At 37.4% G+C, this 72,089-nt stretch overlaps 1 pseudogene; it reads right to left on the reverse strand.

Moving 5' to 3' along the window:
• Positions 1–20,046: 20,046 nt before the first annotated feature.
• On the reverse strand, positions 20,047–22,019 carry LOC149141824 (presenilin-like protein At2g29900 pseudogene; annotated as a pseudogene).
• Between the last annotated feature and the right edge of the window lie 50,070 nt (positions 22,020–72,089).

Below are 72,089 nucleotides of genomic sequence, written 5' to 3' on the forward strand. Positions count from 1 at the left end.
TCTCGGACGTTGGCACAGAACTGGTCATTTTAGTCCTTGGACGCTGGCACACAGTGGTCCTGACAGCGTCCATGGAGCCTTGGACGTTGGCACGGTGAGTTATGAGAGCATCCAAGGCTTGAGGGTCAGATCGGACTGTATTAGTCCCCAGACGCTCACACAGAGGGTCCTGAGAGCGTCTGAGTTGCCATAGATGCTCGCACAACAACCTTATGAGAGTGTCCAAGGCTTGAAGCAGGTCTAGGTATGTTTGACCACAGACGCCCTCATCCATTTCACCTGGAAGCGTCTAGATCTGTTCTAGACGCAGTCATCCAGTTATGCAAAGAGCATCCAGATCTGTTATAGCTCACACAACTCCTCCCTACGTCCAGGACTCATGGATGAGATTTTTGTATTTCGGAGATTTCGCTCAGTGACAACAGTGTTCAGCAGCGTTCAAATCAGTGACAGCAGTATCTAGCAGTTGACTTCAGTTGTGACAGCACATTGCAGCGATCAGAATGAAGGTTTTGATTTCAAGCATGATTAGATCTGTTTCATGGATATCATAGTTGTTTTGTTGCATAGATGAAGTTATGGATCATTGTACTCTCTTTTGTTGAATCATTTGATGATGACAGAAGAAGAAGAAGATTTGCAAGGGTTTTCCCCATAGTGGATTTTGCCCTGGTCTCAGACCAATCCTAGTGTCTCTATGTGTGGGCATGTTTTTCTTCTATTGTTCCTTCATGTTCTGTTGCATTGATGATGATGATGTTGCTTTTTCTATATAATTGCATATGTTGGTGAATAATGGTGTAGATCTGAATAATGGAATGATGATATGGGGTGAACATAATGTGTTAATGAAGAAATGCAATTATCAAAGCAGGTGGCCCTATGAAAAATTAACACCCTGAGGGGCAATAGATTATTTTTTTGAGGCAACGAGGAGGTTGGAACCCCATTTTTTGTGGTAGAGAAGTTGGAGACCCCTTTGTGAGACAATGGAGGGTATAACTGAGGGTACGGGAGACCCATACAAGTTTGCCTAAGGTAGAGGAAAGCTGGGAATCAATTCCCTATAGCAGCAAAGATCAAAAGGTTATTTATGAGGCTATGGGTAGTAGAAAAGGATACAAACAGGGGACTACAAGAGTTTAAGGGTGTAGGCTAATTGGGGGTTGAAGCAGCCAGCGCAATCAACAGTAGGAGCAACCAACAAGTATTGTTGATGTGCTTTGTGACAACAGAGCTAAGATAGGACTCTAAATCTGTGAGGGGTTAGCTAAAGTCTAGTAAGTTATGTTTATGATGTTACCTGTGGAACTTGTAAGCCTGTAATTGCTTATTGAATCAGCCCTAGTTTATAAACAATTCTTTGTGGAATCAATTGATTGCTCAAATTATTTATTCTACCACTATGTATCCAATTATGAACATTGTTATTTCATAGATTAATGAGTACTGTAATGTTATTACAAAACACACACATTTCTTGTAGTTGTTGAAAACCCTAGCTCATAATTAAACTTCTAGCCTATCCTCTAAAGCTAGCTAAGGCCATCGTTGAGATCTAATGCACAAACTTCTAGATCTGAAAATTAGTCCGTAAGAGAAACTTTGAAACCCTCTGATTGTTGGTACTTCTTTCTGACAATTGATTTATCATTGGAAATCCTTGAAAATATCAATCAAAGAAATTGTTCCAAAACTATGTAATTTTTAGACTAGGTGGCTATTCTCCTAATGTTTTCACTCTCAATAACTTAAAACAGAATTTATTTAACAGCAGAAAAAGCATTGCATCAATTACACAGTCGCTGAAAAATGAATAGCAAAAGAAATAAAATACATTTACAATGATTTCCCCTCCAAATCTAATTTTTTTTTTTTGATCAAAGCTTATAAGGTGACCTCCGCAGCGTGCTTTGAAACAGCAATTATATAGAGAATAAAATCACCTCAAACAGCAATGTACGGCCAGATCTAAGAGTGTACGTGCACATCTAATGGTGTACAGCCTATGCATTGAGATAGGACTGCTACAACAGTGATACAGCTTGTATGGCCTGCTGTACTTGCTGATCACTTCAGCAATCTTCCTCTTCTCCTTGAATGCAATCTGCCCTCTTTCAACACTCTTGTTGTTTTCTCATGTATGTAACTGACCTCTCCAAGCTTGTCTTATTTATGCTTTGAGAGGGATAAATAATCTCTTCAATCCTAACTGCCACCTATCTCAATCATGGTATATGCAGCTAAGATTAAATAGTAAATACTAACGTAAGTTTATTAATGTTATAGAAGTTTTAGAACATTTCACTTAGAGATCTAAAACTAATTGACTTCAAAACATAAAACTTTCACTTTTATTTTTTTTATTTTTCAAATGAAATTACAAGATGGAATAAATTATCATCTTTCCAATGTTATATATCTGATCTGAAAATATATGATAATAGAAATAAACCCAAGAAATAACAAGCTCTGAATATAGAAATGCTTCACTTTATTGATCAAACCCTTTAGGTAGGGCAACACCATACATTCACTCCTTAAGGAAGGAGAACACTCCACAAGCCATATGCTTGTTCATACAATATTCCTTGACATTTCTTAATGGGGAGTCTCTAGCCTCTCTATAGGCCTCATACATACAATACCATGAGTCATTACCATGGTTCCCTCAATACCATCTATCTAAACCCATGGGCTTATTACGTTATTGCTAACTACTTATGGTCCCTTACATGATACAGGTTAACCACCTTATTTATTACTATGGCCCATCTCATTATTACATTATTCCCTTAGGTACCTCCCTTTGTACCCCATATTATCCCCCCAGGAATATTACATTCCACCCCCCTTAAACATGTTTCGTCCCCGAAACATAAGAAGAACACAAATAATAAGATCTACTCAAAAGAGTAGTCCACTGGTACCATGCACGTGCATCCAGCGATCCAAGAGAAAGGTGAACCCTCGACCTAGTTGGTGCCTCGCTCGCTTGAGATGGAAGTTGATCCCGGCGGCTATTCTGTGTTGATGTGTAATAGGTGGATCTTCGCCCCTCTCTATCTTTCATGCAGGAGTTGTTGTCCTTGTGGCTAATTCGTTGTCATCTTGTTGGTTGTTTTCTTGCGGGGTGATGTGGATGGTGATATGCTGGAGTTTTAACCAACGATGTCTTTTTCTTTAATTCACCACCTAATAGAGCCTGATTAGTATCTGGTACATGTCGTGGTGCTTGTTGTTGTTTCTTATCTTCCAATATTACTTCAACCACCGAGTCTTCATCTGATGTATTAGTACCTGTAACATTTTCTGCTTCAGCCTCCTTGGATTCTCCCTGTTTGATGTTTGTGTTTGGTTGTCGACCATTAAAGGCTCATCATCCGATGTGTCAGTGTCATTAGAGCTTTGTGCTTCTGCGTCCATAGTCCCTGCTTGGGTCTTAATAGAAATACCCTACAATGTTATTTTCTTCTTTTTATACCAGAGTTTCATGAATTTCTTATGCACATTAATATTGATAGTACCCACCAATTCCATCTAAGGATATCCTAAAATAACATCCACATTAGCCATATCTGAAACATAAAAATCAGAATGCAATACATACTTCTCCATAAAGATCTTCAAATCTTTATAAACTTACACTTCCTCATTATTAACCTGTGTGTGCTCTATTTGTTTTGCTGGAACTTGCAATTTTTTTGTCAAATTGACATTTATAAGATTTATAAACACAATGGTCTTCTCTTTCTTAATATACCCATGAACCTGTAATAAGCAGATACCAGTGGAAAATAACCCCACATCTTTCTCATTATCTTGTTTTCGAGCATGAGACCATCTGTCTATAAGGTATTTTTCAAATTCTTCATCGGGCAGGTTGGAACACTTCTTTTTGTTAAGTAATTCCCACCATGTGGTCGCCTCATCTGTAAAACTAGCCACTACCCAAAATTTCCAATGTTTTGCCCATAATGATTTTTTTTGTTTTATGTATTCTTCAATAGTAGGACCATTATCTTTTCCTGTAAAATATAGAACCGCCATGCAGAGGGTTTGGGTTTACAAGAACAATAACAAAAAACATAACAAAAAAAAAATTCACTTACTTGGCGAAAATTTGAAATTGTCACAATTTAGTCAATATTGCTCAGAATCTCTATTATGACCTGTTTTCGGAAATGGAACAAACATTCTGCATCTTCTCATGTGATCGAAATCCCGATCTAGGCACTGAAATTTCAAATTCGCACTGCAACTGTCCCGTCGTCACAAAAATTTCTGAAAAATAACTCATTTTAAATTAGCGATATCTCCTTAATGCGAACTCTGATTCAACTTAATTTTTTTTTTGAAATTGGATATTGTTTTGTAAAGAACCAAGATCTGTAATTAGATTCTGAAATTTTGCACCAAAACGTACAGATCTAATCTACAAACTTGCTGGCCCCGAAAAATGTCTGCAACACAGCAGATTTTTAAATCAGCGATATCTCCTTCATCCGGACTCTGATTCGGCCGATTTTTTTTTCAAATTGGGTATTTTTTTGCAAAGAACTCAGATCTGCAATGAGATTCTGCAAATTTTGCACCAAAACGTACACATCTAATCTGCAACCTCGTCACCCCGAAAAATGTCTGCAACACAGCGGATTTTTAAATCAGCAATATCTCCCTCATCCGGACTCTGATTCAACTGATTTTTTTTCCAAATTGGGTATTTTTTTGCAAAGAACCCAGATCTGCAATTATATTCTGCAAATTTTTCACCAAAACGTACAGATATGATCTGCAAACGCGTCGCCCCAAAAAGTTCCTACCAAAAAAAAAATCCCCCGCTTTGCCCAAGAAAGTGCTCTGATACCACTTGTTATATATTTGATCTGAAAATATATGATAATAGAAATAAACCCATAAAATAACAAAATCTGAATATAGAAATGTTTCACTTTATTGATCAAACCCTTCAGGTAGGGCAACACCATATATTCACTCCTTAAGGAAGGAGAACACTCCACATGCCATATGCATGTTCATACAATATTCCTTGATATCTCTCAATGGGGAGTCTCTAGCCTCTATATAGGCCTCATACATACAATATCATAGGTCATTACCATGGTTCCCTCAATACCATCTATCTAATACCATGGGTTTATTACATTATTGCTAACTACTTTTGATCCCTTACATGATACGAGTTAACCATCTTATTTATTACTATGGCCCATCCCGTTATTACATTATTCCCTTGGGTACCTCCCTTGTACCCCATATTATCCCCCCTAGGTATACTACATCCAAGGTGGGTCATTAATGAAAATTCTCGAACAACTTCCTGCACATCCACACTAAACCTGTGCAAGAATTTCATGATTGAATTAGATTTCTCAGAAAAGTTAACCCATATTTGGTCTTCAAATCCCATATTTAAGCGTGGACAGGGATAACCCAAAAGAAATGCTTTGGTTGCAAGAAAACCAAAAAAACACTCTTGTTATTGTCAAAAAAAAGATTTAGGTGAACCTAAAACCAAGCTTCTAACGATCAGATCAGATGATGGAGGAACCAGTAAGTTTAAGGGAATAGATGAGGAATGCCAGCGATAGGATAAAACACTCAGTTTTGGATCAAGAATTGCATTTCACAACAGTTTCAGCACTCGCCTAGGGGATGGAAGGACAGACATCCAGTTTTTGCAGCATTAAGCAATTTCTTTTACAGTAGATAATGATTCCATAGATGTTGAGAACTTCAGCTTGTTCTGGGAAGCAGCTCATTTGAGGAGAGTGTTGGAGACATAAACAGAAACCTCCAGCATTAAATATTGTATGTGTACTTTTGTATTATCTAGTCACATTATGTTAGTGATATACATGTGACCAATACATAAATATTAAAAGTTAAATTTATGGTAGGTGGTTAAATTGTCATAAGATATCTGTAGCAGACGTATCTGGTAGATAATGTATTTGACAGAGAAGTACAGCTGACCTAGCCTGATATGATGTCCAGAAACTGAATATATTGAGTATTATTCTCTCCACTCTTATGTTTATCTTTGATGTTCATGCATTATCTAGATACCAACAAATTGACCTTCAAAACTCTCAAGTGGGCTGAGGATTCTTTATGGATACGTTCAAGAGTAAGTGTAGGGAAAGGATATTTAATAATAACCCTTATTTGCCAGTATTGACTGCAAACTTCTACGTAGGGAACTAGACGGCCAAGCTAAAAACACCAAATCCTGAACGCTATCCCAGTCAAGGTAAAATTGGAATAGCGGGACCCTGTTATACCGTTACATACAAGCATCAGGAATAAACTGGAAACATTTATCATACAGTCAAAACAAACCAAGGAGAGAACTGACATCAATATATGCAAAAATCTGCATTGAAGTGGACCTCAAAAGAGGCTTTCTTAAGACCAGTAAGTTGAACCTTTATGGCTCCTCAACATTCGAAGCACTAGTGACTAGACAATGTAAAAGTCCCACTCTAATGCAGACATTCTCGTGATCTGGACATTTCACGAGACAAGCAAGGGTTTTAGTCATCAGACATCTCAAGGGCCTGCCAAGGGGAAAGCACCCAACAAGTAAGCTGAGGCGACAACTAGGATATTCTAAGTCCTCCAGGAACATAGGAATGGGATAGAAGAACAAGCCCTGCAAGTGGTAGAGGATAGATAAGAAGTTCCTGCATTGAGAAAGGAGCAAGGGAGTCGGCTCAACACGGAAAAAACAAACCCTCAAGAGGAAACATCAAAGCTATTAAGCCCATAATTGTTAAAGATTCAATAGCCAAAATCGTCCAGCCAATGGATCAATGCTTATAAAGTTATAGGTATGTTTCGTCTCCTGCTTTTTTTCTACTGTAGAAGTCAATGGACACTCTAACCTTATGGGACACGAGTTGTATTGAAAAATTAGATGAATGAAATGTAGATCACTAGTTAGGGGTAAGTTTATAATATTCATGTTTGAGTTTATGTTTCACTTATAAACTTATAAGACTAAACTATTACCATTAGGAAGACAATTTCTGAAATTCACTATAATTTTAGATTTTCTAGGATAGACAAATTCATAATGGGTTTATCAGTCAGCCCTCAGTTCACCGGTGAGATTGATGCAATGTTAAACCATCCACTGGAGTTCCATTCTCACTGTGGTCTGCCCCACTCGAATGCCATGTCAAATATGGATGAGGATGGATGCTAGTCCCCAGCAAATTTGGTAGAACACATACCCCTCAGCAGTGTCACTGGGTTCGAGTTTGAATTTGAGTTTGACTAATAATATATATAGCATGAAAATAAAATGAAATTACAAATTTAAATAAATCAAAATTATAATTGAAAAATATACATAATAATAAAATACATAATATAGTCAACTTGTGAACCAACCTCCGTCTTTAAAGTTTAACCCTATCCTAGTGCCACCTGTGAACTCAGGTCTGTAATCATCGAATAGTACACTCACTAGCATTCAAATTTTGGCTTCGTTGCCGCTCAATTGGAGATTGGACTCTGGAGTGTGGCGGAGGGTTGAAGGAACGATGCCATACACTAAGGGAGGTCTGCACAATTCGTTTTTTTCTAATTCTTTTAAACCCTCTATAGCAAATCCAATTCAAATTCTATCCAACTCTGATTTTATGCCAAATTTGTTTGAGGAAGACTTGTTGAAGATTCCCTTTCAAGTTCGCCGAATCTGAAGCGATTTTATTTGATTCATCTTGAAATTCGGTGAATTTCGAATTTCGACCATGAATTTCATCAAATCCACTAACACTGCCCCTCAGACCTGGCCTGGCACCTAAGCCGAAGTAAGTCTGTGTTAACAGTGCAGGTCCCCAGCTTCAAGAGATGTTTCTCAAAGCAACTTCCAAAAAGACATCATAATGTGTGGATGCTGTAACTCCAATTTAAAACACAATGAAAAGAAAGGGGGAGGTAACATGGCAAGAATATGGGAATGCTCGAGAATAATCCAAAAACACACATGCTAAAATATTGAATCCAGAGAAAACTGAATGAAGCATTCACAATGAAACAGCTTGACAGATTCTTGTTTTGTAAGACATCGATTGCCATAACACGATAGTCGACACCTGAAGCTGGAATAGACCACTGACTCATCCTATTAGAAATTTATATTCATCAAGTTAAGAACAATGTACCTTTTGCACTCAATCCCAAATTGTTTGATAGGTTGAACATTTAGATTTTCTACCCAAAGTCTAGATTTGGTGGCAGCAAGATGCCCTGTGCTATGGATGTTCCGCTTTCGGATTTATGAGGAAGCCTTGATGGCATGCTTTTCAAAGCCTGCGGTCTAACATAGAGCCTCTATCTATTCTCATCACCAACAATTTGGACAGATTTGTATGAAAAATGGGATCAAATGCTTGAGAGTGAATTTTCTGTACATTGAATTCATTGAAAACTACTGGAAGCAACAAATTTTGGAAACAAGTGTTTTCCAAAATGATCTCCATGTACATGATGTTTTATGTCATAATTGCTTCACCTATAGTAATTATATCAAAATGGATGGCAAGGTTTGACTCTGTAGTCTGTACTAATATGTCTTGTGCAAGCATATATAAATAAGCAAGAGAGCACTTATTTTAAAGTACCCCCTTGTCAGAAAAACTTGAAACAGAGCAATGATAGAATTATGCTTGGACCTGCATTCTTTTTTTCAAAGAGTGAGAAAACCTATTATAACTCAGTTGTCAAACTAGCAATGGGGATAATCATCACTGGTTATTATCCGCTAATGCAGGTTGATTCCATTAATGCAGGTTGATTCATCATTGTTATTCAAGGAAAACCACGCCACCTGTAATTACCCGCTGATGGTCCGTCCGTATGGGGAACAGCTTTCACTCCTACCAGATGCCACCTCTTAGTCTTGGACCATTAACATGTTTCCTTACATCTGAGGAAGACAAGCTCTTATCCAAGCAAACATAGTTTTAGGGTTGGACCCGCATTCTTATTATAAATGTAATAACACTGAAAATATAATAAATAATAATAATAATATAAATATAGTTAAATTTAATAGCCCATGAGACAGCTCAATTGACAATAGCTGTGTTATGAAATATTGTATAAACATGAGATTCACGGTTCATCCTTAGCTTCGTGACTTAAAACACCTCACACAATCAGTGAATTTGTGGGTCTTCATTGCTGTCCATACACACAACTCCCCAACATTATCGTTGCACTGCAATTCCATACAGGTCCATGTAGAATTAAACCACTACAATCTGTGGGCTCGTACCTTGTCCGTACACAGGCATCCATTGTTATCACTGCAATCCGTGTGCCCGGTATTTTGTATGTAGGCAACCACCAATTGTAATCACTGCAAATTCGAGTGCCCGGCACCTAGTTCCATACCAGCTATCACTGCAAATCTGTGCCAACCATTGCATATAATTTATGCCAATTGATTAAACCAGCAATCGATCCATACAGCCACGGTGCTGATCCATACATTTTCCCTGCTGTAAATTTGCATCCGCCGTACGTACCTCCATCTCAATCACGTAGCCGCATGCCAGTTTTGTACCACTGCCATAGCGATTCCATGCCACTGCATCTACTTTGTGATCCATATCGATTCCGTACCTCCTCCTTATCTCACCCTCCACGCACTTCAATCCATCCCATTTTCGTTTTTTCTTCCCCAGGCGACTTTTCAATAAAGTCCAGCGTACTTTTCCATAAACCCGCTTAATTAATAAATTAAGTTCTTAAAAATATTAAATTTAAACTTTATTTTTCTTCTGAGAAAAAAGAAAAATACACGCACTTTATATAAATTAAGTTCTTAAAAATATTAAATTTAAACTTTATTTTTCTTTTGAGAAAAAAGAAAAATATACACACTTTATATTTAAAGTTAATTTCTTGTAAATTAAGCTATAATGTATATAAAGTGAAGGGAAAAAAATTGAAGCATTGAAAAGTTGCAGGCAGATGTAAATTAATGTAGAGACAAAGTCAAAGCATAAGACGTTGTCTTGGTAGTGTTAACGAAAGGTTGCATGCAGATATAAATCAATGAAAAGATGAAATCAACAGCATAAGATATTGTCTTGGTAGTGTTGAAAAAGGCGAAGAAAAAAATAAAAAAAAAATAAAAAAAAAATAAAAAAAATTGGAAAAGGACAAAAAGAGTTGGGAGAAATAAAATAAAATAAGGTATAAAATTGATAAATTAATACAAAACAAAAACAAATTTAATAGATTAATAAAAGACAATGAAAGATGATGGCATTCGCTATTAAGAATGAGAAATTACAACAAAAATAATAATCATTACAAAAGAATTAACCAACTACTCGAAAGGGTAGATGTCTTATTTATGCAACCCTTAGCCCAAGTCCAAATTCATTTAATTCTAGGTACCAAAGATCTCAAGATAAAGTGGGTTCTCTGAATAAAATCAAAATTGATATGCCTAAATATGATGGACTAGGTGATAAAAACGCTATCAAGTGGGTTAATAAAATGGAAGTGATTTTTCCCTCATAAATGTTGCCCCTACCTTGATATGATGACAACTCACACGAAAGGGGGTTATGGCTCCCACTATACTTGGTGTATTGTATGTGTTCCCATCACCTCATCAATCACAGCATGAAGTTGGCAAAAAGTCAATGTCATTTGAATATTACAAGTAACATAGGGAGGTACAGGAGAACTCAGCGAGAGAATTCTTTCAGATTGGCAACGCTAGAGGAAAAAATTGTCAATATCGATTGGCAAAGCTAGAAGAAAAAATTGTCAATATCGACCGCACGCAAAACATTCAAGCCAAGAGATCAGCGAACATCTCCTTCTCCTCGCATGTAGATAGCAACCAGCCAATGCAAATGCCGACTTGGCCTAGTTGATTTCAATGACTCGGTCATTCTAAAAAATACATTTAAACATTATTTTTTTATGAAAAAAATATTTTTAAAGATTTTCATTCATGTTTCCTAACTCAAAGCATTAGAATATAGAGAGAAGACAACATATGAACAAAGTATGCTCATGAATATATCTATTATATCAAACCGGCACCCAGTGCACTGTCCAATACATATAAATAGAGATCAAAACAAAAACACAAACAAAGAGGCTCTAAATGGTCTCTACAACAAAACATCACACTAATCACCGCTGCAAGACAAGGCAAGATCATCTGGCTCAGGCTCTGAATCGGAGTCAGACGAGGAAACCCATGGCTCCTCTTCATCAAGATCTCCAACTGCAACTGTAGAAGTAGTGGCTGAATAGAGGAAGTGCCTCCCGCTGGAGGAGTTCGGGCCGGTACTAGTGGATCTGCATTTAACTGAACAGTCTGTAATCATCCATCTTTAAATCAAAATCAACACCAACATCTTCATCAGGGTCAAACTCTGTAGGTTGAGTCTCCATTACCCAATCTAAGGATGGATCAATGTCTTCCAAGTTCCAACACAATGGGATTTATATCATGTCTTTTGTTTAGAAATTGGTTGTGTTTTAGTCAGAGGTTGTATTGGACGTAGACTAGATAATTTAACCATTTTTGTGCTAAACGGTTTCTCTTCTTCGTGCGAATCCTCTCAAAAACAGACCAATTGCTCTCACACCCAGAAGCACTAAGTTTGACTCAAAACATAGATTGCAAACTTCGGCAATTGAGGACATTGTCTACCAAATGCCTCCCACCATTGTGTTGCAAAAAACATAGTTGTGTAATGAGTTGGTTCAACAAATTATATCCAACTTTCAAATTATAAACAATTTAACAAAATGAGAATTTGAAAATTGAAATTGTTTATCTGGCTCATCTGTTTCCCTTCCAATCTTTATTCAGTTCTTGCCAAAGGTACCTGTGGCTCTACTGAAACAAGTGATTTGTCGATGTATCTTCCGCTGCTCACTCTCATCAGGGACCATGCGCTCAAGGCACTCAATCAATCCATCTCTCACCTCCCCAGTCAAAGCTTCTCATTATATCCAACTTTCAAATTATAAACAATTTAACAAAATAAGAATTTGAAAATTGAAATTGTTTATCTGGCTCATCTGTTTCCCTTCCAATCTTTATTAAGTTCTTGCCAAAGGTACCTGTGGCTCTACTGAAACAAGTGATTTTTCGATGTATCTTCTACTGCTCACTCTCATCAGGGACCATGCGCTCAAGGCACTCAATCAATCCATCTCTCACCTCCCCAGTCAAAGCTTCTCCCACCAGAGCTTTATAATCATACCTTGGGTCAACACATTACCAAACCAAATAACCAAAAGAAACAAAAACAAAAAAAACAGCTGCATGTATAGGGCAATGGAGTTGATTGTTCCATCTTTGATCAATGATTTCCCAAATGATACTTAGCCACTCTATCATTGCGTGCTTCCTTTATTTACTCCTTTGCCTGATCCATAGCCTCATAAATGAAACCCATAGCCAATCTTTCCCCATCCACCAACCGCAACACCTTAACTAGTGGCTCAACAACTTTCACAACCTCTGTTGCCTTTTTCCAAAATATGTCTTCATTAATTTTCTTTCTTGCATCTTTACCATCATGTTTGCGAGCCCATTGACATCCATTCCATTCATCACTAGAAAACATTCTCTGCAAGTTTCCATGTTGGTAAAGCATAGATTGCAATGTCAAAAAATAATTTGCAAATTTAGTGATGGCAGGCCTAACAAGATCCTTTCCCCCTGTGTTTTTCCTCATCAGGGTCAAAATCCATGAGTGATTGTAGATATACTTTGTTATGCTTTTGACATGCTCTATTAGTTTTCTTGATCCAATCTATTTTACCAATATCCTCAAGCATGAAGTCTATGCAATGTGCAGCACATGGGGTCCAAAAGATGGTTTTGTGTTTTTCCTCTAACATTTTCCCAGCAAGAACATAGAGGCATTATCTGTGATGATCTGAACAACATTAGCCACCCCCACCTCTTCAACAACCTCATTCAATCGCCAAAACAGCAAGTGTGCATATTTCACCTTATCAGATGCATCAATTGATTTTAGAAACATGGTTCCCTATGGGAAAAAGATAAGAAAAATTATAATGGTACAGTTCTTTTGATCAATCCATCCATCTAACATGACGGTACATCATGTTTTCACCCATGAGAGAGCTTTTGAAATCTGTCAAATATTCATCAATGGACATAACCTCTTTTTGCGAAAGAGATCCCCTTAGTTCATGCATATTAGGGCTTTTGAAGCCCTTACCAACAGCGAATATGGCATCAAACATAAGTTCATAATATGGTGAACAGGCAGCGTAGAAGGGGATATTAGCATCATACCACCATCTAGCTATGTAATCAATTCTCTCAATTTTTTCTTCCAATGGCCATCTAACGTAGGTTAGATTTGACCTCTATTAGCTTGAGGACCATGTGCTCTATCAGAGGGAGAGGAGGTTGTGACAGTGAAATAATTTTTTTTAATTTTACCCTGACCCTTTTCTTTAATAGACTCCAAAGAGAGAGGAACATAGCAAAAGGGGTTGGATGCATCAGTGCAAGGGATAGATGAAGAGTCATCATAATCAAAATTGAGGTTGGCAACCATCATGTGTTTTATACTCCTCTTTCTCCTTATTTCAGCCTCTATTTCTTTTTGTCCAACTTTTTTCTTCTTCAAACTTCTCAAGTTATTCTAGCAACTCCTTCCTAATTTCCCCAATCTGTTATGCTAGTGCTGCACATGGGACAATTTGGCCTCTAATACCAAGTGTTGTTTCACTCTGTGAATGCCCCCTCCACCTCCCTTAATTCTTTTATGACAAAATTTGCAATACATTTGATTATCAATCATCTCAGCATATGCCCAAGCAATATCTTTCATTCTAAGAGCCATTTTCTGATATTTGGAATTGGAAATGAAAGGACAAAAGCTTTTCTAATATAATTGTATTTATTAATAATATCATGTTTTTTTAAGCAATCCTTAATTAAATTATCTGCCAAATTTTCTATTGAAATGGATATTGATCTGCCAAATTTTCTATTGAAATGTATATTGATAAGGAGAAGCAGGGCCATCTTCGCCACCTTCAAACAGTATACGTCAAAACTCAGGACTCATGCTGGAGAGCTTACTCTTAGTTGAGAGAATTTTTATGTTGAGTGGGGCTGAATATTGAATGCCTATGACCATGCCCTTGCTTTCTGCCTTTAGGGGCTAGTCAAAGGTCACTGCACGAGGGGGCCACATTTGAAACATATTAGTGGATTATACACCAGAAAGGTCTTGAATACTCAGATAATTCAGTGGAACTTCATTAAAACATCCAGGTACAACAAAAGCCAACAGTTTTTTGTGTTAGGAACCGGGTCTTTTTCCCTTCTGTAAATAGGACTGGTATGGGCTTCCAGATTATGCCAAAGCTCAAAGAATTTGTGATAGGAATTGGACTGCCAAAGGACAAAGCTGTTTTGCAAGTTTTAGTGCAAGGCTCAACATTATTTATTTTTTAACTGAAAAAGCTATAATTTGTATTAAAAGGTTGCGGCTGCCACACTGTACAGCATAATAATACAAACAAAATCGGACTTTCCAAAAGCCAATAGTTCAAAACACCTCAAAAATTCAAAATTGCTTCCTATAAGCAGGGATATTCTTACTTCCTTCTTTAGAAGTGTAGCAAAGAAACCTGCTAGTATATATCCTAAGAAACTGGCATAGTATCAGAACTACCTTACACAACATTAATAAACTTGGGATTAGAAAAAGAAAAGCCTAGTGTGGGCTTCCTACTCGATGCCTGCCAGTAACGGGAGCCCGTAATTAGCATTTTCCACTTCCCAATCTCCTTGAGCTTGTTGAACAGTTTCGTCATCTTCAGCTACAGCTAGGGCAGACCCAATTGATCTCTTTGGTTGAGAAACCAGAAATTGATAACTCGTATGCCACACTCAGGTTCAAGCTTCTCAATTTGTCTGCTTTGATAAACCATGATCTCTAGCAAGTCTGCCTGTTTGTAATTGTGTGTTTCATTTCAAATGACAATTCTATTGCTTAGATAAGAAATGACCACTTAGTTGTCCATTAGGAGGCACTCATTCCGTCCTGAGTTTGGTGTAAGTCCAAAGTCTCACACAAGAAGCATTGACTAGAGTGGCTGTATCCGGCCTTTCTCCCAACACTCCAAGCTTTGCTACGGACTGAACTTGAAAAAACACAAAACTAGACCTGAAACGAGCCACGAGCGCAAGGGGGTGGACCCAGTCTTGAAAACAAACCCCTGAATCGTCGACTCAAACAAAACTACTGCAACCCAACAAAAAGTGCCAAAAGGAAGGGACCAAGTTCCCTGAAGCCACAATCACCCCTGCTCCCTATGCATTCCAGAATAAATGGAACCAAATTAAGAACTTGAATAATCCCACCTGCATCCTTCCAAAACATTTTGTCATTTATGAGCCTACGACACCATTACCGTGAGTTATGAATAAGGATACTAAACAACCAAAAGTTGTAGACACCTGTCTCTTCAAAATGAATGTGCATCGCACCTATCTTGGCATGCATACTCCATTGTTATTTGGGATTTCACACATTGCTATGGCTAATAACTTTAGTTCTATGGGATATGAAATAGAGAAATAATCCCTCATTTGTCCTTATTGATCTATCACCTGGAAGAGTTGCTTCATTAGACAGTCCACAGTCAACTCTATCGAGTCGAAGCTACTAGGCTTACCTTTGTACTCTAAGGATAAGCCTTGCTAAAATACAATCCTTAGAGGTTGACTTATTTCTCATATGCCTAATGATGATTGTCAAATCCCCTGTTACCAAAAGGTTCTTGATCCTTCTTGAGCCTAGAATCCAAAGACCCTTGATAGAGTGCCAAAGCATAGCTTGATTATTAGCGTCTCCTAATCCCCATGCAAAGCTTGTTTCATGAGTTTCCTCAAAATTGAATATTATCCACCCCCCTCCCACACCTGCCTTCATGAGTTTCCTCAAAATTGAATATTATCCATCCCCCTCCCACACCTGCCACCCCTAAGGAGTTAAAATCGGCAATCAAAAGCTATAAAGGAAATGTAATTGCCTCAAAATTGAATATTATCCACCCCCCTCCCACACCTGCCACCCCTAAGGGGTTAAAATCGGCAATCAAAAGCTATAAAGGAAACGTCAAGATCAATTACAGTAGTATAGAAACTTTAATTAAGGAGGAAAAAATGTTGTTGACCCCACTGAAGTCAGATTGGAGAACATTTCTTAAGATAAAATCCAAAAGACAAATGCATATGCATCATTGCATGCACATATTTAAGGAAAAAGGAACTAAATGCCAATGAGATCAAATAGTGAAATTTGCTTTACATATGTACTCTTCTGGATTAGGCTGTATAGTTTGTCATAGTTTGTTATTTACTAAATGCAAGGGAATTTGACGGCACAGTATATTGAGAGCTAGGCAAAACATAGGTATATTGAAACCTGAAATCCCATTTAGTAACTAATAACAAACCAAAACTAACTATTAATTCACCTTTGAGGGGAAGGAATCAACATCAGGCATCGCATATCAAAAGCTAGGCAGCCAAAGAGAGCCCACATTTCAATTGAGAATGAAAGACCCAATTCTTCAGTTCTGCGAGGGCACCTCTACTTATCATGGGTGAAAGATAGCAAGAGAGAACATGGAGAGAAACTTCATAGACACGTCCTATTATCTAAGTTTGTGAGTGTACGATGCCATTGTCGTTCTTTATATGTCATCCACCACCAACATAGAAAGAAGGAAGAAATAAGTGTCTACCTATGTGATTCACCAATAATGATCTACCTATGTGATATTCGCTCTTCATTCCAACAATAAAATGTCCCACCATGTTTTTGGGATGTAGAAACACGAGAATCGGGAGATGTGTTCAGGGATGTGTGAAAACACCCCCCGATTGTGACCTTGTCCAAAATCCTAAAAAGAATAATATTTAAATATATGAAAGACACAAATGATACAGTAATTGTTAGGGGGTAAGGGGTAAACAAATTAGGGTTAAGGTCCCAAACTAACTATTAATTCACATTTGAGGAGACGAAATCAACGTAAGGCATAAGCATATCGAAAGCTAGGCAGCCAAAGAGAGACCACATTTCAGTTGTGAGCGAAAGACCCAATGCTTCAGTTCTGTGACGACACCTCTACTTATCATGGGCAAAAGATAGCATGAGAATAAGGAAAGAAACACCACAGACACATCCTATTATCTAATTTCATAAGTAAGATACCATTGTCAATATTTATATGTCATCCACCACCCATATAATATCAGTCAAAACAAAGGAATAAGTGTCTACCTATGTGATTCACCAATGGTGATCCCACTGTTCACATCTACGCTCTTAATTCCAACAATCAAATGTTCCACCAAGCTTTTGGGATGTAAAAACACAGGAATGGGGAAATGTGTTCAGGAATGTGTGGAAAAATCCCCCAAATTTTCAAGAATGTCATAGTGGACAAATCCCCACCATAAGTGACCTTGTCCGAAATCATAAAAAAATTAATATTTAAATATATGAAAGACACAAATGATACACCTAATTGTTAGGCGGTAAGGAGTAAACAAATTAGAGTTAAGGCTAGTCTGTTTTCCTTTTAAAAATATCGTTGACCTATTTCAAAGGCCGAAGGGCAATCTTATGAGGAGCACCTATGTGTCTCCATTTTTGAGGGGGTAGTACCATAGAAAATGAAAATGGGAACATTCTCCCCTTATGTGGATTAAATGTTTCCCTTTGTGTTTCCCACAACCCCACAAAAAGGAAGCATATTGAAATATTTCACATGAAATTTCCTCGTCCCAAGAACATAGGTAGCAAGGGAGCCCACCCCTCTGTAACACTAACTAGATGTCATATGCTTTGTAATTCAATTGAAAACAAAGCAATCCAATTGTTGCTCAAAGAATAAAATCACTTGATCTCCAACACCATGAAGCATGAGCACTATACAAAAATTAATAGCTTGAGACTAAAAAGAAGACAAACCCACCAATCAAACTACGACAAAAGTGACCAATATTGTACAAAAGATGAAAATTGATGCCCACACAAAGCAGTCCACCTCCTTGGAAAGAGGAGGAAGCTACAGAAAAGCTGCCTATCCGAGATTGAAATCTACTCGAGATGCCTTGTAAATGACTAATATCATGAGCAGTATTGTGATCATTACAAGGTACACATGCCTAAGCATGCAGATGCTTGCATCTGATTCCAAGAGATAAAGGGTATAGTAATTGACCAACAGAGCATGTAAGTGATCAAATTACACATTGGGATGGGAGAGTAACAAGTGAATAATTGATAATAAAAAAATAAAAATAAAATTGAGGGGACAGTATAAAATGCACTATTAGAAGTAAGGCTATCAACTCTTTCATCAGAATATTTACTACTATTTCTAACCTTCCAAACGGTCGAGGAAAGTCCATCTCCAATAAAGAATCAGAAATCTGAATTCTGTCCAGCCCAGATTGAAGCCATAACTATTGTCAAGAACAACCATTCCCCACATCAATAACTCAAAAAGATAACGCTATATAAGAGACTCTCCAAAAATGATGGATGTTAGAATCCTCTAGCCCATAGAGAGATTATGACACTACCAATTTTTTTCCACTTTAAAGTTTCGGTAAACCCAGATAAAAATCTGTTTTTTCTTAGTCCAAGCATGAGGAGGATCATATCACTTTTACAGTTTATCCAAGCATTCCTATAAATTAACGCTGGTTCAGATGAGAGAGCATCTTCTTTAACGGAAATGGATGACAGAGAATGTTAGGATTCACTGACTAATCTGTCCACCAAATGTACTTGCCAGTACATGCCCTTTTCTTTCCTACATCTTAATCACTTTAGCCCTGACAACAGTAGCTTGAGCTGACCACTAAGTCAAAGGAACAATATACAGTCTTCTAAGACCATTCCGAAATCCATTTTTGAGTGGAGCACCATAAGACCATCACCTCAAGTATATTTTTTTCATATCAAGATTTTGCAATACCAGGTATTCTCATCCCTAGACATAAATTTCATTTATAATAAGAGAGAGCCACCAGGAAAACAGATGTACTTGTTGACAAATTTTGATGTTCCAAACCAATTTTCACATTGTTCAAGCACATCAAATAGCCTCAGTGATTAATGAATCTAAATACGAACCTCAACTGTGCAAAGCAACAAGTGTCCAAACAAAAGTTTTCTCCAACGCTTAATCCAGGAAGTGTAGCTTGCTTATTATGAGCGTTAGAAATGTAGCACATTTAGTATTGTTAAAATAGGTTCTAGCCATCTATTTGCAAGTTAATGCAGCACCTTGAATCATAATATCAACCATATCAATTCCCCACATTAGCCTTCAATGTAGAGCACAACTTCCAACTACTTATGTTCAAATGAACCCACCTATTTAAAGTTTCAAAGAAGTATATTCATGAGTATTGTCAACAAATCACAGGAGAGCCATGAAGAAGAATAGTAGACATTTATTGCTGCACGTACAGTTCCTATACTGATAAACCCATCAACAAAGAAGAAATCACAATTTCCCAATATGAGAAACTCTTGTGTGTCTTAGCCAGCTTGCATTAGTATGTGTCTGAAATTTGAAAAAATTAAACCCATAAGAGAATTCCCAAGATATTCTTAACTCATCCTGCATTATCTCCCAATCATAATCAGCAACAAACTGAGAGGCACATTCCATTCCATACAAAGGGCATAACAAATAGGTTTATGGAAGGCGATAAGAGAACCTAAAGAGTTGCAAAAAATCACTAGAGCCTGTAGAGGCTTATTCACATTCTCCCTGGCCACTCTAGGCATTAGATTGGATAATCTCTAAATTGCCCAAAAATGGGTTGACTGTTATGACCCTAAAAGAACATACCCTTCTAAACGCTCTTTGTCGTTTGATAAAATAATCAGAATACTGTTTTCAAATTTTCATTGATTTCCTCTTGCAGTAAATTTCAAATACAAAATCAAATTACATGAGTATATTGCTTTGCCGAAGGAAACGATACGAATAGAATACAACAGAATCAGTGCTATTTGTGCTGAATTTATATGTTTACAACAAAGAAAATTTGGCTTCCCTTGTGAGAGCTGAGTTGATTTGTGGCCTCACGATATCCAGCGGTCTATTTAAGGGTATTCAAGCTAAGTGCAACTTTGGGGATTGGAGTTATTCTGCTCTAATATCAAAAAAGCAAAAGGTGAGTCGTGATCTGAACCACGAAAGCTTCCATTACAAGACGAGTTAAGAAGTAAAAAATTACACCCAAAGAAATTGAAACAGGGAGAGCAGGCAAAGCCTTCTGACAGAAGGCCAACAGAATCAATGTTACACCGAGGCCTGCTATTATGGCAAGGTAGCATGCGTAAACTGTCATGTAATCATACATAGCTGCCCTTCCAACCAATACGCTGTAGAATATGAAGTCACCCAATCCCAGTTTAATTGCACCAGATGCAGAAAGCCCAATCCCATCCTGTTGGTATGTATCTGTATGTGTAGAATCTTCAATCCCATTTGGGTGCGGCCTCCCCTCACTATCACTATCAGTTTGGGTCAATAATCCTTGTAATGTAGAAGGCAATGGCGAAGAACCCACTTGTTGATTCACATATGTGGAAGAAGAAGTCCTCACCTGGTGATTTACGAGGGGAACTGATTCCTCTTCTGCTGGTGTCTCTGTGTCTCCGTGAACACGACTCTCCTCCGCCTCCTCCTCCTCTGCGACAGCTATTCTGAAACCCTGAATAGAATCCTCATGAGGTAGCGATGCAGAAGCAGAGGCAGTGCTCTCATCGCATCCTGAATTCAAGGATTTCAATAACGCAGATCTCGAACCTGAACTTGCTGGTTTCTTCCAAATGTTTCCCATCTGTTGTTGCGGGAGGGCTTTTTCTAATCTTTGCACGGATGGAGGAAGGGAGGGGTTTATCAAAGCTTCTTCTTCTTCACTTTCAGTAGCTAGAGGGCGACTGCGAGGAAGAAGCGCATTTTCATTTTCACGCTCGGGGACTGCGATGTGGGGTTTTCTCGTAACAGGGCGAGCCTCGTAAATCAAAGCAGGGATTTCCTCATCTCTTGAAATAGCGAGCTCTACCAAAATTTTGAGAGGGCCACCGGGGATGAGAACGGCAATAACATCATATACTGCCATTGCAACAAGCAGCACCCACGAAGTCCATTCGGGGAGCATAGTAAACCAGAATGCAACAAGCATGCCTATGAGTACCAAGTAACCCTGGGTGAAAATTATGGGCACTTTGCACAGGAAAACAGAAAACACCCCCACAACAGCAAAATTAAAAAGCACAACCCCAAAAGTAAAGCAGTCAATGGGTATAGAGAGAGCTTGCACCAGAAGCACGGCCACGCCCCCACCCATATAACCCAACACAACGAATGCTGCAAAACCCATGTAAAAACGAAGAAACTTCGTGCATCTGTAATAGAAAAGGCATACCAACAGGAATGTGACCACTGTGACAACAGCTACAAATACAAGGGCATTCAGAAGAGCGCCCCCAAATTTTTCCCAGTCTGAATCGGAGGATTGTTCATCATATATGAGAGTGGCGATTGTAGTTATTGATGATGACGAAGAAGAAGAGGAGCTGCTGTTTAGGATACTCACCAGAATAACAACCAACAGCATGCAGATTGAGACAGGGGACACTATTCTCACAATTTCTTCTCCAAGTCCATCCAGTATGCTTCTCCTGTCCATTTTTCCTTGGATGATTGCAATCAGCCGAAACAACACAATTCAGTGTTTGCTGAATTGCAGGTGCATCCCGGAGAAAAGATGTGTCACGAATGCGTATGCCTTGATTAAATGCTCAGCAACTATTGATCCGCCACTTGTAAATGCATCACTCTTACCAGACGCCCTTTTGGGGCAGATTTTGGGGTCAATTTAACTCAAAATTGGGTAGAAAATGTTTCAGGGCCGATGTTTTAAGTCAATTTAACTTTTGGTTAAAATTTTTGAAACTTTGGTCGATAGATTTTTGGGTCAACTCACTGAAAATTTTATTAAAATTTGTGAAAGTTTTAGTTTCCAAGTTGATCACCCTCTCTAGCGTAAATATCCCTAGAGTTTTTAAAAATTTGAATTTAATTTATATTTAAAAATATATTTTTAATAATAAAATATTGTGATATTTTAAGAATTAAGTTAGATTGAAACTAGATTTTAATTAAAATAATTATTAAATGATGTTATTCCAAATTATATTTATATTTATAATTTATAAATGTGGATTTTAAAATAATGTTTTTACAATTTTAATTTAATTATCAATAATTATTAGATAAATGGTAGAGATTTAATTTTACAAAAATAGTTTAGAATATTATATTTTAGAATATTTTGAATAGTGTACACGAATTAAAAGTTGAGAGTTATTTGCAAAGTAGTTATGCTCTTTTAATTAAATTGACTAATTAAAATAAATATATCATATGTACAAGTGTCATATGAAATGAGCTATAGTTTTTTTAGCATGTCGTATTGATAATCTCCATGATAAAATGGAGGTCAGTGTTTTGATGCTTATGATGTCTATCACATATTAAGAATCTCAATGGTAAAGTGGGAGTAAGTATGTTGATGCTTATTTTGGATTGTTTCCTATAGCATTTACCAGTCATTTAAATTATATGGTTGCGTTACTTTTTAAAGAAATTGGTTTTAATCAATAATTGGCATTGTGTTAGAGTCAATATGTTATAGTGTTGTCTAACTTATAGACAAAATGGCTTTTTTCATTACATTTTTCTAATTAATTTTAACCAAAATTCGATATAGATTTTTAAAAAAATTGAGTTTAAGTTGTTTAATCTGTAGAATTTGAGTGCCCGAGAGGGTTTTTTAGTGTGTTGAATTCATTTATACATTCAAAAATGCATTTTAAACAACAAAAAATCACATTCTTTCTTGAAATAATTTTGTGAGATTCTGGTGGAAAAAGTTTATTTCGTCTATCAGTTAGACTACGCCTATGTTATATATTGGATTTAACTTGGTTGAAACATATAACAATTTATTCTAAATTTTCATAACTAAGATCAATTAACAACATTTGTGTAATTTATTAATTTTTTAAAATGATGATGACTAATGTCTATTGGGAATGAATATGGTTTATCTGACCTTAAAAAGGTAACAGATTATGTGAAATTCTTCACAATTTTATTTCATGTTGGAAAAGCACTTCAAGATTATGAGACCTTAAGAAGGTAAGAGAATACCTAAAATTCTTTACAAATTTATTTATATGCTTGAAAAACATTCCAAGATTAGTTGACCTTAAGAAGATAAGAAATTACTTGAAATTCTTTACAATTTAAAGCATTCTAAGATTACCATAATTTTACTAAGTGAAACGGTTAAGAAGATAAATATTGTGACTTGAGTATATGTTCGATAGTCTCACAGAGTGATTTTCATCTTCAACCCTCTTAGTGTCACAAAGGTGATAGGCTCTTTCATCCCATGGGATATTATAAACTAATCAACATTTGCTTTCATTGAGGAGTTTATGAGAATTTGTTCTTATTTCAACAACGTTTGTTTTCTTCTTTACACTAATTAAGATATAGAGATACTTATGGTTTTAAAGATTTTGGTTGATCGCCTCCTTATAAGATCTTAATTCCATGTTTCCCTTTAACCCTTTATCACACCATATTTTCTCCTTAAATTTTAAAGTAATAATATTTTTAATGTTATCCTTATTTTGCAAAATTATCTCTTCCTTTGTCCTCCAATGGTCTAGCTAAAATTACGCATTATGTCATCCCCACTTGACCCAAGAGTGCTTTTGGCTAGAGTTTGGAGCAATTTTATGAAGCCTCTTGTCTTCCTTATTGTTTAACCTCTTCTTATATATTAGATAATTACTTATGACCATGCTCTCAATGGGAGAAGGGCTTTCTTCAATTAAGAGGATATTTAGGGCATATTTCCTTTAATTTTGAGATTATAGTTTAAAATTGCTTTTGGATCTATTCTATTTTTCTCCACAAATCTCTCGAGAAACTGTATCCACAAACTTCACATCCATATAAAATAATAGGGCTAATGAGAGTCTCAAAAAATAGTTTTCTTAATCCCATATCCAAAGCTCTGTTGATTTACAATTGTTTTCAAGTCCATAATAAGCTTTCCACCCTCCATTTATCCTTTGCCCAATGTTATAATCCTAGTTGTGCTTGTGATGGATATTGATTATGAGGTATTTGTATGAAGGCACTTCCTCCAAGTTGTTGTTGTCATAGATGAAAGTATCATATGCGATGTTTTTGGATTTTATTATCATAACTTTTGTTTATTAATATTAATAGTCATGTCCATCATGGAACAAACATCTTGGAGGATTTGTAGTGGCTTGCCAAGATCATAAGGACTCATTGCCAAAAGAACAATATCATCCACATAAAGGATTTGAGTGATGACTATACCAATGACGGTGGGCCAACATAAGCAGATTCTTCAAAAAACTCTTCTAACTTATCAATGTATATGTCAAAAAGGGTAAGGGACAAGGGACACCCATCTTTGACTCTAATATTGTAGTGAATTTCTTCCAACTAGGCTTCGATGGTCCTAAACATGTTAATAATATACTCATACAACATTTTCACAACAAGTCTCTACTCCAGAGGAACCTTATCTCTATGAAAGGTTTGTCTTTGGAATGATGTCAAAAGCTTTTCTAAAGTCAATAAAACAACACAAGAGATCAGTTTTATTATTGCAACACTCTTCTGCAGCGATCATAAGAGTATCAAGGTGGCCGATAGTTGAATGTTATCTCCTAAACCTACCTCGATCTTTAGCTCTTTTTTCATAGATTTCTAGCCATAAAGTAATCTTCTTTTCCAAAATAATTCTATACAGCTTGGTTAAAATGGGGCTAATCATTATGGTCTTATAATTAGAGGGAATGTTTTTATCTCCACTTTTAAAATAGGTACAATGAAGATTTGTGTATAGGGTTAGGGAACCCTTGTTTCACTACCAAATTGAAGAGCTTGTGTATGTGAGGGATGAGGATAGGCCCTTCGATTTTAAAAAAAATTAGCTTGGTAGCCTTGGTAGCTTTCCTAGTTGTTAGTTGCTTAACCATAAACTCCATGTCCTCTACATAAAATATTGCAACATCTACAAGAACATTTAAAATGATGTCCATGGCATCAAGAGGTATATACAAATTTTTAAGGTAGAAATTCTAGTCCTTCAAGGGAATCATATTTTATTTGGTTTTATGAATTAGAATTTTCCTCCAAAACTTCCTAGATTCCAACTTAGATAAGTTCAACAATTGCTTTTACTTTGTATTTATATAGTAGAATTTATTTCCTTTAATAAGGGCTTTATATGTATTTATCTTATCAAGTTTTAAAGATTCATTAGAGGCATCCCTAAGGGCTTTTCTAGCAATTTTACATTCATTAGTATGTCAATGTTTGGTTGTTTTATTATTCTTTTGCATGACATCTTGATAAAGAACTTGTTAACGAAAATAGAAGGGGCCGTAGTAAAAAGATGATAGAGGTCTTCCATGTTGTCCTTATAAGTCAAGAGATTTAAATTCATGTTTAAATCCTTTAAGAAGAGATTAGATTCAACTTTGTGGAAAAAACAAGTTCCTTTCATTATCAAAATTTTCTTTCATGGGGCTCTTGTGCATGGTAAAGCTTAGAGCTGGGGTTACAATTCTACGATGGGAGTTAGGCTCATGGTCATTTAAGAGGTTAAAATTTACTCTTTGATTGGAAACGGAGATATCCATGAATACAAGTCATTTAGTTGGAGTTTAGCCACTTTATTACACCATTGCAGATTATTGGGCCTTGAGATCTACAAAGCTTGACTATAACATACCCAACCCTATGATCCTTCGAGGAATAGGATCTATAATTTTTGCAAACTATTAAGCTTGATTTGGAATTTTTGGCTTGGAAATTTTTTCCCACTTAGGGTTTACACCCCTTAGCAACAGAGTTGCTTGCTAAAAGCTTTGATTATTCTTTGTTATACCACTTAATATAATATTCTCAAATGATACAGAGGGAATCAATTCAATGTTATATTGTTAGCAATGCTCTTTCTTACACAAGATGGGAGTGAGCACTCCCCATATTTAGGGCATATAGACTTTCCACGCAAAATGAGGTAGAGCACTCCCTACATTGTAAGCAAACAAACTTTGCATGAAAGAGTATAAATCAATAAACCAGTGAACTGACAATTCAAGCAATTTATACCAAGTACATACATGAGCTTCTTCAAGCAAGGACTAGCTCCATTAAAATTCAAATCAAGCATATTGGTGACAATTTAAGGGTTTAATTGCATATGGGACAAGGGTTACACATTACTCATGGAGCCATTCCCTAAATGATATAGAATTACACATCACATGGATTGTGCTTTTCTTGATGAAGCATGATTGCATATCACATGGGAAGTATCTTCCTTATTGTTGCAAAGTATAAGCCTACCTCTGGTCATTAATGAGGATGATTTCATAGTGATTTATCATTTCCAATCATGGCTTTCCCAATGATACAAGGCATTGATCCACAAAGTAAAATATCTAGCGACAAAGGTATCGCTCTCAGAAAAAGGTTGCTCACAATATGCCTTGAGTCCTATCATATGTGATGTGGGTTTCTTATAGACAAGAATTAAGCACATCACTTATGGATTCTTTAAGAAATTGAGCCTAAGGCTATAAAAGATAATACATGGGGCTTACTCAGAGGTGTTTGAAACCCTTCATGTACTTTACTAATTTATTCCTACCTACTTGTTCTGTTAATTAACAAGTTATTTACCATGTAAATACTGGAAATAAATACAAGTACATGCTCAACACATTACAGATCATCGACTGAAAGAAACAAAACAAGCACACAAGTGACACCGTTGTTTTGGACCAATGTCCCCGAAAAAACCCAATGTGGGAAAACGGTGCAGCTATTTGATGGTTTTATTATTATGCAGTTTCTGAATACAATCTAGGTGCCAAAACCGACTCACCCAACAGAGAATAATCTCGGCAGTAGTACCTCTCAGTCGAAGACAGATGTTCTGGCTAAAACCCCGGATAATCACTCTGGCAGCTTCACAGCTCCAATCTGCCCCACGAAACCCCAGCGTCATCCTCTAGGAATAGAGTCAGCCCTTTCTAGCCTAGCGTTGGCCCATCGTCACTCTAGCTTGGCCTGCGTCAACCTCTGGAGGCACCGCGTCAATCCTTTGGCCCTTTACATCACCGACGCTAGCCCTCTGAGGCACTACGCAGCTCCTGGCTACCTCTGCGTGAGCCCTGGCTCGCTCTGCGTGAACCCTTGGTTGGTTCTGCGTCCCTTACTCTCGGCTACTGCATTGATGCTCCTGGTGCTATCTCTACCTCTCTGCTTCTGTATTCACTGCCCCTCAGCTGCAACTCTGATCACTCTCTCAACTTCCTCAGTAAACCCAGCCCCAAAAAGTCGAAATCTTGATCAACTCGGTGTGTTCTCCAAGTGACCCTCAAGCCTCCTCTTATACTTTTCTCGTTGACAAATCAACAGCCGAGATTAAGTCCCTAATCAACGGCTAAGATTAGATCTGGCTTGATCCATGACTTTTGGACCATTCTAACACAATTTTATATTAATTCACATTAATATTTTATTTTCTCTAAGTTTAGACTTAGGGACTCCATTAAAAATATTAATTATTTTAATATCTCCCAAACTGTTTAGAATCTGCCCAAACCCTTTCTGGGTATTGGAGATCTCATGTGCCTTAGCCTGTCCACCAATTTTTCGTGGCTAGAGCACATCCGATGCTACCCCAAATCAACAAGAGGTTGAATCTTACGTGCAAGGACTTCCACTTAGCCCAAGTCAACTCTCTAATGCAGTCTTTTAGTGAACACTAACATCCAAATTGGATGAGTAGAGGTGCTTCCACGCTATATATAATTTCACACTTGTTTGGCTTGCTTACCATTATAAGGTTGTCATGGGACATATCTAGTTGAAAATCCAAGGCCGACAAAAAAGTACCCAAGACGATTCTCATCCACCTTCCATGGACAATATTGCCCATGAGGGGGTGTATGAGTATAAACTATATACCTTGTGAGGAAGAAGGGCCCCATCGGGCCTACTTGGTTTAGATGTACATCTTATACATTATAGCTAGTAATGAGACTAGTGAAGGATACTCCATAATCATCATGACTTAATCATCCATTTAATTATCTTGGTTGTAAGAAAGAGAACAAATTTTAGGCTCTTCCCTTCTTGAGCAAGACAACCCATGCTTGTACTAGCATTATCCATATATTTCCTTATTATTACTCCTTGTAGTTGATCAAAGGGTTATTATTGCCCACGACCTTCCACCTAATTGTGCATGGCTCAATTATACATATATTGTATGGACACAATTATTCTAAAACAAAGGCTTTCATAACTTATTCTATTGGACAACCTGGAGGTTATGCCCACCCCATCTTTTCTCTACCTTTAGAGTGAGTTAAAGGTCTTCTCGCTTTCAACCAAACATGATATTATGGTTCCTATAAGGGGTCTACTTGTGCATCAAACATTCTGACCAACCCTTTGGAAAAATGTTATGGCCTTTTAATAAGAAAGGTACCCAATAGTAGAATGAGGCTTGAGGAAGATAAACTGTATTCTTAGGGTGAGCAACTTAACAATCCCACTAAGCTAAAGAATCCAAGCTAACCTTATACTAGAATTGCAAGGGTCATAGAAACATAAATGAGCATTTTAAAGTTTAGCTTCAAATGCTTTGTGAAGACTCTAACTTGTTGAGTCTTCTTATAAAATCTTATTATACCACCAGCGAAGTGTGACATCAAGCCAGACTTTTAGCCTTTAACATACTGATACATAAGTTAGGTGATCCATGCCTAAGATAGGTGTTAGGACCTACGAGGAATTGTGGGTGAGATTGTCAAGTTATTCTAGTCATTGGAGTGTTGTGTATGCTTGAGAGAGTTAATTTGCACCTACGATAGGTTGTTGATTTGATTTGTTTTTCGATTGATTTGTTAAGTTGAAGTGTGTTCTAAGTTTTGTGGGGATGGATAGTGTAGGTCTCAGAGTGCAAGATCAATTATAAGGCCCTAAAAACTTCACTCCTTGGAAGTGCAAACTTCAGGTGTTGGTGGAGGAGGTCGACCTTTTGATGTTTTGTGGAAGGGAAGGATGTGGTGCCTACGGATTCAATGTAGTTGGTCAAATATGACAAGAAGGTAGCCAAAGCAAACATAATCATTCTTGATTTTGTGAAGGACCACATGATCCCTCACATTGCAAAGAAAAAGTCAGATTGAGATATGTAGATTGTCTAATAACTTTGTATTACTATGAATGTTTCCCACGAGTTTTTTTTGAAGAACAAGCTTTCTTCCACATGCATGAGTGGCATAGACATGGTGGTTGGCTACCTGACGAAGATCATTGAGTCAAGAGATCAATGTGTTGAACCCTGTATACGCCCCATGTTAACCCCAAAACTCCTTATTAGGCCCTAACTATTGAGTGATTAGATTTCTATTACTATATTGTTATGTAGGCTAAAATGTTTCATGGTACCATTTTATTGCGTCGAGAGATGCTTTGCAACCCAGTAAGAGGAAGACGTTATCCTGTAATGTTACATCCAAAAATAATACTTACATAAATAATAATAATAATAACAACAAAAAATTCATTATCGATCATAAATAAAATACTTCAATTTCCACTTTAATTTATATCAACTTTATAAAAAGAGATAAAGTAATTGAAAGTAAACAATTTTTAATATACTTTTTAGTATGAGTGAGATATGTGATTTTTTCACCAATTAATATGGAGTTGAGTGATGACATGTAAAAATATTATTATTGATAGTACATGATGTGTAATTCATTATATATTCATTTGACATGTAATATTTAAAAAAAAATATTTTAGTGTTAGCTATAGATAAAATATCTCATTAGACGCATCAAATAACATAATTTCATATCAACTCTATATAGAGAGAGAACAAAAAAAGTAATTTAAATTATTTTTTTCTTATAATTTCTCTTTCTATTGAGAGGAAAGTGTGTAATTTATTCTATTCTTAATATGGAGTTATATATAACATTTAAAAAATATCAATAATAAAAAAAGTTTGATGTGAGTTATAAATCAAATATTTAGAGAGAGAGAGAGAGTCTTATTCCCTTGATATGTAAACAAGTGAAGGAAATATTTCTTATACTTATTAGTATGTTGCTCAAAATGAGCATAGATCCATTTTAACTATGGATCTACCAAGAGCCTAGAGGAATAAAATCTCTCAAGGTGCAAAACTTTCTCAAGTTTTCTACTCAAAAAGTTATTTGCATCTTAAGAGATTTGATCCCTCTCGATGCTTGGTAGATCTGGAGTTAAGAGGAACCATGTCAATTATAATTGTACCCTTTGTTTCATATATATATATATATATATATATATATATATATATATACGAAGTAACCCTTCTCTTAGGATCATAAAATCTTGTCTTGTGATTGTATTCATTGTAAAAGGAGGTTTCGTCTTCAAAGAGACTATAATTATTGGTTTCTTATTATTTTTAAGGCACAAGTTTCATAACATTTCGTATTAAAGCATACAACCCTAAGGTTTTGTTACTACAAATAAGGCATATTAGCATTTTTGCTATTACTTTTTTTCTATGAGGTTTTAGACAATGAAATTTGGACCACATTGAGGTGAAATATTAGGGAATTGTTAACGGTGTTGGATGTTGCCAACACGTAATAGGATCTCCCTGATGTGAAGTCCCAATTAGACCTCACATAGTTCAGTGTAGGAGTCCCATCTGGGCATACGGTCTAACCACCATTGTAAAGGTTTCAAAGATATGCCTTGGTTACAGACACAGACAAGAGAATGTAGCACCTCTTTGGGGCAGCAAGTATGTGAGCTTTGTGAGACACCCAATGTAAGGTGCACAAGGGAAAATCCACGGTTGGTAAAGGAAAACGAACCTCCTGTTAGAAACTTAATAGTACTATCCTAAAAGGGGACCCGAGAAGGAAAAGAAAGGGTTGTTGAATACCTGTAGATTAGTCCACATAATAAGCAATAATCATGATAGCATAACAACACTTATCTAATAATAATCATAGTTAAGAAACGAAGTAGTTCATTAACTCAACATGTAACTAAAGAAACATATATCATAAACATAACAAAAATAGTCACATTAAATCTATGATACATGTATGAAGAAGTGTCGGCTCATGGAGCTTCTAATTAAGAGTGAAAGATCCCAAGTACACAGGTACATGAATGAAACACTGTATCCAGTACTAGAACATGAAGCCGCAACTTGCTTCTCCAAAGAATGATCTATCTCCTATGCACTACAAGAGAATCCAAGGCAAGACTCCAAGAATCCAAGCCCCTATATTGAGTTATGAAGAGTTATTTATAATAAATGACAATGATCTTTGAGCTTCCTCGTGACTCTTCAACTCTTATGACTTTTCATATTCTATACACGACTCATTACATTCCATGTGTGGCTATTCAAATTCCTCATGTGTCTCTTGGACTTCATTACATAATATTTATTACAAAAGACAAGTTATATATAAGACGGTGGCTATATAAGACAAATTTGATAATGGGACAAAGTCTCATCAAATTGACAAATCATTTGCTTCCTTGTGGAGCTCATTTGTAATGTATGTGTGCCATGCTCTGGACTTCGCTGAGATGACTTTAACCCGAACTGGCAAGTCACCCACATAATGCATCTTCACCTTCAGTGCCTCTGTCAATATGGACTTGGAGCTTGACAGTGCATTATTCCATAGCTATGAAAGTTTCATATGAGCTTTGACTGGTGCGGTGGTGTAGTGTAGAATAATTCCTTTGGTGACTTCTAAGCCTTCTTGTTCTGTCGCTTGCTTGATATATTCATTGTATTGTTTGATCTCCTAGAAGATGATTTCTCTGCCTCTGCTTGCTTCAAGTGCTCCTATTGAAGGCAACCCATGTTTTTGTGCTAGAGACACGAAACCATTGTGCAATCAATTATAAGCAGCAATAGTATTAATAGATCGTTCTCCAAGATGCATATAATTTTGATGGTGGAGTCTCAACTGAACTCTATCTATCTCTACGAAAATCCTATCCTTTCTTTCCAAATGTTGTGGAGCATCTGGATACTTGGCAGCCCACTCCTAAAGATGATCAACCTCTATGTTTGCTACTTTCAAGGGTTTCACCACTTCTTGTGCTTTATTTTGAATGCCAATGAGAGGAGCCACCACTTTTTGTAGAAGTACAATCTCATCATATAATTGTGTCATGGTGTCCTCCATTGGCCCCAGTTCATCCTACATGGTTGACTGCCATTTTGCGGTGTTGAAACTCTGTGAAGATAACCGTTGATTTTCCTCAATCTAACATTCTCACTCAATAGATATTTAGGTTTGTCTTGTGTTATTTTGGCAAAAGAAACATTTGCCACCATGATTTCTTGGGATTCCTTTTGATATTGGCAGTTATCACCTTTTATGTAGAAATCGAGACTCGATTATGAGGATCATTCGAGAAGTATCTATGCCTTTGTTGCATGATCCTCTTCTTAAGCTGATCAAACATGACACTGCATACATCCATGACTTTGTTTTTTGGTGGAGGTGTCATCCCCATCTCTCCAAATGGAAGAATACCACCTATGAAAGGATGTTATTTTAGAGAACATGGTTCATCATCCATGGATTGGATGGTATCCTCTTCCTCCACCTCTTCCTCTTTTATCTCCTGAGTCAATTATTCTTCTTTTAGTCTTTGTGTTGCTTCTTCCTCCTAGGTCTGCCTTTTTTGTTCTCTTAGATTCTTCTCCTTTCTTCTTCTTCTTCTTCTCGTTGCTTCTCTAGCACTCATCTTACTTCCTCTTCTCCTCTTCTTATGCTTCTATCCTCTCTTGTTTTGCTTGAATAGAACCTATGTTCAAAGGATTAGCTTTCCATTTCCTGCTGCTCTCGCCTATCAAATTATACCATATCCTATTTTTAGGAGCTACTTTCCTTGTTTGAGGAGTTATCTGTTCTGTCTCTTGCACCTGCATGTCCTGAGTTGGTGGATATTGGGGTGAACTAGTCTCCATTGTTGGGTGTGTCTTTCTAACTGCATTATACCAGTTCTTCACCTTCTCATATTTTGTTGTGGACATTGATGAATACCCCGAATTGAAACCGATCCTTTCACAATGTTGCGTGCACACTCTCTTGGGATCATATCCATGAAAGTCCTTGGTTGCGAAGTGCAAGCAATCCAGCTCTTGTATTTTTGTCATTGTCGCCTTGTGGCTCTTTAACTCATATGTTCTGATCCTCAAAGGGAAGGTGGGCTAAGGGGCTTTCTTACTTCCTGCATCACCACCTTATTGGTCGAATATCGCGGCACAAGATGAGGGGATATCTGACAACCAAAAGTTTTGATGTATGTACCCTCGGGTTTTGCAAACCAATTCGTGATATCTCATGGTGACTCCTTCATTTGATCAGTCATGCAAGGAGGATCAATCTCAAATATCATATGAAAGATAAATGTAAAGAAGTGCTCAACCAATCTGTCATATGTGCCACTGAAGCTTGATTCTGAAAACACTCTACAGTGAAAGTAAATTTGGAACTTGTCCTAAGGTGTCCAATTCTAGTACATTCTTGGGAATGCATATTGTGCATAGATCCCATCTAGTAGAAATGCAGACATATAGAAATCCGGCGCCTTATTCACCCTTAAAGATGCTTTTTCCTGCCCCACATGATGTTGCAACTCAAATGACAATATATATGCCCAATTGAAAGCTTTACCACTGGTTACCACCATATTTAGCATATATATCTAGTTTTCCTAAAACACCTCAGTGTTCTTCTGCCTATGCAATCGACAACACATGGCAACCAGATACTGATATACATCTATGAGAATCTTGGTCAAATAAACTGCGAATGGGTAGTGACGAAACTTAGCAGGCTCTCGACATTAATATTTTATGATGTCACTTATGTTGAGATCATCCCATCTGATGTAGAAGTCATCATTTGCATATTCTATGGGCCTAATAATATCGTAGTAGGTTTCCGTGTATTCTCCATAATAGGTGGCGATCTTACCACCACTTTCGCTGCGAAGCGTGAGATGAGAGTCACCCATATGTGTAATGATCCACTCAATCACTTTTGCACAGGGGATGATAGGGAATCTGGATGCAATCCTATGCATCCTGGACTACTTGATGTTGATATAAACTTCCAAGTCCTCCAAGTTGTCAGGAAACCTTTTCTGCATGAATGTGTCTTTTATGCTGCTCCATGTGACCTCAATAGACTTATCAATGAATCATTGTGTGTCTGCATAAATAGGAATGGTTGGCTTTGTCACTTCAACAACTTCCTCAGTTCTTGCCTCTGAAACTTCTTTGGAGGCCACTTTATGGGGAGGCATGGCTCCAACAGATGATGAAAGGGTGATAATACTTGTAGCTTGAACACCTGTTTGTGGAAGCACACTCATGATGACAATATTAGCTTTAAGAAACTAACTATGCAACAATATATTCAACAAATCACATTCAAAGAGCCATTAAATGTAACTAAGAATGTAAATCTATGAATGAAAACACATAATCACTTGCATGCATGAGAAAATAGGCATGAAAACAAGGAGGGCACACTTTCAAAGCACGAAGGGGGGTCAAAGGTCATTCGGGGCTTTACAATTCGCTCATGCGCTCATGCAAGGGAAGGAAAACCACTAGGGCGCACTGGTGTACTCCGAAGGGACGAAGGATGATGCTTCGGGATTTCAAGCCTTCATAGTGCGCTCATGCACTTAAGGAGAGAGAAAGGGTGCATTAACTCACTCTGAAGAGACGAAGGAACATGTGTTTTGGCCTTCAGGCCTTCAAGTTGCACTCATGCACTCAAGGGCAAGGAGGGTGAACTGGCGCATGCCGAAGGGATGAAGGAAACTCACTCAATCCTTTGGGGCACGCTCATGCGCTCAAGGGCAAGGGGGTGAACTAGCGCATGCGGAAGGGATGAAGGAAACTCACTCAATCCTTCGGGGTGTGCTCATGTGCTCAAGAAGAGCGCAATTCTTTGTGGTGAAGGAGTGCGCTGAAGAGGGAAACGAGACTATTTTAGGCATAATTTTCGGAGTTGATCGGGCTTCGAGTTCCAAAATTGTGCTTTGCCTGAGGATGGCTCAAGAACAAGTCTAACAGCAAGATTTCATGATAGAAAATGAGAAGAAGAAGGATCTAAAAACTTTTATGGATGTTATCGTAATCATGGTGAGAATGTGAAAAGATAAGGAACATGTAGAGTTTCAACATGCGACAACAAAATAACACTTGTAGAAGCAAGATTGAATAGAAATGCCAGTAAATAAACTGAAAAACAAAGAAACGCCAACAAGAAAAGCAAGATCGATAGTGAAATCATGAAAGGAAATGAATAGATTCAACATGCAAAACTTACTTGTAATGAAGATCAACAAAGAGTTTCTTGATTCACAGTTGTGCGCCCAACCCAGATGAGAATTATTATGAAAATGAATGATTAACTAGGTTGATTTAAAAGAAATTACATGCAAATCAGTTTCATGCATGATCACCACTTGTTGACCAGTGAATGAGTTAGTTAAGGGAAGTTATGTGGGCTCCTATTTTCTAGGAGTGCGCCCACATGCAACAAGAAGCTCATGCATGCATTCAAGAAGGGCGCATGCCTTCGACAGAAAGGAATGCACTTGGGGGGGGGGGTGCATGTCTTCAACATGAAGAAGTGTGCTCAAGGAGGGTGCACTTCTTTGACCCGAATGAATGCACTCAACATAAGAGCATGTCTTTGTCAACTTGAAATGTGATTTTTCCTTAAAAGGGAACTTTCTTGCTTTTGTTTTCTTTTGTGTGCTTTTCTAGTGTGTGCGTGGCGAAAAGGCTAGTTTATAAGTCAATAAAAGTCATAAGTCTACCTAACCATGGGCTAGATAACACAAGTTCTTCTAAGGGTTAGGTGATGACACTTAGGGAACATTGACTTAGGAGGATGTGACACTAGGAGAAAACATAAGAATCATAAAACAAACAATGTGACGACACTAAGGGGCTTGAAACAACGGTTTCATGTAGGCTCCAAAATTGAACTAGGCAAAAATTTTGGAGGGTCATTGTCGCAACAACAATAGGAACATTTGGTTAAAATTTTAGTTCTTGGTTCGCTACACTTTTAGAGGTATGCTTTGAGAAAGTTAGGGTTCCTGCATGCTCCTCAAATCAGTGTCAAATAGGTCAGTTTGGCATTTTCACTATAATTTTTTTAAGATGTTTCAGACAGTAAAATTTGGAAAACATTGAGGCTAGATCTCGGTGAACTTTTGGTTAAAATTTTAGATATTAGTTTGCAATACTTTCTCGGATATGATCTGAGAAAGTTGTGGTTCTTAAATGATTTTGAAATTAGTTTCAAATGGGTCAGTTTGGATTTTTTGCTATAACATTTTTTCTAGAACATTTTAGATGGTGAAATTTGCACAATATTGAGGCAACATCTTGGGGAACCTCTAATTAAAATTTCAAATTTTGGCTCCTTATATTTCACGAGATAAACTCTATGGAAGTTAGGGTTTGTGAAAGATCCTGAAATAAGTTTCTAATAGGTTAGTGTGGTATTTTTTCCATGAATTCCTTTTTGGGAATTTTTAAATTGTGAAATCTTCAAAAATATTAAGAGATATATAGAAGTACCTAAGGTAAAAATTTCAGAATTATATTTAGAGAATTGGACATATGGTACGCTATATAAGTTTACTTATGGGAAGAGGCCAAGAATCAACAAGTTTTGGGAAAGTTTCCATCACTTTCACTTGGAAAATAAAATTTTGGTGAGACTGTGAAATTTCAGATAAGACATATTAGAGTATTACAAACCAAAGTTTCAAATTCAAAAGGACTCAACTCTAGAATATATATATAGAAAAAAATTCAACCATTTAGGTATTCTCCAAATTAAGGTTTTAAAGACACATAACTTACAAGTAACATATTTTTTTATTAGAAGATCCCATTTTTGGGTGATTCGAAATTGTGATAAAGAGGAGTATTATTATTATCTTCTCACATGGCTCCAAAGAAAGATCCAAAAGCTACTACACTAAATAAACTTTCTAAAGACTCATCTAGGACTTATTAAGAAAGTGAAGACTTAGAATTTAGGTTCTCCCACTTGGAGAGAAAGTTAGTGAAATGGATGGTTATGTGTTGAAAAATTTAGATTTATCAGGTTCTCAGGAAAATATTAAAAGGGAATTGATGGATGAAATGGAAAATAAAACGAATGAAAATAAGGAATAAATTTAAAATGCCAAGGAAGATATACAAAAATCCATCGGGAAAGAAATAACAGAATTATAAACTATTATATTAAAAGATCTTCCTAAAAGGGATGTGGAGATCCAAGGAAATAGTGAACCTAAGGAAAAGCATGGTATTAAGACTCAATCACATATGGGGAATATGTTATCACAATTGGAGAGCACAAATATTGAATCATAGAACCATAATCAAGACTTTTCAATCCAAGATCCACATTATCAGGGATTCAACCTAGCACTAAGGAACTATTACATTCCAAAGATTGATATGAGGAAGCTTAATGGCAACGATCCTATAACATGGATATTCTAGATGGAGCAAGACTTTGCTCTAGAACAAGTAGCACCCTTATAGAAGGTAAATATTTCATCCATGTTTTAAGAGAAAGACCAACATGTATGATATCAATGGCTTTGTGAAATGAAAAAGGAATCAATTATATCTTGGTCCATTTTTATAGAGGAATTGATAACAAATTATGGGGATATTAAGAGCAAAACATTCTTTAGTCAATTGGTAAATCTTTGACAAAAGGTACAACTATAAAGCACAATCAACAATTCAAAAATTTTAGTCTCGGGTAAAGAACATTTTAAAGGATAATTTGTTAGACCTATTTATGGGAACTTCGAGGAAAACATCGAACATGAGGTGCATCTCTTTGAACCTAAATCTCTAGAGCATACTTTTATTCTGTCAAGAAAAAATTAAAGAAAAAATATATCCACTAGAAAATTTGTCACTATAATTATAGAGAAAATCATGCTCCCTCTCTTAAAATGACAAGGTTGACTCCTCGCCAAATGGATGAAAGAAGAGAAAATAGACTATGTTTCAACCATGACAACAAGTATAGTAAGGGGCATAAATGTAGTGAGAATAAATTATTTACATGCACTATGAAGATGAAGAAGATTAAGAAGTGGAACTGTCACAAGATCTAGACCTAAAAGACACTATTCCACAATATTTTGTCATGCATTGGTCAAGATCAATACTCCACAAACCCTCAAGATAGAAGAATATATCAAAAAGAAAAATGTAACAATATTGAATTTGGGGGAGAGGGGGGGGGGGGGGTATTTGTTAAATGGTCCTATGATTGCAATCCAAATGGATGGTGTTGATGTTCTATTAGGAGTCCAATGGTTACAACCATTGGGAATAATGGCCCTTAATTTTCAAGATATTTTCATAGGATTTTCCTTAGAAGGAAAGAAAATTGTGCTTAGAGGCATCAAAGAGAAACCTAGTAAAGTGATAAGCTTTAATGGCATGACGAAATTGATAAAGAAAGGGACACCAAGGCGTAATTGCACACTTGTGCTCGTTAGATGTTTAAAAATATATATCCTTTGCTCCAATTGATCTTCAAAAAGTTATCAACAATCATTTCAAAGTATTTAGAGAGGTTCATAAGGGTCTTGTTCTTGCTCAAGATCATGACCATGTTATTCATTTGCAACATTGAAGTCTACAACTTAACGTTAGGCTTACAGGTATCCATATGCATATAAGACTGAGATTTAGTTTATGGTTGAAGAAATGTTAGAGGCTGGCATCCTTCAACTTAGCTAGAGTGCTTTTTCCTCACTAGTGGTGATGGTTATTAAAAAGGATGGTTGATGGTGTATGTGTCTAGATTATTGATAACTCAATAATATGACAATCAAAGACAAGTTTCTTATTCTTGTCATTAATGAATTATTAGACAAATTGAATAGAGTGTTTTTCTTTACTAAGTTATGTCTTTTTTTTTATGATATCATCAAATCATAATGAGACAAGAAGACATTCCCAAAACAACCTTTAGAACACATGAATATCATTATGAGTTTTTAGTTATGGCATTTGGAATTAAAAATGCACCTTCAACATTTCAAAGCTTGATGAAATATGTTTTCAAACCCTCCCTTTGAAAATTTGTGTTAGTATTTTTTGATGACATACTAATATATAATAAATCTTGGGAATATCATGACAACTATATGCAAGCCTTGGTTCAAGAAGTGGAATATTTTGGTTAGATTGTATCCCATGGAGGTGGTAAAATGGACCCCAATAAATCAAAGTTATGAGGCGATGGCCAATACCCAATACCTTGAAGAAACTTAGAGGATTCTTGGGATTGAAAAGATATTATGGCAAGGTTGTAATGAATTATAGTCAAATAGCAACAATTCTAACAAAATTAATGAAGAAGGAAGCGTTTTCTTGAACTAAAGTAGTGACCAATGTAGGTTTAACCCCGTACATAAATTACCTACATACGAATTCTAAAAACTGAAAATAAACAATGGCGAGAGCATAAAACATAAAACAGATATACATAAAGATTTTCCCCTGGATCCCAAAACCGAGGCTACCAAATTGATTTTTCATTATGTTCCTTTCAATGTTACAATACATATATATACATGATGAAGCATCCATAAACCCCAATCCATTAACCCTGGATTATAACATAATCGTAGTTTCCTTTATCATATCTACAAAATACCTTGGACAGAAAACCATCATGCCTAAAACCGCCCCCCTACATACCCCCCAACAGGGGGTAGCCACCCCCACTATGACCCCTCGACAACACCCTCCACAACGTATAAGTTGGTTACTACCCCCCTGTCACTCCCCCACACGTGGGGTAGTCATGGAAAGAATATAACACAACCCAACATTCTCCCACTTGTTGTTTTCTTTCCACAGGAGAGCTTAGTCATTGATCCAACCCCTGCAACTATTTCTCTACACCAAGAGAACTTCTCGGTGCTCATAGACTTTGTCAATGCATCTACAATATTCTTCAAAGTTTCCATCTTTACCAACAACACCTTTTTGTCCTCAACCATATCCCTCACAAAGTGATACTGAACATCAATGTGCTTTGTTTTTGAATGATAAGCAGGGTTCTTTGCCAAGAAAATTGCACTTTGGCTATCACAGTCTATCCATATAGCTCGTTGTACTAACCCCATACTTGAACACAATCTCTGCAACCAAACTGCTCCCTTGCTTGCATGAGTGGTTTCCATGTATTCTGCCTTTGTAGTTGAAAGTGCCACTACAAACTGTCTCGTACTCATCCAACTAACAGCACCTCCAAATAGGTTAAACACATACCCACTTGTAGATCTTCTCTGATCTATATCTCCAGCCCAGTCTGCATCAACAAAGCCACGGATGTCCAAAACTTTGTCCAATCCTAGTCTTCCTTGGTAGCACAAACCATAATCACTAGTTCCACGCAAATATTTGAAAACCCGCTTCACTGCTATCCAATGCTCCTTCCCTGGTTTTGACATAAACCTGCTCAATACTCACATTGCATGTGCAATGTCTGGTCTAGTATAGACCATTGCATACATCAGGCTACCGACTGCACTTGCATATGGAACACGGGACATGTCCTCTTCCTCTTATTGTGTCTTGGGACATTGTTCAACAGATTACTTTACACCTACAGGAATAGGAACCTTCACCGGTTTACTATCCTGCATATTAAACCTCTACAGTATTGTCTCGACATGCTTCCTCTGGTTTAGCCTGAGCTTCCTCTTTGCGCGATCTCATTTAATTTCCATGCCCAAAATATAGTTTGCAGCACCAAGATATTTCATGTCGAATTTGGAGGACAATTGGGTCTTCAACTCCTGGATAATTTCTTTGTCATTTCCAACCAACAACATATAATCCACATACAAGACCAAATAAATAACATGGTAACCAATTAATTTAAAATACACATAGTGATCTGCTTTGCTTCTAGTGAAGCCAAGTCCTCGTATAAATGTATCAAATTTCTGATACCACATCCTTGGTGACTGTTTTAACCCATACAAAGACTTTTTTAACTTGCATACCAGTTCTTTCTTACCCTTCACCACAAAGTCCACAGGTTTCTTCATGTAAATCTCTTCTTCCATATCCTTGTGAAGAAATATTGTCTTCACATCCATCTGTTCTACCTCAAAATCAAAAGCAGCAGCAACAGATAAAATTAATCTAATATAAGCTACCTTTGCAACATGAGAAAAAATATCACCAAAATCAATTCCCGACACTTGGGAATAACCTTTTGCTACCAACCGAGCTTTGTATTTCTCCACCTTTCCTTATACATTGTTCTTCTTCTTAAACACCATTTGCTACCAATGGGTTTCCTTCCAACCGATAACTCCGCCAGATCCCAAGCCTCATTTTTGTGCAAAGATGTTATTTCATCAACCATGGCCTCTTTCCAGAGTTTTCCATCCTCTGAATCTAGTGCTTCCCTCACATTTTTGGGATCATCATCAGTAATAGATAAAGTAAAATTTGAACAGAAAGCAGATGGATAGTACCTTTCTGGCTGCCTTCTTTCTCGAACTAATCTTCTCACAGCCGGAGTTTGTGGCTCTTCATCTTCCAATTCCTCTTCTATTGATTCTTCCTCCTTTAGCTCAAACTCTATCTTCTCAGGTTCCTTTGGTAGGAGTTCATGTTTAATAACATCTTTCACCCCTCTAAACACCAAATCTCGGTTGTACATAACTTTCCTTGTTTCTGGGTTCTGTTGATGCCCCGAAAATCGTTGTATCAACATTGGGGGATAACCACCCGGTCCGGACCTTAGTACAGCTCCTTTTCCGTTTGGAATGGTGGCTCCGACTGGGGATAATGGGACCAGTTTCCCAGCAATGAATAAACGAGATGAATGGATAAGTGATTGACTAATCTAATGATAGGCGAATAGCTAAATCTATCAGCAAAAATAAAAGAGCTATTACTTATCCCGGGAGCTATTAAGCTTTGAAGTGTAGCGCTTGATTATCTGTGTCTATGGACAAGCATATAGATGACTCCATCTAACAGACATGGACATTAATTCATTCAAGGATTACTTTGCTTAAATAATTAAGCAAAGCGATTAAAGCAATATTACTACACTTGTCATTTATATCATCGACACATATATGATTAAAAGAAAAGCACACCATAAACATCCAATAGTGGAAGGAATACAGAACTGCTGTTAAAGCACATACATATATTCGATAATAGCAAAGATAATCAAATAACAATTCATATGAAAAGAATGAATTCAGACATAGATAAAAGTACCATATGAGCTGCTAGACACTCCCAATATCAATCACTACTTGAGATTCTTCCTTCAACACAGAAACACTTTCAAACAAAGACAATAGTGCACAATTGCATAAAAGCTTCCTTGTCAAATTTAGAATAACTGGTCCAGTTTCATAAAAGAATATGGCTGAAGCACAATAGTGCAACTTCAGTCTTTAAGTCAAGTACAAAACTTTACGACCCTTTCCAAAACAATGAAAGGGTCTATAAATACCTAATTAATCTAACTATCTAAAAACTGAAATCCTACTTAATTGGTATCAATTGATTTTGATCCTATTTTCTCCAGCAATCTGGCAGTCGGCGGCATGAATCATCAAGTAGGTTGTTTGCCTTTAAATCTGAGCTGACTTATCGCAAGCATCGGCTCCACTTCGGGTGGTCTGTTGAGGCGAGAGCTGAGCTGGGCGGCATAGGTGGCATCTTGAATATCGGGGATAATATACCCGATTGCATCCGTAAGGCACTTGAGGGCGGCTCTCTGTGTGTGTGGTTTTACCAAGAAGAACCAATAGGTGTCCCAGGTTAAACTGTTAATTCCAGCAATTAATCTCCCCTTTTCCTCTAGATCTGGATAACATGATTGCTCCAATGTTTTCATCGTTGTCAATTTTCCTGGTGTGCATTGGGAAATCATGTTTGATAAGTAGAGAGTGTTATTGACTAATTCAACTAAATTGCTTGAAGTTGATTTGCATCTTGAAACTGCCCTCTCTGCTTTCATTAACTGGGACTGCCATTCTGTAAAGAGTATATCTTTATGTGCCTCTAAGATTCTTGGTAAATTCGCCGCTTGTCCTTGATCAGTATCTTGCCAATTGAGAAATGCAGCTATCGTTTCTTCAGCTTGATCCAATTCAGTCCTAGCCTTGTCTACTTTATTACTTATGGATGCCGTTAATTCACATAGTGGCTCTGCCTGGGCGATTTGTTGACATAGAAGCTTAATTTGGGCTATTAATGCAGTATTTATTTGTAGTGCTTCTACTCTGAATTCAGCCACTTGTGGAACGCCCTTTGTTTTCTCGAGCTGTGCTGATAATTGAGCAATTTGCTCATCTTTTGTTTTCACCATTTGCTCATTCGCTGCCTTCAATTGTGCCAATGCCTCTGATAATTCTTTCTGCTTCTGGATTGCGTTGTGGTCAATCCTTTGTTTTTCTGCCTGCAATTGTTGAGTTAGTTGACTGTTTAATTGCTGTTGCGTCAACAATTGCTGCTCTGCCTGCTCCGCTTTCTGCTTTGCTTCAGTCAGCTGTGCCTGTAACAAGAAAATTTCCTGATCCTTTGTTTTCAGCAAAAGACTCACCTCCGATGCCTTATCTATTGTCGCTGCCGAATAGGCTCCAACATATTGTGACAGTTTTGTCAGGTCATCGGAGGGGTCAAATTCCTCCTTCCAAACCACATTGCCCGTGACCGTCTGTTCTGGGAAAAGGGAAGGTTGATCAGTCCTTCTTCTTTTCCTTTGCCGTTTAACTACAGCTTTATGCCTTGGGCTGTAGAAGACATCCAAGGGAGGAATCTCTTCTACCTGCAAAATGATTTGATCGGAGGGGTCTTTTGGTATTATCTCTACCTCTTTTGACATGGGTGGGCCGCTGGTTCCACTCAGAACCTGTGGTGAAGTGGTTTCCTGTGTGTCTATTGCCTTCGAAGTTTCAGTGTCCTTTGAACATTCCAAACCACTGATAATAGAATCAAATTGCTGCCATTCCTGGAGCAATTTTGGGTCAATATGAGTATCCACGTTAACTTCAGTGGTGGTCTGTTTCTGCTCTTTCATCTGGGTCTCTTCCTGCACTTTCTTCTGCTCTGTAGCCTGAGTTTCCTCCTGTGGCTTTTCTGGTTCTATTGTTGTAACCGGAGGCTCCTTTGACTGTTGTCGTTCAGGCTCGCTTGTCGAAGTTGTTGGGGTTGTTGCTAATAGATCTAGAGGCAGAGTTTGCAACCTCTGTTCTCTAAGTCTGTTAAACTCGACCAACCCTTCATCTTGATATTTCATTCTAGCAAATGCCTTAACCTGCATTATTGACTCAGCGGAGGAGAACAGGTCATCAAACATATCTTCTTTATGATCAAATTTTGACAACTTGGCCTGTTCTAGTGCATTATAGGCAACTTTGCTTGGATCAAATTGCCTATTAGGGAGAGTTGCCAGAGTTAATGATTTAATCTTCGTAGCTTCTTTTTCTGCATGTTTGAGATCATGCAAGGTATAGACACCGCATCTCAAAGGAAAAGAGGGCCAGCCCTGCTTCTTATTTTTCTTGAGAGTCTGTGTGACACTCTCAGCAATGATCTGGTAAGCGATTTCCCTTGCCAGCAGTTTATCAGGTATGTATAAAGGGAGGACATGAGGTTCGGCTTGGCTACCGAAAACTCTTATATAAGTGAACTTCTCCTCCCCGAACCATCTCCCTACTGCTGTTAAATCAATCCCAGCTTGGTAGGAAATCTTGGGAACAGGTTTATCAAAAATAGAATAATAAATGGGCAACATAAAGCCATTGCAGACTTGGTACAAATGGTGCTTATAAGAGGATTTCCATAATTTCTGATGGTATATGTGAATAGGCATGGGGTCTTGTGGCGTCCACCTCCATTCGAGCACGGGAAATTCAGAATTAAAACACAAGGTATCTAAAATATAGGCACTGTAATAAAATGGGGGAATTATCCTTTCAAAAATGCGGGTCTTATTCCTAAACTCAAGAACAGTTGTGGCTAGTTTATTTGAGAGAATAGTGGCCCAATCCATTATTATATTGTTGCATGTCGCTTCCATTAAGGGAACCATTTCTATAGTGAAATTAGAAGAATCATGCAATCCCCACAATCTACACATCATTATTCCAGCGTAGCAATAAGGAGAAGCCAGGGAATCAACCGAGTACTTACCGGAAGATTCATGTTTGTGCTTTGCCGGATTTTGTCTCCAATCCCGGATGGGTTCGGATTCAACTTCGTTCTCATTCCGGAATTTCTCCAGGAACGCCTTATTGTATTTCTTCTCTGGCTCAGGCAAATGATACATTTGCCTTAAATCATCAGCCTTGAATGACCCGAAAATTCTCCCGTCTCTGGTGCTGAAGGTTCTATCCATGATTGGAATTTCCTCAATTGCCCACCGCACTACATCTGTATATGGAAGAATTTGTTCCCTAGCTGCTATCCGATGAAGGAAGGAGTCAGCTAAGTCCTTTAGAGTGCCATCAGATTTCCGAGTTGAATCTGCAGTAGCTTGTACTATTGTCACTTCAGGTTCTTCAGCTTCAATCAAGTTGTAGGTACTTTGCCAAGTAGTTTTGCCGAGACCAGAACATGTAGTATCCGAAATCAAACCTTTCTTTTTGTTTGAGGGATCAACGACAGCTTGTCCTATGGCTGGCGCAACGGAAGCGGCTGTGGTTTTCTTAGATTTCTTCCCCATTTTACTTGAGTTTTCTTCTTTGGATGAATTCTGCACAGAAGTGAAGATAAACGTAACACAGAGAATTGGCAATGAAAACTCCAATATGGTGAGATATATTGATCAAATGCGTGATGAGCGAAAACTTTTACAATGGCCGCGGATACAATCCATAGGAAGATTTTAGGACTTACAATTTCATTAAATGGCCGTTTAAAACCTGCCAATCCTTAAATGCCCATTATACCATTAATCGGTCGAATGATTCGTTTAAGCGTGTTATAGATGTTTTGGAGGTTGAGCGCAGGTGAATCATTGCTTGACAGATCAAGCTTTTAATATGAATTGATCGTAATATCCCTCCATTTTAACGGCTTTTTGAAATTTGCGCTTTATCGCAATCGGCCATCGGGGAAAGGTTTAACCTCTTATATTGACACCTTTTGAAACCCCGATCGCCGATAGTGATATCACATCGCATCGGGAGTATTGGCATTACATGAGACATGGATAGTATATCGCCGATTGCCGATAGCGATATCGCATCGCATCAGGAGAATGATCTGGGGGCGCTTAAATAATGTGCATAGAGTATTGCTGATAGCTGATAGCGATATCGCATCGGCGGAAACCAATGTGCCACTTACTTATGTTCCTTATGTCATTGCGATATGCGATCTTGCGATCGCTTTATCGCAATGATAAAAGATTGATTTAATTGATCAAAATGGGTTTTTCAAAAAGGTTTTTTATAATGTTTTTATTTGGTTTTCGGACCTTTTTAAATAATACAATATTGATACCAATCAAAATCTAAAGGGACCCATTTCATATGATAGTTTTGTGAATAAAAATGATATGAAACGGGGGGTTGTTGTAGAGTACAACAATTGGCGATTCACTGGAAGAAACAGTTATCTCTGAAAAGTATAGAAATACTTAAACTTTTTCAAAATAGAGTTCTAATCAAAGGGGAAAATTCTAATATAACTAAGTATATATGCATTACGAGTAAAATGAAACTATTTTTGCTAATTTCCTCTCTTTTTAAGAAAATAGATACATTCTAGGTTTTAAATAGGCCTCTATTGGTTTATAATGATAAAACAAAAAACCTTTCCAAATCAGCTTTTATAGTGAACTCATGTGTCATAGGTAGAGCCTCTGCTGCCAGCAAACGTTCATAGTTTCGACAGGGATACCTTTTAACCATGTTATTGTCCATTGTCCCATCCAATTAAGAGTGTGATTAACAGAATGAATTCAAAATATGTTTTCATATTTTGTATTTCTTTTCCTTTTTTTGTTATTGATAAGATAAAAAGCCATTGTCCTGGTTTGGTAGCCAGCTATTGACAATGCCATTCACTGGTAATAATCTAACCGAACAAGCTGGCTCGTTATGAGACCCCTTGTCTTATAATTCTTAAGCCATTACCCTGTTATGGTATGCAATATTGGTAATGTCGGTTAAACTATTTCCCTATGATCATGGTAAGCAGGCTTGTAATAAGACCTCTTATCTTTTATATCAAAAAAATTTTAGAATTACACTCTGAGTAATCATAAACTTTGGTGAATGGGATGGACAATTTTCTCCTTAAGAGTAGATGGATGACAGGGTAAGAGTTGAAGATGCTGAAGTTGGATTAGCTTCTATCTTGATATTGATAACCTTTTGTGACCAATTTTGAAAACAGAAAATGATTTACAATACTTTTAAATTTTGAGAGGAGTTCACAAAACTTGAAGTGTGGTTTCAGAATACAATGATACCTAGTTTCCTAGAAATTATCCCTTTTGGTTAAGACTTCTATTATTTTAAAAGCAAATATCATACTACTTCTGTGGATCAAGTTTTCAAACACAGCAAAGGTCAATGGAGGATACCTTACAACTTTATTTTCTAAAGATCCTACAAACTACAAAACTCTATTAAACTAAAAAGGAGAAGGGGTTACCTCCTCAATTAAAGAATTTCTTCAAGATAAGGCCATTAACAGGGAGAGAATCTCTCAAACCTGATAAATCTTGCAATATGAAGGTCGAATGGCCTATCTTCTCACAGATCTGAAATGGTCCAAGCCACATCTTCTGGAACTTGGTGTGTTTTCCCTTGTCCTCATGGGCTTTGTCCCATTTCAGAACTAAATCACCGACTTGAAATTGTTTTGAACCGGATGAGACTGAATCAAAAGCTGCCTTGATGATTTGCTGATGTTTGGCATGAATAACCCTGGCTTTTTCTCTTTCCTCTTCTAGTTTTAGAATTTGATCATGTCTAAGCTGAATAGAAGAAGAAGGGCTTTCCTCAATGAACTGAACTAGGGCTAGAGAAGGAAGAACAAGATTTGTGGGTAGTACTGCTTCTTTTCAATACACAAGGTTGAACGGAGAAGATCCTATAGAAGCTTTTTGTGTTATCCTATCAGCCCATAATGCAAACATTAAGGATTTGTGCCAGTTTTTATGATTCTGTTCGATAGTTCGCTTAATGATTTTGATCAGATTTTTATTAGTAGACTCTGCTAAACCATTACCCTGGGGATAGTAATTAGCAGAATATTTCAATTTAAATCCTCTTTTAATAGCGAAATCAAACATAGCATTGCCCGAGAAGTAAGATGCATTATCAAAAACAAGAGCATTTGGGACACCAAACATGGTAATGATGAATTGATCTATAAATTCAATGATTGCTTCAGAATTTGTTGTTTTCAAAGGAATTGCCTCAACCCACTTAGTAAAATAATCGGTAGCAGTAAGGATATACTTATGCTGTTTGGAAGAAGGTGGAGTAATTTCCCCAATGATGTCCAATCCTCATTGCTCAAATGGTTGTTCAATGTTGACTGGTTGCAGAGGGAAAGCTGGTTTACGTTGTCTTCCACTAGAAGTTTGACAATTGAGGCATTTCCTTACATACTCGTGGGCATCTCTAAATAGAGTGGGCCAATAGTATCCAGCATGAATAACTTTGTGAGCTGTTGTGTTAGCTCCAAAATGTCCTCCTGTTGGTCCATCATGTAACTCCTGCAAAACCTTTTGTGCTTCGGGTTTCTCAAGGCATCTTAATAAGATTGAATCATAATTCTGCCTAAAAAGCACATCATCAATAATTGTAAAATTTTTCGCTTTTAACCTAATGGCCCTTTTGTTTTTGTAAGACAGGTTAAGAGGTGCATAACCATTTTTTAAATAAAAGATTAAGTCTGCATATTGAGACTCAGAATCAGTAACACTTATCTGGTTAACTTCTTCAGTTTGATCTGTATCACTTGATTCTAGAATGTTGGATGCTCCTACCAATAACCTGCAAAAACCTTGGCCCCTAACAATCTTCGCTGGCTTAATTTCTAAGTCATATTCTTGAAGCGTTGTGACCCAGTTTGCCCTTTTTTCACCCAGTTCTCTTTGGATTAATAGTTGCCTAACTGCAGGGAAAGGAACTATAACTTTTGTGTGGGTTTTCAAAAGGAAGGGTCTACAATGTTTGACCGCTTTAAATACAACAAAGGCTTGTTTTTCTACCTCGGAGTAATTCAATTCAGCACCCTGAAGATTTGAACTAAAAAATGAAATGGGTGCTTCCAAATTGTGATCGTTGAGCTGCGTGAGTACTGCTGCATAAGACGAGGTGGATGCGATAGTGTATAATGTAAAATGATTAGAAAAATTGGGAGTATTTAAGACTAGGGCATTGATTATTGATTGCTTGATTAAATCAAACGCTTCTTTTTCTGCTGATCCCCACTTAAAGACTGAATTTTTCTTGATCATGGTTTGGAGTGGCAAAATAATTTGAGAAAAATATGGAACAAATCTTTTAACAAAATTGATTTGGCCTAAAAATGACTGCATGGATTTCTTATTATGTGGGAAAGGGATTTCAGAGATTTCTTTGATACGATTAGGATCAATATAAATGCCATCTTTAGACACAATAAAGCCTAAGATTTTTCCTTGGTCAAGAGCAAAGAAAGATTTTTTAGGGTTAAGAGAAATACCATATCTTTTGCAGCGTTGAAAGATTTGATTTAGATCATGCAAATGATTGGACCTCTCTTTAGAGAATACAGTAATATCATCAAGATAGACGACTACTGTTCTATTAATTAACCCTTTAAAAGCTATATCCATCGCTCTTTGGAATGTTGCTCCTGCATTAATAAGTCCGAAAGGCATTTTCTGATATGCATATGTTCCCCATTTTGTTCTGAATGTGGTTTTAAGCTGGTCATCAGGATGGACCAAAACTTGGTTATATCCTAAGAAACCGTCTAGAAAGGACATTAGTTCAGAGCCTGCTACTGATTGGAGTATTTGCTCCATGGTAGGTAATGGGAAATTGTCTTTTAAGCTTGCTTTGTTCAAATTTCTGAAATCAATACAAATCCGAATGTTGCCATTTTTCTTTTTGACTGGCACCATATTGGAGACCCAGTTTGAGTGTCGGACTGGAAAAATAATCTTGGCTTTCAAGAGTTTGTTAAGTTCAGTTTTTATTTGACTCTCTAAGCTTGGATGAATTTTTCTTAACTTCTGCTGAATTGGTTTCTGATCGGGAAGCACTGGAATGGTATGCTGGATAATGGATGTATCATAGGTCTTCAAATCATCATATTTCCAAGAAAAAATCTGTTTATTTTTCCTTAACAGTTTAATGAATGCCTCCTTCTCTTCCAAGGAAAGTCCTAATCCTAAATTAATGTTTTGAGGAGTTTTCTCAGTGCCAAGATTTATCAACTCAAACCTTAGGGTAGAACTTTGGAGCTTTGTATTAGTCACCGGTTTAAACCTGTCTTTAATATCATAAAGATCCTCTAGCTTTACCACAGGCTTAGGGATTGAATTTTCCTGAGGTGTTTCTCTTATTTGAAAGTCATGCTCATTTTCCTCAATAATTTGATTATCATAGGACTTTTCAGAAGTTAAGAATTGTAAAATATCCTCATCATGGTTGAATACTCTCCAATTAGTGACATTGTCAGGAATTGATGGCCTAAAAAGCAATTCTACTGAAAATCTAGCCGGGCTGTAGTCTTCAGAAGGTAGGAGCTTGGAAGCTACATTGGCTAGCAAATCGGCTGCCGAGTTTTGAGACCTAGGGATGGAAGAAATATTGAATGCCGAAAAGTGTGAGGTGAGTTCTTGTACTAGCGACTGATAATGTTTAAGATGATTTGAAAGACAATGAATTGTATTTCTCACCTGTTTGATAATAATTTCAAAATCGCCAAATACTTTTAAATACTGCACTTTAAGGCCGATTGCTTTGTACAGTCCTTGGACTAAGGCTTCATACTCGGCTGTATTGTTAGTGCATTCAAATTCTAGCCTACAGGACAGCATTGTTTTCTCTCCTTATGGATTAACCAAAATACATCCTGCTCTTGAGCCCTCACTAGACTTGGACCCATCGAAATATAACGACCAAAATAAAGAAGTATTAACAATTTTATTTACAGTTTTCTCAGTATCATTGAAACATCTAGACCTATCTGTTTGTGAAAAATTCTCAATCTGAGATGTAAAATGATTCACTGAGAAAGGGGATGGCTGGGCTGTAAAGTTACCAAAAAATGACTCAGATGAATAATTCCCCAAAATGTTGTTATTAAATGCTACAGGTTGGTTTTCTTGCTCAAATTCAGTAACTGTATGGGTCATATGTTTTTCTCGATCAATCCTTATTTGATTTGGCTTACCCTTATAGGGAAGCCACGTATGTGACCAATCAGTAGAAATATACCCATGTAGTTTTTCAGACCAATCCCTACTCAAGATTAAACCGTAAAATTCAGGTATATCGGCTATTAGGATATCAATCCTTTGTACTACTCTGGGATCAGCAGATAACCTGATAGTTACAGAATTAATCTCTCCCACAACCTGTACTTTGGTCCTGTCCAACTGTACAATATGAATAGAAGACTTCTGGGGTTCAATGTTCAGTTTGGAACAAACTGAAGCTGGCATTATGTTAGAAGATGCCCCTCAGTCAATCAAACAATTGTACAGGTTTCTGTTGTAGATCTCATAGGTTAGAAGGAAAGGTGGAGTATGAGAATTTGATCTATCTCCAATCAGAACCGCATCGGTAGCTTCAACCATACCAGGAGGAGGTTGCCCTGAATCATTAGCAGCTTTAGCACTGGGAAGAGGTGAAGAAGGAACAGCATTCAATTCTTTGAGAAGCAATTTCTGCTGATGTTTTAATTTACTAAGTTCAAACATAGTAATGTTTGCTTTAGTTTTCTTCATGTCATCAACAATATTGTAATCCATTGAATCGGATACCACTAACGTTTTAGATGTTGAAGGAGTATTAGAAGTTGAAGGTTGGTCTTGGGGAACTGCTGCAGGTGATTTCTTTGCAGGTATTTTTTCCTTTGTTGTAGCAGCACCTGCACTCCTTTTCTTTGACATTGCCTGAACAGGTTCGGAAGTACTTTTACTCCTAGTAGTGACCGGGAACGCTTCTTCTTCATTATCGGTATCGGAATTGGGGAGTATAAAATCCCACATTCCATGACATTCAACTACTTCTTCTTCAGCATCAGTTGGTGAGATTGTTTCCTCTTCTTCTTCTTCTTGCTCTGAATCTGCATTAGATATGACATTCGGTGGCTTTGATTCAGTTTTCTTATAAGTCCTAAAGGGTCTTTTGGTTGAGGTTTCGGCTACCTGTTTTTTTATTTCAACCATTTCATTTGACAAAGTTTTTAGGACTTTTTGCAAACCCTCCATGTCATATGGGTCTTTTGGGGTTTTCTTCCTTGAGTCATCTTTAAAAGAGACTTTTTTGGCTTTTCTATCTTCCATAGCAGCTTTCTTTTCTAGAGCGTTAATACGTTTCTCCACAGCAAGCGCTTCTTTCATGTTTTCTGCTAAGGTAGGTTTCCCAGCCCTATCTACAAAAATGGCTATATTGGCAGGTAGGGCGGTTATATACCATTCGCTTCAAATTTTTTCACTTGGTTTGGAGGCCGTCGGGATTTTATTCAGGAGTTTATTGAATCGAGCATTAAATTCCTTAATTGGTTCCCTATGCTCTATCCTAAGATTGGAGAGATCGTTTATTAGTGTAGCCAAAGACCTATCATCTCCATATTTGGTAAGAAACTGCTCTTGGCAAGTGTTCCAACTGGTAATGGAACCAGAGGGTAAAGAAAAATACCAGGATCCTGCTGATCCTTGCAAGGTGTAAGGGAAAAGTCTAACAACAACATCTTGTTCTGTTACTCCTTTCAAGTTGACTGCCAACATGAAATTATTAATATGTTCCTCAGCCTGGGTCCCATCATCTGGGTTAAACTTGGGTAGCCATTTTTCAGGTGCATCTGGTAATGCATGCAATGGTGCAGGCATGTTGACTGCACCAGGCCTGGTCCATGGATCTGCCATTGTAATAGCAGTAGTGGTTGATACTACTGTTGGAATTCCAAATGTCTAGGAAGGAAATAATGTTGACGAGTGAGCAGGTTGGGATGTTAAAGCTCCTAATCCCTGATGAACAACAATATGTAATGGGGAAGTGGATGGTTGACTTTGTAGAGGGGAAGATGAAATGGAGGATGTGGATGAAAGCTCTTCACTGTCAGATCCTTCAGTATGTTTCTTCGCCTTTTTCCTTTTGGGTAAAGGGAACTCAGTGGGTTCAATACCGAGCTTTTCGCTTTGAAGTCTTGTGAGAGGGTGAGGTAAATTGAACTGCGAAGTCGCACTGCTTTGTGATACCTCAGATTTCTGTGGTGAAATCAAGAAGCTCTGAAGTTTGTGGATAAGAGACTGGACTTCAGGGGATTCAAGACTTAATTGTTCTGGAGTATGATGGGTTTGAGCAGTGGTAGTTGATTCCTCTTATTTTTGTTTGGATACTGGAGAACCAGCATGCAATTGGGAAGTTCGAGGGGATACGGAGGGAGAATTACTCTTAGAATGGCCTGCAGATTTGGGTTTGCTTGCCATTCACAATTGATGGCCCTCCTTCTAGTGCCAAAAATGTTGATGCCCCGAAAATCGTTGTATCAACATTGGGGGATAACCACCCGGTCCGGACCTTAGTACAGCTCCTTTTCCGTTTGGAATGGTGGCTCCGACTGGGGATAATGGGACCAGTTTCCCAGCAATGAATAAACGGGATGAATGGATAAGCGATTGACTAATCTAATGATAGGCGAATAGCTAAATCTATCAGCAAAAATAAAAGAGCTATTACTTATCCCGGGAGCTATTAAGCTTTGAAGTGTAGCGCTTGATTATCTGTGTCTATGGACAAGCATATAGATGACTCCATCTAACAGACATGGACATTAATTCATTCAAGGATTACTTTGCTTAAATAGTTAAGCAAAGCGATTAAAGCAATATTACTACACTTGTCATTTATATCATCGACACATATATGATTAAAAGAAAAGCACACCATAAACATCCAATAGTGGAAGGAATACAGAACTGCTGTTAAAGCACATACATATATTCGATAATAGCAAAGATAATCAAATAACAGTTCATATGAAAATAATGAATTCAAACATAGATAAAAGTACCATATGAGCTGCTAGACACTCCTAATATCAATCGCTACTTGAGATTCTTCCTTCAACGCAGAAACACTTTCAAACAAAGACAATAGTGCACAATTGCATAAAAGCTTCCTTGTCAAATTTAGAATAACTGGTCCAGTTTCATAAAAGAATATGGCTGAAGCACAATAGTGCAACTTCAGTCTTTAAGTCAAATACAAAACTTTACGACCCTTTCCAAAACAATGAAAGGGTCTATAAATACTTAATTAATCTAACTATCTAAAACCTGAAATCCTACTTAATTGGTATCAATTGATTTTGATCCTATTTTCTCCAGCAATCTGGCAGTCGGCGGCATGAATCATCAAGTAGGTTGTTTGCCTTTAAATCTGAGTTGACTTATCGCAAGCATCGGCTCCACTTCGGGTGGTCTGTTGAGGCGAGAGCTGAGCTGGGCGGCATAGGTGGCATCTTGAATATCGGGGATAATATACCCGATTGCATCCGTAAGGCACTTGAGGGCGGCTCTCTGTGTGTGTAGTTTTACCAAGAAGAACCAATAGGTGTCCCAGGTTAAACTGTTAATTCCAGCAATTAATCTCCCCTTTTCCTCTAGATCTGGATAACATGATTGCTCCAATGTTTTCATCGTTGTCAATTTTCCTGGTGTGCATTGGGAAATCATGTTTGATAAGTAGAGAGTGTTATTGACTAATTCAACTAAATTGCTTGAAGTTGATTTGCATCTTGAAACTGCCCTCTCTGCTTTCATTAACTGGGACTGCCATTCTGTAAAGAGTATATCTTTATGTGCCTCTAAGATTCTTGGTAAATTCGTCGCTTGTCCTTGATCAGTATCTTGCCAATCGAGAAATGCAGCTATCATTTCTTCAGCTTGATCCAATTCAGTCCTAGCCTTGTTTACTTTATTACTTATGGATGCCGTTAATTCACATAGTGGCTCTGCCTGGGCGATTTGTTGACATAGAAGCTTAATTTGGGCTATTAATGCAGTATTTATTTGTAGTGCTTCTACTCTAAATTTAGCCACTTGTGGAACGCCCTTTGTTTTCTCGAGCTGTGCTGATAATTTAGCAATTTTCTCATCTTTTGTTTTCACCATTTGCTCATTCGCTGCCTTAAATTGTGCCAATGCCTCTGATAATTCTTTCTGCTTCTGGATTGCGCTGTGGTCAATCCTTTTTTTTTCTGCCTGCAATTGTTGAGTTAGTTGACTGTTTAATTGCTGTTGCGTCAACAATTGCTGCTCTGCCTGCTCCGCTTTCTGCTTTGCTTCAGTCAGCTGTGCCTGTAACAAGAAAATTTCCTGATCCTTTGTTTTCAGCAAAAGACTCACCTCCGATGCCTTATCTATTGTCGCTACCGAATAGGCTCCAGCATATCATGACAGTTTTGTCAGGTCATCGGAGGGGTCAAATTCCTCCTTCCAAACCACATTGCCCGTGACCGTCTGTTCTGGGAAAAGGGAAGGTTGATCAGTCCTTCTTCTTTTCCTTTGCCGTTTAACTACAACTTTATGCCTTGGGCTGTAGAAGACATCCAAGGGAGGAATCTCTTCTACCTGCAAAATGATTTGATCAGAGGGGTCTTTTGGTATTATCTCTACCTCTTTTGACATGGGTGGGCCGCTGGTTCCACTCAGAACCTGTTGTGAAGTGGTTTTCTGTGTGTCTGTTGCCTTCGAAGTTTCAGTGTCCTTTGAACATTCCAAACCACTGATAATAGAATCAAATTGCTGCCATTCCTGGAGCAATTTTGGGTCAATATGAGTATCCATGTTAACTTCAGTGGTGGTCTGTTTCTGCTCTTTCATCTGGGTCTCTTCCTGCACTTTCTTTTGCTCTGTAGCCTGAGTTTCCTCCTGTGGCTTTTCTGGTTCTATTGTTGTAACCGGAGGCTCCTTTGACTGTTGTCGTTCAGGCTCGCTTGTCGAAGTTGTTGGGGTTGTTGCTAATAGATCTAGAGGCAGAGTTTGCAACCTCTGTTCTCTAAGCCTGTTAAACTCGACCAACCCTTCATCTTGATATTTCATTCTAGCAAATGCCTTAACCTGCATTATTGACTCAGCGGAGGAGAACAAGTCATCAAACATATCTTCTTTATGATCAAATTTTGACAACTTGGCCTACTCTAGTGCATTATAGGCAACTTTGCTTGGATCAAATTGCCTATTAGGGAGAGTTGCCAGATTTAATGATTTAATCTTCGTAGCTTCTTTCTCTGCATGTTTGAGATCATGCAAGGTTTAGACACCGCATCTCAAAGGAAAAGAGGGCCAGCCCTGCTTCTTATTTTTCTCGAGAGTCTGTGTGACACTCTCAGCAATGATCTGGTAAGCGATTTCCCTTGCCAGCAGTTTATTAGGTATGTATAAAGGGAGGACATGAGGTTCGGCTTGGCTACCGAAAACTCTTATATAAGTGAACTTCTCCTCCCCGAACCATCTCCCTACTGCTGTTAAATCAATCCCAGCTTGGTAGGAAATCTTGGGAACAGGTTTATCAAAAATAGAATAATAAATAGGCAACATAAAGCCATTGCAGACTTGGTACAAATGGTGCTTATAAGAGGATTTCCATAATTTCTGATGGTATATGTGAATAGGCATGGGGTCTTGTGGCGTCCACCTCCAGCCGAGCACGGGAAATTCAGAATTAAAACACAAGGTATCTAAAATATAGGCACTGTAATAAAATGGGGGAATTATCCTTTCAGAAATGCGGGTCTTATTCCTAAACTCAAGAACAGCTGTGGCTAGTTTATCTGAGAGAATAGTGGCCCAATCCATTATTATACTGTTGCATGCCGCTTCCATTAAGGGAACCATTTCTATAGTGAAATTAGAAGAATCATGCAATCCCCACAATCTACACATCATTATTCCAGCGTAGCAATAAGGAGAAGCCAGGGAATCAACCGAGTACTTACCGGAAGATTCATGTTTGTGCTTTGCCGGATTTTGTCTCCAATCCCGGATGGGTTCGGATTCAACTTCGTTCTCATTCTGAAATTTCTCCAGGAACGCCTTATTGTATTTCTTCTCTGGCTCAGGCAAATGATACATTTGCCTTAAATCATCAGCCTTGAATGACCCGAAAATTCTCTCGTCTCTGGTGCTGAAGGTTCTATCCATGATTGGAATTTCCTCAATTGCCCACCGCACTACATCAGTATATGGAAGAATTTGTTCCCTAGCTGCTATCCGATGAAGGAAGGAGTCAGCTAAGTCCTTTAGAGTGCCATCAGATTTCCGAGTTGAATCTGCAGTAGCTTGTACTGTTGTCACTTCAGGTTCTTCGGCTTCAATCAAGTTGTAGGTACTTTGCCAAGTAGTTTTGCCGAGACCAGAACATGTAGTATCCGAAATCAATCCTTTCTTTTTGTTTGAGGGATCAGCGACAGCTTGTCCTGCGGCTGGTGCAACGGAAGCGGCTGTGGTTTTCTTAGATTTCTTCCCCATTTTACTTGAGTTTTCTTCTTTGGATGAATTCTGCACAGAAGTGAAGATAAACATAACACAGAGAATTGGCAATGAAAACTCCAATATGGTGAGATATATTGATCAAATGCGTGATGAGAGAAAACTTTTACAATGGCCGTGGATACAATCCATAGGAAGATTTTAGGACTTACAATTTCATTAAATGGCCGTTTAAAACCTGCCAATCCTTAAATGCCCATTATACCATTAATCGGCCGAATGATTCATTTAAGCGTGTTATAGATGTTTTGGCGGTTGAGCGCAGGTGAATCATTGCTTGACAGATCAAGCTTTTAATATGAATTGATCGTAATATCCCTCCATTTTAACGGCTTTTTGAAATTTGCGCTTTATCGCAATCGGCCATCGGGGAAAGCTTTAACCTCTTATATTGACACCTTTTGAAACCCCGATCGCTGATAGCGATATCGCATCGCATCGGGAGTATTGGCATTACATGAGACATGGATAGTATATCGCCGATTGCCGATAGCGATATCGCATCGCATCGGGAGAATGGTCCGGGGGCGCTTAAAGAATGTCCATAGAGTATTGCCGATAGTCGATAGCGATATCGCATCGGCGGAAACCAATGTGCCACTTACTTATGTTCCTTATGTCATTGCGATATGCGATCTTGCGATCGCTTTATCGCAATGATAAAAGATTGATTTAATTGATCAAAATGGGTTTTTCACAAAGGTTTTTTATAATGTTTTTATTTGGTTTTCGGACCTTTTTAAATAATAAAATATTGATACCAATCAAAATCTAAAGGGACCCATTTCATATGATAGTTTTGTGAATAAAAATGATATGAAACGGGGGGTTTTTGTAGAGTACAACAGGTTCCAAAGCTTAGAACCTTTTAAACCATTCTTATACCCAATAAAGATGCACTTTTCAGATTTACTATCCAATTTTGTTCTTTTCTCCTTTGGAACATGTACATATGCATCACATCCAAATACCCTCAGATGTGAAAGAGAAGGTTTCTTACCAGTCCATACCTCTTATGGAGTCTTATCCTCCAACACTGATGAAGGTGATCTGTTAACCAGGTAACATGCAGTTTCCACCGCCTCTTCCCAGAATTCTTGTCCTAAACCGGCACCACTGAGTGTGCTTCTTGCCCTTTCCATCAACTTTTTGTTCATTCTTTCTGCAACTCCATTTTTCCAGGTGTGTATGGAGTAGTCTTATGTCGTGATATACCACACTTCTTACATAACTCTTCAAATTCCTTCTTGCAAAACTCTCCACCATTATCTGTCCTCAGCACCTTTATCTTCTTCTCTGTCTGGTTTTCCACCAGAGGCTTAAATTCTTTAAACCTGTTAAAGACTTCAAATTTCTTCCTGAAGAAATATATCCGTGTATTCCTTGAAAATTCATCTATAAATGATACATAGTACACATACTTTCCCAGTGATGGAATCGACACAGGTCCAAACACATCACTGTGCACAAGATCTAATATATGTTTCACCCTCTTACCACCAGAGGGGAAACTCACCCGATTCTGCTTCCCATATACACAATTTTCACAGAAATCAAAATCCAGAGAGCTATTAGACATACCTTTTATCATACCTTTACCATGGAGTATTCGAAGGCCCTTCTCTCCAATATGTCTAATCCTTTGATGCCATAACATGGTCTTTTCTCCAGAGACCACTAGATTTTCTACTCCACTTTCAGGAACCACAAAACTGGTGCACCCATCAATAACAGTGCTACCTTGAAGCTTGTACATAGTTCCAATTTGAACTCCCGCATGAATACCAGTGCTCCTCAAACCATCTTGCAGGTATCTTTCTCGAACATTGTTTTTACACCTGCATCATCCAAATTGCTTATAGAAATCAGATTTCTGGCAAATGCAGGAATATGCAAAACACCTAGAAGTGTTCTAATCCTTCCACCTTGCAACTTCAACTTGACTTTTCCACGACCAACAATTATAGCCTTCATGTCATCCCTTAAGAAGACATTAGCACCATCATATTTCTCATACTAGCAGAACCACTCTCTATGGGGAGTGAAGTTAAAGGATGCACCTAAGTCAATCAACCATGCCTCATGATCTACATGTGTACTTGAAGAAGAAGCCAAGTACACATCCCCACCTTCATCTGAGGTTGTTTTCACCTCTGTAGAAGGAGCATCATCAGATCCCTTTCCTTTCTCATAAGCTTTAGATTTACATTCCCTTTTGTAGTGTCCTTCCTTTTCGCATTTCCAGCACACCTTTACAGGTTTTCCTGGAGAATTAGATTTCCCTCTAGATTTAAATCTCCCACTCAAGGACTTATTTTTGCTTCTGTTCTGGGACTATCCTCGTACAGACAAGGCATCACCATTTTGGCCCTCTGTATTTTTCCGTCTCATCTCTTCCAACAGCAAGGATGAGACTATTTCATCAAACTGCAAGGTAGTTGCATTGCTACCTATTGCAACAACCAGATTATCCCACGAATCTAGTAGAGAACACAACAAACTGATGCACTTATCTTCATCTAAAATTTGAATATCAACATATAATAACTTGCTTACCACAATATTAAAAGCGTTCAGATGCTCTGTCACCGAGACTCCATCATTCATCCTCAATTTATACAGCTTTTTCCGTAAGAACAGTTTATTCACCAGAGACTTAGATTGGTACAAAGTCCCTAACTTGTCCCACAAAGCCTTCACCGAAGCTTCCCCTGATACATTCAACAATACTGAATCTGAGACACATAATCGTATTGTGCTCTTTGCCTTTCGATCCAACTTCGTCGAGTCTTCAGCTGACATTGTTGTTGGTTTAGTACCCAGATCTACCACGATCCGCTGATCTTTATCCACCAGCAGATCCTCCATCTTGAGTTTCCGTAACTGAAAACTCTAACCATTAAATTTCTCGATCTCTATCTTTCCACTGCTCACCATATTCTTTCACTACAAGAATCAATCTCGTAGATCTCCCACTAAACAGGGTCTACCACAGGCCCGAGCAAAAAACCCCTTAGCAGCAAAGGCGTCCCCTTGAAGCCAAAATAACTCTGATACCAAATGTAGGTTTTAACCTCGTACAAAAATTACCTGCATACGAATTCTAAAAAGAAAATAAACAATGGCGAGAGCATAAAACATAAAACATATATACACAGAGATTTTCCCTTGGATCCTAAAACCGGGACTACTAGATTGATTTTTCATTATGTTCCTTTCAATGTTACAATACATATATATACATACCGAAGCATCCATAAACCCCAATCCATTAACCCTGGATTAGAACATAACCATAGTTCCCTTGACTGGATCTACAAAATACCATGGACATAAAACCATCATGCCCAAAACCATGTGTGAAATCCATGCACAAAACCATAGGTAGGTCCGCCCACCTAATATACGGTCCAAAAAATTTTCTCGAGGCGCTGTCCTAGACCCCGCGTGTGGGGTAGTCGTGGAAATAATATAACACAACCCAACAATCAAAGCTTTTTAAAAACTTAAATAGGTTATGCATACAAATCCTAACCTAACAACATTTGACTTTACAAAAACTTTCATTGTGGAGCATGATGCCTAGGCTATGGCATTGGTGCAATTTTTATGCAAGAAGAAAGGCCCCTTGCCTTTGAAAGTAGCAAACTTACTTAGGCCCATCTATGAAAAGGAAATGTTGGCCATGCTACATGCAATTAAGAAATAACATCCATACCCAATAGGAAAACACTTCAAAGTAAAAATAAATCATGATAGTTTGAAATACTTCTTGGAACAAAGACTATATTTAGAAGAGAAACAAAAATTGGATACAAAGATGTTGGTTTATGACTTTGAATTATCTACAAAAAGGGAAGATAAAATAGTGTGGTGGAGGCACTCTCACGGAAAGAGGAAGACACAAAGGATTTGTGATGTGTTGTTTCCATTTGACAATCTAATTGGGTGGAAGAAACAAGGATAAATAAAAGCAATATGAGAAGGTATGCAAGATCATTTAGAAACTATAGGATGAACCTCGTGCAGTAGAAAAGTTCACATGGAAGAATGATTTGTTGTGGTATCAAGATTTCTTATAATTATGTAAGAATTATCAACTCAAACAAAAGGTCCTTTTGGAATTACATACTTTTGCAATATGAGGACATTCAAGGTTCCTTAAGGCATACCATTGGATGAAGAAAGTTTTTTTAGCAATGTCTTAAAGTGCATGTGCAAAAGTTTGTGTTTGAATGTGTGGTATGCCAACAAAATAAGTGAGAGACAATCAAGACCCCAGTGCTCCTTCAACAATTAGTGGTACCAAGCCAACGCTAGAAAGAAGTTCAATAGATTTTATTATAGTTTTACCCAAATATGAAGGAAAGAGTATCATTATAGTACTCGTAGATTGAATGACAAAGTATGGAATTTTTCGCTCTCTTTCTCATCCTTTTAAAGTAGGAACAATGGCAGAAGCATTCATGGAAATAGTCCAAAAGCTACATGGAATATCAAAGATAATTATAAGTGACAAAAGATCCAATTTTCATTGGAATATTTTGGATTGAATTATTTTCTTGTTTGGGTACTCAATTTTCTCACAACTTATCTTATCATCCTCAATTTGATGGGCAAACTGAGATTGTGAATAAATGTTTAGAAGGATAACTACATTGCTTTGCATTTGATAGACACATTAGGTCAAATGGTTGCCCTTGGTAGATTTTTGATACAACATATATTTCCATACTTCATAAAAAATGTCATAATTTATGCCACTATATGGATACCATCCTCCATCCATCACAACACCCTTGAAAGTGACTATAAAGGCTTAAGCAATATAGAACCGCATACAACACCAACAAGTAGTTATTGAAGAACAACTTGGTTGTAGCACAAAATCAGATGAAACAACAAGCAGATCAACATCGCAGTGAAAGGGAATTTGAAGTGAGTGATTAAGTATTTGAGAGACTACAACCATATAATCATATGTTGCCCAAGAAACTAAAGGAAAATAAATTAGATTGAGGTATTATGGCCCCTTAAAGGTGTTGTAGAGGATTGGAAAAATGGATTACAAATTAGATTTGCCTTAATATTCACATGTACATTGTGTCTTCCATGTTTTTTGCTTAAGGAAGGTAATCAGTGACAATATCTAAGTCCAAACTATTTTACTAAATATTAATGAAGAAGGTAAAATCATGCTAGAACTAGAAACAACCGTGGAAACAAGAATTAAGCAGTTGAGAAACCAAGCAATTATTGAGTACCTCGTCTAATGGAAGAACCTACTAGGGGAAGAAGCGACATGGGAAGATGAGTTGTTCATGCAAATATACTCATGGATAGTCAAATGTTGAGGAAAAAACTTGTTTGAAGGGCAAGGTCATGTTAAACCCTATATAAGCTACATGTTAACCCTAAAACCCCTTATGAAGCCCTAGATATTGAATGGTTACACTTCTATTGTTATGTTGTTATGTAGGCTAGAACCTTTTATGGTCCCATTTTATTATAAGAGACAAAGGATACAATTATAATAAAACGGGACCATAAAAGGTTCTAGCCTACATAACAACATAACATTAGAAATGTAACCATTCAATATCTAGGGCTTAATAAGGGGTTTTAGGGTTAACATGTAGCTTATATATATATATATATATATATAGAGAGAGAGAGAGAGAGAGAGAGAGAGAGAGAGATTGGTTTCTTATCATTTTTATGGTGCAAGGCTAATAACAAGATGAAGGTTGAGAATGAGCAGTTGGTTCTCATAGCACTAAATGGATTCTCTTCTTCCCGGGAACATTTTTTTCAAGGCGTCTTTGCTCATGAGAGGCTTTGGGATGATTTCATTCAATAGGAGACAAGGCTAGAGATAGTTTGAACCAAAAGTGTTAGAGATTCAGGACCTATTCCTCATTGGGAAGATGAAGAGAGGAGATAAGAAAGGAGGGGATTTGGAAGGGATCAAAAGGTCAAGGAGGAGAATTAGGTTCTTTAGATCATTGGGAGAAAGACTTGAGTTGCATGAACTATTTCAAAATTAAAAGTGCCACAAGATGGTCTACCATGATTTCATCGCCCTATGACGAAGAAAGACAAGCAGTATTAGAAGCAATTTGCAGGGAGTGCTGAAGTTTTAGGTGGAGCATATGGATTAATATCTAGCCTTGAGATAACTTTCTTATGGCTACATGCCTTTCCACAAAGATTGCATTTGTGTAGGGCATGTTACAACTCATATTGCACGAGGTTCCAACTTTTGATTTTCATCACATTGATGGTGATTTTCTTCTTGTTCCTTCGAGTTATTGGATAAACTTGGGGGATTCATCTTTATGAACCCTCTCTCATGATGCAAGAGCATTTAGGCCTAGCCAACAATGTGATGGTGTGGTCACATGTTGTGGCTAACGAAAGTTTGGAGGAAGAATTGGTTATTTAATTTGTATTAATTTCAAAATTATGTAAGTGGTTAATTGTTGCCTAATTCCGAACATAATTGGGAATAAGTGGCAAGTGATCCTCCCTGTGTGGAGATCAAGCCAAGTAATTTAGTTTGTTTAGATTATGATAGGATTTGATTTCTAAAAATATAGTAAATTCCTTCATTTGTGGAAGGAGATGGTTAGATAGAGCATATATGTATTTCCCTTTCTTTTCTGAAACAAGGGAGAGAGAGAGAGGATTCATGATGGAATTGTAAGCCCACGGGCAGATGAGAAATAGAGGCCACTAATTGAAGAATCAGGCCAAAACGGAAAGATTCAAGAGAGCAGAATAGCGTGTGGATTGTAATTGAAACAAAAGTATTTTAATTTGTGTAATCGGCCAAGGTGAGACTCTGTAATCATTTTTATGTTGAATGAATGATATTATTGTGTTTATGATTGATTATCGGGGCTGCGGAAACCCTTGTATGCTTTTCAGATTCTTTGTATTCAAGCTGGGTAATTATCCCTTTATTTTGTTATGTTTAAATGCCTAAATCATATGATTGATAGAAGTCGTGGCTTTATTTTAAATATCATTGTTTGATACGGGTCGACAAAGTCTTTTTACATAGTTTTGGTCCCGCAAGCGAAAAACCCAGTTTACAATAAGAATGAGCGCTAAACACAGTCAGATCTGAAATCCGGACTTGAAATTTATAAACGGGGGCCTATACTCTTATTAGGTCTGAAATTCTGGTTGGATCGGCGCTTTGAAGCGGAAGGAGCCTGGCAAGTGAATATGCGACTTGAGATTGGCCGACTCAATCGTGGCCGTTAGATTGCGATCAACCGTGGCTGTTGGATCACAGAAGCGGTTTCGTAACAATGCATGGTAATTTGGGCAGTTCAAGAGCTGTAAGTTGTATTGAATGATAGTCGTCGATTCCATTCACCCTTCGACACATAGCAACGAGGGTGAATAGGGAAACTGCTTTATCGGGCGGTTAATCCCCATATTAATTGTCTGCCTGAAATAAGATGTGGATTGTCGGATCTACTACGCGTAGATTGACAGTGGAGAATTGGTGCATTAATTTAAACATTCAGAGTGAATGCTGACCATTGGATTGGAAAAGGGAATGAACGGTGGAGATCAGCTGATCAGAGATCGGTGATTGGAGCACGCAGTAGGAAGGCGATGGACCAAAGGACGGATCCGCCAATATATAGAAGCGGACTTATAAATATTTGAGATCCAGATATATGTGTGGAGCGGGGTTTCCCGTTTATTTCCTGCGTTTTTGTGTATTCATATATTTCTGATAAAAAGTGTTGCCCGAGATTTTTAAGGCTAAAAGCGGAATAAAACACTTCTGATAATGTAATGGGTTCCGATAGCTTAAGTGATCCTGTTTTTTAAAGAAAAAGCATATGAGAACGCTTTCGATATATATATGAGGGATGAAGCTTTGAAGGCTCGTCAGGGGTGAATGGTTCCGATAAGGGGTTTTAGGGTGTGGCAGCCATATGTTTGCATCATTTTTGGTATCAAAGTAAGAAAATGGAATAAAATTTCCTGCGAGAAGGATGTCTTACATATGAAGGTTATGACTACAAAGATATGAAAGTTGCAGCAGTTGAATGAATGGAAATGTTGGGAACAGGACTACAACAGTGAGATTGTAGAAGAACTTTTGGAAGTTCTTAGAGATTGTAGCAGAACCTCATTCCAGTTGAGGCTTGGAATAGATAGGGACAGAGGAGGCCTTAAGAGTAATGGGTGAAGCAACCAGAGAGTGAGAGCAAGATTGCTTAGTGCAAGTTCTAAGGAAAGATGACTTGGAGACCAGGCAGAGGAGAAGCTTAGTGAGAAGATCAACTTAGAAGGAAGTTGATTGGTTGCAGGTGTAGGAGCTCACACAGAAGAAAAGATGGCTATGGAAAGTCATATGGAAGATTCAGAAGAAGGCTACAAGATGAATGAGGAGGGTGCTCAAACAATCCATAGGAAACAGATGAGTCAAGCAGAGATTGACAAGGAAATAGCTGAGATAAGAGAAGAACTCGATGTGTTAGTAATGCTGCTGGAAGAGAACCAAAGACAAGGTTGGGTCTTGAAGAGGAAGCCAGTGAAGTGGCCTAAGTTGCAGAGAAGGCTGCAACAAGAACAGGTAAAGTGGGTGATGGAAAACCTCAGAGAAGCAGAGGCAAAAGTGGAAGTTTCCATATGTAGACCAGAACAAGGTGAAATGTTGGGTGAAGATAATAGTGAGAGATCAGTTGAAGATCTCATGGACTATTGGCATAGTTTAGAACAATCAGAAGATATGATGACAAGGGAAGCAGATGAGGCAATGAAGCCTTGTGATTTTAATTCTCATAGTTTGTGTATGTTTCTAGGATATGCATAGGATGATGGATATTTTGGTGAAACTGTCACAAACAGGAATGAAGCTCTTGAGGTGAAGTATGATGGAGAATGCCTTTTAGAGGAAGAAAGTGCCGATTTATTGTAGCAGAAGGAGTTCATAAATGAATTTCTGTTTGGTGTAAGACAGTCAGATGAAGTTGATATGGACCAGAAGTCTAATGAAAATGCCATAGTGGTATTCCAAGAAGGTAAACAAATGAATTTGTCTGATGGAATTGATGAAAGAACTTTGCAATATGATAGTGCAGAAAACATGATAACTCAGGAGGATTGGCAGGGAAAAAATGAAGCTGAGGATGAAAGTTGTGATGAACTGCTGGAGAGATTTCACATGGAAATAACATTCTTGGAAAGATCCCTCAAGGAACCTAAAGGAGAAATGAAGCTTTCAGAACTTGATAAAGAAAAGGAAATGGTTACTATGCATGATAAGGATGAAATATCTCAAACATTTATAGAGTTAAGTAAATGTTTAGACTCTTCGGTTAATGATGTGACTATAGGTATGGAAGACAACATTAATAAATATGATGCTGAAATCAGAGAAATCGAGAAGAGATTATTTGAAGGTGAAATGGAAGATCAAGAACAACAAGGAACTCATGTCCTTAGAGATATGAAGGAAACATAAGTATTAATTCAGCAGGATAAAGATGGAAGAAACCAACAATTTAAAAGAGATGATCAGCCACATCAGAATGAATTTGAGGAAGGCATTAGATTGCAGAAGTATAGCAACTGGAAACAGAATGAAGAACAAGATATTAGTCTAGTAGAACAAAGAAAGACAGATGAAGATTGAAGATACAGATGGAGAACAAAGAAAAGGGTCAAGTGGAAGCTATTGCAACAGAGGTGGAATGGCAAGCTGATAAACGAGTTCAGGGAACTTGAACAAATTCATATTGATTTGTTAGAGGAGAGACTCAAAGGAATGGAGTCTGTCTAGTCAATTTAATGTCTTAAATTGCTCTACATAAATTATCAATCCGGGTATCGTAAGCTGATGAAGTGTGGTGCACTATATGTGCTTAGTTAACCTTTCTCTTACTTCGTTGTTTTATAGTTTATGTTGTTTTTGGGATTTTTGTTCTAACATGCAATAATCAAATAATGAGAAAATGACTATGAGACCCAGTATCCTTGTTGCTACAGCAAAAGGACAAGATGATTCTATCACGTCATTAGTTCATTAGAAGGCTATGTGCATCATTAATCTACAATCAACTTGAAGGCATGCAGTAATTCAAACTGTACATTAAACTTGCAAAGAAAGAGCTTGAAAGAAATAACTTGAAATGAAACTGAAAGCAAAGCATAAAAACCACTTTCTAATGGCACTAGTCACTACTCATGCTGCTGCAAAAAAAAAGAAGAAAAACTACTTTAAAGACCAGTTATAATGTTCAACTCTTCTTAACTCTCTGCTTCCAACATATGGGATTATGTGAAACACGATTAAGAAGTAGTTAGAAATAAGTCTAAAAAGTAATCAAAATAAGAAAAATCCACTTTAAAGACCAGTTATAATGTTCAACTCTTCCTAACTCTCTGCTTCCAACATATGGGATTATGTGAAACACGATTAAGAAGTAGTTAGAGATTAGTCTAAAAAGTACTCAAAGCAAGCTGTAATTTATTAATATTCTGATCTCTTAAAGATGAACAACTTATGATAAAGAGACCATCAATATGTTAGCATACAACTTGAGAAACTAAACTAGAAATCAAGCTAGAAAAATAAAATAAAGGCAGCAACTTATGAATATGACAACTGAAAATACCATTAGAGATAAAGCAAATACAACAAAGACACACAATCCCGGGAGAAAATAACTTGCATAAATTAAAATTGCATGAATGAAAATCTAATCTACCTTACATTCTACAAAGCAATATTTACAAAATGAAATCTAATCTACTTACATCCTAATATGCTCCATGACATCTACTTCACATCTCCTTCCATGTTGAGAACATCAAAGCTTTATTCAATTTCTTCAAAAGTGCAAAGTACAACAAAGCTCTCCAAAGCTTTCAAAAGCCATGGGACTAACAAACTAAAAGGACTAAGAAAAGACTAAAGGAAAGACTAGCAAATGAAGGAGAGAGATCTCCTATTTATACAAAAAGATGAGAGCCATCTCATTAATGATAGTCCATGAATTTCTCCCTCTACCTCTAGAGTCCTAATCAAAATAGGAACTGATAAGACACATGTCTTTTTACAGTTACAATACAATTAGGAGATGTGACACATATCCTCATGATCCCATGATTCTTTCCAACCAAATTCGAATTTGGCCTTAGAGTGCCACATAAGGGTCTTCTAGAAGCCTCCTTTCAACCTACACATGTCAACAATCTCAACCCATTTGTTAGGTATAAGCATATGCACATTATTTTCTAATGTTTAACCACAAATTCACTTAAAAGGCTTAGAAATAATAAATATTGGAAAAACATAAAGGTGGCCCGATAATAATGAAAGTGGGATGAATGTGGTGACATAGTAGTGAAATGGAGGTGAAATGGAGGTGATATAATGGACATAATAGTGAAAATATAATGCAAATGAATGACATTTTCAAGACTCAACAGAGTCACAGAAAGAAGGATCTGTTGAAATCCAAAAGATCTATGATGGAAGATTGGTGCTTGGAGCATCAAAAGAGGATGAAAGGTATTGTATTTTGAAAACTAAAAGTTATTGTGTGTTTGCAGGTTATGAAAACTTGGGGGGAAACAAGTAGTTATTGGAAACTGCCATGTTAATAGGTGGAAAGATGACTACCCACAGTCATATGAAGAATAAGGAGAAAAGTTACAGTCAAGTGAAGCAAGATGTCCAGTCACGTGACATCCAAAAGATAAGTCAAAAGGAGGATGGAAAAGGAATTATCAAGGTCAAAGAAATGTTTGGAAAGGAATAGATCCAATCATATGAATATGGAACAAAGAGTTTTCTCAGGAAAACTGATGAAGCTAATACAAACCAAATGGAGAATCTTATGAAGACCTTGGTGTCTCATAGTTTTGAAACTAATATTTTGTGTGTAAAAGCAGGATACACTGAAGTAAGGCAAATATTTAATGTTGTCATAAGGGAAAGGAAAAGCAAAGAAATGATTTTTCAGAAGTTAGAAGAAGGAAATCCACATAATCTTGTGATGCAGGAGAAAGAGCAGTTGTTAAACATAGCTGTAGTGAATTATGCAGATATTAGACAACTATTGAGGACTGAAGCCAAAGGAAAGTAGCTACTGAAGGTTGATATAGAAGACTATGTAGATATTAAACAATTATTGAAGATTATTGACCTTGAAGAAAGCCAAGTAAAGAAGGACTAAAGATAGATGTTGCAGACAAGGAAGTTAGTAAAGATTGTGCAGAGCTTTTGGGAGAAGTTCCAAATGAGATGGAAAATTTGTGGCATGAGTCTATTCTTTTAGAGAAGAGGCAAGGAAATCAAAGGATAAGTGATTAGACTGTACAACCAGAATTGAATAAAAATGAAGGAGTCGTCATTGATGACAAATATGGAAAAGAAGTTGTCAGAAATGTTGGCATAATGAGGAAACAAGGTAAAGCATTTGTGTTTGATGAATTGATTGATTCTGGTGAATATTTGTATGTAGGAACAAGGCAATGTGAAGTCAATTTGAAACAAGGAGTTGATTCTGAAGATCAGATTGAAGTAAGGAAGGATGAGATCAGAATGTCTTAGAAAGATGGAATGATGTTGAAATTAAAGTATGGAACTGTTGAACTAGAGATGAGTTAAAGAGATAATAGTAACAGGATTACTATTGTGCAACAGAGAGTTATTAATGAAGAAGAGGATGAAGATGACATTTCAGAAGTAGACAAGTATGATGCCATAATCCTTAAGGGTGCAGGAATTAAGTTACTAGAAGAAGAGGTATTCCAAATATCTAAGCAAGTAGTAAGAATTCTTAGTTTTCAAGAAATTTGTGGAGTTGCAGGTATACTAAGAATTGAAGTAAGAAGAGGTGAAGCCATGAATGAGAAACCAGAAAAAGGAAATGGAATTGCTACAGGGAATCAATGGAGAAGGTATTTGTACATTTCAAAAATGTATATGGAAAAATATTGGCACAAGGATTATGAAGTTCTTATTCAGGGACACATTCAGTTGCAGGAGGATAGTATTCATCATCTGAGAAGTGAAGTGGACAAAGAAATTGATGAGTTGTGGGGACTCATACAACAACATTCCAATAAACTAAATAGAGGACAAAAGAAGGAAGGAAGATTGGCTGGGAAGAATGGTACAGGTGAAGGTAATGGTAAATTGTAAATTAAAGTGTGGAAGCCTGACATAAATTGTGATGATGCGAAACAAGTAGTAAGATATAGGAAAAAGACAGCAACAAGCAGTGAGAGCATAGCTAATGGGGCACCGCAGCATAAAGTATGGAGACCGAGGGAACAACAAACAACAATAGTAACCAAGGACAGAGTACCAAACAAAGTATGGTATCCAGGACGACACAGATCAGAAGCACATGATCAGGAGATCATGATTATTTTTAACCTTGGAAGTCTGATGCAGGAGCATCTAGGCCTAGCCAGCAATGTGATGGTGTGGTCACATGTTGTGGCTAATGAAAGTTTGGAGGAAGAATTGGTTATTTAATTTGTATTAATTTCAAATTATGTGAGTGGTTAATTGTTGCCTAATTCTGAACAGAATTGGGAATAAGTGGCAAGTGATCCTCTCTGCATGGAGATCAAGCCAAGTAATTTAGTTTGTTCAGATTAGGATAGGATTTGATTTCTAAAAATATAGTAAATTCATTTGTGGAAGGAGATGGTTAGATAGAGCATATATGTATTTCCCTTTTCTTTCTGAAACAGGGGAGAGAGAGAGAGAGAGAGGATTCACGATGGAATTGTAAGCCCACGGGCAGATGAGGAATAGAGTCCACTAATTGAAGAATCAGGCCAAAGAGGAAAGATTCAAGAGAGCAAAATAGTGTGTGGATTGTAATTGACACATAGGTCTTTTAATTTGTTTAATCAGCCGAGGCGAGACTTTGTAATCGTTTTATGTTGAATGAATGATAT

The sequence above is a fragment of the Pinus tabuliformis genome, chromosome X, assembly GCF_031772625.1.
Source record: "Pinus tabuliformis cultivar Carrire ecotype Pingquan chromosome X, CPIR1, whole genome shotgun sequence".
NCBI classification, from domain to species: Eukaryota; Viridiplantae; Streptophyta; class Pinopsida; order Pinales; family Pinaceae; genus Pinus; species Pinus tabuliformis.